The 72,089-nt window shown below is 38.3% G+C and overlaps 1 long non-coding RNA gene across 1 annotated transcript; it reads right to left on the bottom strand.

Annotated features, from left to right (window-relative positions):
• Positions 1–15,956: 15,956 nt before the first annotated feature.
• Positions 15,957–33,356, bottom strand: LOC134675291 (uncharacterized). Its single transcript, XR_010099720.1, has 2 exons — positions 33,094–33,356; positions 15,957–16,134 (listed from the first exon to the last, which is right to left on the bottom strand). It is a non-coding gene; the product is annotated as an uncharacterized LOC134675291 (long non-coding RNA).
• Positions 33,357–72,089: the final 38,733 nt, after the last annotated feature.

Genomic DNA, 72,089 nt, shown 5'->3' with positions numbered 1-72,089 from the left:
TCATAAAATCAAGCATTTACATTAAAAACTGTCGCATTTGATGAAGTGGAACTGCTGATGATGACCAGAACAGAACTCTTCAATGACGCATGGTACACGTTTGGTGATTACGAATTTCGAATTTGACTTGGACTGGGACCCGGACTCGGACTCATACCCGGATCCGGTTCGGATCCGGATCCGGTTCGGACCCGGACCTTGACTCGGATCCGGATTCGGAACCGGACTCGGATCCGGACTCGGACCCGGTCTCGGACCCGGACACGGACCCGGACTCTGACCCGGACTCGGACCCGGACTCGGACCCGGACCTTGACCCAGAAAACCACTTAACTAAATAAACAATTATGATTACCTACCATAAAATTAATGTAGGTATAAAGTACGATGATGCCAATCTTACTAGCCCCTCCCGCTTAAACCCCCGTACACCGCACGGCATGCGCCATTAAGTGGGTTAGGTTAGGTTTGAACTGCGAATCTCACAGAACCGAACAAGGATTAGGTTAGGTTAGAACTGCGAGCCTTACAGAAACGAAATGCTACTTGAAAAGTGGGTTTGATTAGGTTCGAACTGCGATCCGCACAGAACCGAACTGCTATCTGAGGAGTGGGTTAGGTTAGGCTAGAACTACGACCCTCATGGCTCCTCTTCACGATGGACCAACGCCGGCCACTCCAAGGGACGCATTTATGCGTTAGAGGGAGCAAGTGATAGTGCATGGCTGCGTCCCTTGGAGTGGCCGGCGTTGGCCCATCCTGTAGAGGAGCCATTATACAGAAGCGAAATGCTAGTAAAAAAGTGGGTGGTTTTACCTCCTTTTCTGCATAGTGTACCATCTACAATAATCTTTCATCGGCCCCCATGGAAGTCGGTTTTTTTTTCTTAAAAATTATTACGTTCCGTTTACATTTGACGTGCCCCTTCCCCGCAAAAATTGGCAGACTATTTTGAACCGGAAGGCGCATCGTGGGTAGAACCCCCCACAAGGTGGACTGACGACCTGGTAAAGGTCGGGAGCCCGCTGAATGCGGGTGGCGCAAGACCGGTCATTGTGGCACTCTTTGGGGGAGGCCTATGTCCAGCAGTGGACGTCCTCTGGCTAGCAATGCACCGAGGAGAAGTTTCTTAAATTGCGAAACTTCTTTGAAGAATATTCTCTGGAACTTAAATTTAATAAACAATCTAATCGTGTCAAGACCGGCGTAGACACATGCCATTTTAAATATTTCGCCTGCCCGCTTTACTGTTATGTGGCGTGTAATATTATATATTACACAAAACGTTAAAGTTTCCACGGGAACATTCTCACAGAGAACTTTCTAAGTTTCTTTCATGGAATTTCTCTGAAATTTCCGAGAACATTTCTGCAATTTGTACATTGCTACCTCTGGCTGATATGATGATGATGGGAAAATTATAGACATGGCGTCTCCGTTTGGTTATATCCTCTAAGGCTCCCACCCCCGCAATTTGTTGCTCCGCGCTCGATCAATCAGGATCCGCGGTGTCACCGAAATATGAAAACATACCTGCTCGTTTTTCACGGATTTAGGCGTGTCAGCGGTGTCGACACTTGAAGCGGGTGACGAAAGACGCGCAGTCGCCGTCAGATATATCGGAGCGGCCAAGGTGCTCAAAAATATCTAAAGTCGCTTTTGAATATCTTGATTATACCTTCTTCTTCGTCGTTATCCTCACAGCTGAGGGTCATGACCACCATAAGTAGCTCTATCTAGAAGTCTCCAGGCTGCTCTGTTCTGAGCCTGAGGAAGTGCGGACTGTGTGCCACTATTAATTTAATTGCCTCCAGGAGAGGATCCGTCCAGCGAGCTCTGCCTCTATTTCTTATTCCCTTGACACGGTCAATCATTATGATTTTCTCGAGGTTGCGTGATTCTCGTCTCGCCTATCGCGTGATTGGTATCGTCTTGGGTCGTCCCATTCGTTTTTCGTCAAGTTCTTAATATAGTCCTATTCTGCTTTCGTCACTCATTCTACATTGAAAGCGACCGACGATTGTGACGAATGTAGAATGGGTGACGGAAGCAGAATAGGACTAATTTAAGAACTTGACGAAAAACGAATGGGACTACCCAAGACGATACCGCGTGATTATACCTACATATATTTAATTCAATTATTTTAAATATATTTTCGCACATATTGCTGTATTGTAGAACTTATATTAACGTAAGGAATGTTTTTTAATCCCGGATCAATCTTTTAACTCTTTTTCATGACAACGTTTTTTACTAAGTTTACTTTAACCCTCTAATACTTATGTACCATTTTTATACGTCTACTTTCTATATTGAACTTTCTGTTTTTTTTTACCAAGAAAATAAGAAGACATTCGAAAATTATTCAAATTTTATAATGAGCTACGAAAATATAACGTAAAAAGCCTAAAATAAAACAAAATGAACTAAAAGGCAATTGCGACGAAGAATAAGCTATTAACAACCAGCGAGACAGAAAGAGAAAGAATACAGTACAGGATGAGGTACCCAATCAGAGTCCACGGCTGGTAATTACGCGATTTTGGTCAAGTGCGAACACATTTACGAATAAGAGTTCAGTCTTTCAGAAAAAAATATGGTTATCTGTAAAGGTTTACGGACGATAATTTTGCGTGATAGCGTCATAAGAAAACGTGGCCGTAACGTTACCATGGAGATCCGTCCACAACGTTATGGCTCCTCTACACGATGGCGCAGCGCCGGCCACTCCAAGGAACGTATTTATGCGTAGGGAGCAAGTCATATTGCTATCTCATTCTTAGCATGGCTGCGTCCCTTAGAGTGGTCGGCGCTGGCCCATCGTGTAGAGGAGCCATTACCATGGAGGTTTGACGACCGGTCTAGCCTAGTGGGTCATTTCCTGCCAGCCCTGCCTATGAAGCTGATGGTCTTGGGTTCGAATCCCGGTAAGGACATTTATTTATGTGATGAGCACAGAAATGAAAACCATGTTTCTTTAAGATACCTTCACTGTAAATTGCTACATCAGGTGGTTGTAGCAACTTGTAGTTTATAACTTTCTAAAATAATGCATTGATTTCGTGTTTTTATTGATGCTTGTATTTAATTTATAATGTTTTTAATTAATGTCACCACAGATGAAACTTAAATATCACTTAATCTGTAGGATAAATATTTCGTAATGGTCGATCGTGACATATAGCGCCATCTATGATATCGATTTGAAAATAATTATAAGCCCTTCGAGATGGGAGGGCATGATAAGGTTGACGAAGTCATTAAGAATAGCTAGAAAAACAAATCCCCACTTGAGCACAACTTATAACTTCGAAACTATGTCATTTCCGTCCCTCGGCCAAGAGGTGCTATTCCGATGGCGAGTCACATGCTTAACATACGCAGTTGAAGTTAGAACAAGTGTGAGATTTTGATATTGCAAGGTGTTATTTAAAACGTCAACGTCTATGAAATTATGACGGATATATAACACTCGCACTGCGTAGGCTATCGAAACAGCTGCAGATTTTGCTTGGAACTCTAGAACCACAGCAGACTAGCGTCTCCCGATCTTAGACGTCAAGTCCTCTCTATGGGTGCTTTAAAGGTGACAGTTCCGAACATCTGGGGCCAAATTCGACATGTACAACTGTCAGATTTCACATCCACGTCAAATCAACAGTTGATTTTATTGCATACTGAGTGTTGATTCCAGCAACGGTGGATAATATCATTTGGTACAACTAAAACTCAACACTAAACTAAGGGTGGTTCGGTTTGGATTGCTTGTCACCCTAACTGTGGATTGTTAATGTCAAATTTTGACATTGTACGTATTCGAGAACTTATGATTTTTCCCACATCAACGGGAGATCAGCAAACGTCGCTTGTCGAATAGGGGTCCTGACAGGCTGATATCGTCCGGCGAACTGGTAATCTGTGGGCTCCTTTAGCGGGATCCTTCGATTCGCTTAGTTCGGTAAGCTATACGAACACACGCAAAGGTTTTAATGGCTCTGAAAATAACGTTATAACTTTACTAGTTAGTTCCACATAATTGCTTCATAAAATACGCGGTAATTCGAAGTGAGCCGGTCAATTGGGGTAATTGCGGCTATGGGAAAAATGCGTGTTAGAATCAGGTTGAAATTTTACTGATAATGTTTAAGTCAGTTAAATAACTTACGAGTAGGTACGTATTAGGTACTAATGACCTGTCGCCACCAAAGGGTTTCTAAAATTTTCTAAATATCCATGTAGACTAATTTGAAATTTTTAGATTTTGGTATGTAAGGTAAACGTTCTAGTACTCGACATGCTAATGCCCAATAGATGACTTGCTTGCTGTCACCTCTATTGATAATGACTTAAGTTTCAAGATGACCGCGGACCGCTAGGACCGCGTCGAGACCAGTACGTTTACCTTAGTAAATTTTTCCATTTCTAATTTTGTTTTATAAATCTCTATTGACATTTTTTAGGATAGAATTACCCATTAAACAAACTCCGCGGAACCCTGAAAAGTTGCTCGAAGAAGGAAAGTCAACATGGTTGAAAAGTTAAATTGAAAAATTGATGCGATTCCCGAGTTTAAACTAAGTTACTCCACTCATTATTTTGGTTGGATCGCGGATTGTGCGAATATAACCGTTTGGCAAGCCGGAGCTAATTTGGCCCTCTATTGTCTTTGGGTCTCACTGGTGATTTGCGAGCGAGTTTTTGACGTGATAACGTGTTATAAATCGATGAACACCGGTAGCATGCACGAAAAAGGGTCACGTTGTGGACCGATCTCCTAGCGTTACATAATGTAATGGTATTGTTTTCTTATGACGTTATCACGCAAAATTATCGTCCGTAAACCGACTTTACAGGCAACCATATTTCTTTTTCTAGGCCCTTTCTTATAAAGCACTACATTATAAAAGGTATCACTTATCAAAAGGGTTCTTATCATTGTCAAGAATTATGTTAGTTGTATTAAAGTTGCTAGAGCTTCATGATTAATAGCTTTATAAATGTGACCTAAGAAGATAGCGAAAAAGGACTTTAATATCTCATTTTTAGCAAGATAGGACACATTACTCATCTTCCAGTAAAGGTTAATAAAAGGCTTCTTAAAATATTTGTCCAGAAAGGTAAAGAATATTATATTTTAGCCAATTTTCTCAATTTTAACAGACATTGTCATTTGTGTACGCTTAAAAAGTAATAAAGTATGAATTTCAAATTTAAGGTTGGCTTGTTTTTCATATACAAGTAGATGAAGAAATGTCTGTAGATAAAGTTGATTGCACGTGGTGTAATTAAACAAATTTTAATAACTACAGAACCCTAAAAATGCAAAGAACACAGATAGAAAAATGAGAAAAATAAATCTAGTTCCACAAATAGAGTGCATTAAGTATTCATGAATAAAAGGTCTGTTTTAAGATTGCGTGTTAAAGGGCACTCCGTTTTGTTCAAGTTATTCTAAGTGAAAGGTTTGCCCATTAGTTGTGCGCACATTAGTTAACAAAACAAGATCAGAGATTCTGAAAAAAGGCGTTTGAAACTTCCAAAAGATTAGGCATTGAGCAAGATTGCAAGAAATAAATAAATAATTAAAAATCCTTTTAGTTTTAGTTAATTTTAACTGTAGTTAGTTTTAGTTTTATATTCCTGTTTATGTCTTTTAGTAATAAATAAATAAATAGTATGTCTTTTAGTGGAGATTTCAAAACATCTGTTTAGAAATCTAAACCTACTTACGAGTATTTTTGCCTGTAAGGCAAGCCAATGAATAAGACACATCAGACAACCAGTGACCAAAATAGTTGCGCACTGTGCGTGTGCGATTTAAGACTTGCTCACGATAGTCGTATAAATATACGACTGATATTCCCTGGCCAGAGGAAAGTACTTGCCTCTGGTCAGGATACATTTTCAGTCGATCCAATTTAGAGATCGCCTAGATAAGAAAGATACTAAAACGACAAAAACTAGTGTCAGTAACGGTAATTACGGTAATGGCGTCTTTCGCCTCGGAGGGTCGTGTTAGGTTTTTGTCAACCTTGTTAGCTGATTGGGACTATTAGGGGCCGTTTCTTTTACTATAAAGGAGAACTAGTTAGCTCCGAAAATGGATACAAATTTAAGAGTAACTAAACTAGTCAGCCAGCAGTCCAGCCAGGAACAGTCCAGCGTATATCGTTGGCTATTCTGGCTGGCTGGCTATTATTAATCTTTATGTTGTACCTACCAAATGTATGTTTTTTTACGCCAAATAAATATTTTCAATTCTATTCTATTTTCTATTCAGCGCGGGAACGCCGCTGGTATTTTGGGGACGTTTGTGCCGGGTACTTACCGGATTAGGATATGGCTTAGGTTTATGGCTTATTATTATGTGTTTTGTAATGAGTGTAATAACCAATTTCTTTTTAAACTTGACGATGCATGTTGCGGATGACGTGTGTGAAAATGTACGCTTTATTTTGACGAAATCTGAGGTGGATGAGCTATCTGTGGATCTGAAGGTACCTATGTCGTTATTATTATGTTGTTTTTTTTGGGTCAATTAATTATGCACTTGTAAACTAGTTGATCCGGGTGTCTGGCAGTTGTTCATCGGTGGAGGTCAGCAAGCCGGCAAAGAAGATTTAAAATGTTATAAATCATCATCATCATCCTGTCCTAGCTTTGGCCTCGGCAACTGAGTATGCACTGGCTAATGAAAGCGGCGATCGTGAGCTGTTAAGGAAGACTCACGTTAGACCGGGCCGTGTCCCGGCCGGAGCTTACGGCGCTTACTTTTCTATGACGTGACAGGCGATCACGTGATGCTTTCCATAGAAAAGGATGCTCCGAAAGTTCCGGCCCGGACACGGCCCGGTCTAATGTGAGTCATCCTTTAGGTGTCTGAAGTTGCCTATTTTTGCAGTGAAGTACGTCCGCACAACGACGACGACGTAACGTATTAAATATATTAAAAACGGGTCACTCACATATTTTAAGTCGAAAAATAAGTTAAAATTACCTCTCAACAGAAAACATCTAAAGGACTTTGCCCCTTTGTATCTGTATTTCATTTCATTTTGAAACTATCTCCACGAGAATACAACTCGTAATAACGGGAGGCTGGTTCTGTTTTAACAATATGAAAAGTTTCTGATCTTGTTTTGATACAACATCTGTGAGATACTTATAGTTGGTCAAACCAATTTGTCAGTGAGTGAGAATCCGGAAAACTATAATATATATTTACTTTTCTTTTGGGTGCTAGTAGTAGTAGTAGTGTAAGATAATAATATAAAGATAGTATGATGAATGAGACAGTCATACGTTATAGGTACATAGTTCCCACAACACCAGCCTTATTGAGCTTACCGTGGGACTAGATTGCTCTGTATAAAAATTGGCCTTAAAAAAGGATCATTTTGATATCACAATGTAAGCTTGAATTGCCCTTCATATCAAATTATGAAAAACAGAATCGACAACCTGAACTCCGTGAGCATATTCAGATGTTTTCAAAAGTGAAATCCCTGTGGTTGTTGTTTGAAAACATTTAACGACGTTACATTACAAGTTGCGGTGGCCGTTGCAATTTGATAATGCATAAAGTTTGTGGTTAGACGGTGGGATACAATGCATTTTGCATCTACTTTATTAAATAAAATAAAGCTATGATCTCGAGTATTTGTTTAGTAGAATCTTTTTTGAGAAAAAAAAAGTGGACGCTCGGAGCGGAGCGTTCGGCGGGGCGTGCAGCGTGGCGTCGGGCTCACAAGTGATTTGAGCAGCGTGCACTGGCCGCTCCTATACGTTTGCATTTGTTTAACATGCACGCCGCACGCCCCGCCCCGCTGCACGCCCAACTCGAGCGTCCACTCAGGTCTTAAGCAGGCCACTGACGAGCCTTCCAAATGGATGCCGTTACAATGGATTCATCCAAATGGACGGCATCCTAATACTAAACATTGTACGTTTTTGACATTCACGGACCGATTTTGGAATGTAGCCACGCTATTTGGACTGTTGGAAGGTTCGTCAGTGGCCACCTTTACACTAAGGCCTGAGCCACCTGTACTGGCCAGCCGTCTGTGTTTGAAAAAAAAAACACATGCGTTAAAATTTTCTCGTATTCGAAATGAAAAGTAGAGTGTTTAACTCGGGTGAAAGACATCATTTCAGCCTCGGACTATTGGCGCTGCCACTGTGTTCGAGCGCCAAACTACCTCGGCATGGTTTCTATGGCATACGATGCCATGGTTTCCATTCCTCTCAAAATATATCAGGCTAGCCAAAGACAAACTCTTCCTAACAGCGTGTATTTTTCGTTATCTTAGTTGGTTTAGTTTACTGGGCATTTCCCGCAAATCGACAACCATTGTGCCTATTTTGTGTGAAAAACGGGGCAGAGCTATCCTAACCTTTTCTTATCTTATTAGCTCCTCTTTTATTCCTGCAATGTAAAAAATATATTTATCGATTTCCGAGCATGTTTGTTAAGCATTAAAGTCATTTAAAATAGGTACTTTTGTGTTTCATTCATACGCATATTGCATACAATACAATACAAATACTGTTTATTACACGCCTCATTACAGAAAACAATACAAATAATACAGGAAGAAGAGGTTAAACAAGAGGCGGTCTTATTGCTAAAAAGCGATCTCTTCCAGACAACCTTTAGGAAGCATAGTTCAACGTATTTCGTTTACACGTATATATAGGTATTTTGAGCTTTGTTCCAATATCGTGCATACCAATCCGCATACTATCTTTATAAAGTCTTAATTTGAAATGGATCAGTCAACATACCTACCTACACAATATCGTAAAAAGTGGTACGTCACTAATTAGTAATTGAGACTTGAAAAAGAAAGAAAAAGTGTCATGTGTTAGGGCAGGAGAACATGATTTTTGACATCGCAGTACTCGCAGGGAGAACTCTGTACCATGTAGTATTATTATAGATCTATACTCCACGATATTTTACACTGAATTATGCGAAGTTTGCTTGTAAATATTGTGTTACTTTAGTCTCCTGTGTCTCGGGTAGTTTCTCAAACAAGATGCAAAGGACGTAGCGACAAGACATAATACGATATAGACTGAGCTGAAGCGACGGTAATCTTACCTGATCAAGTCTGTTCGAGAAAAGCATCTTGAGAAACTAGACACCTAGACACTAGGTAAACTAGTGTTGTCTTTCTGCCGGTGAGTAAGGTTGCCAGAGCTCAAAGAGGTTCCAGAGTGTTAGGGTTGGCATTATCGGCAACGCGCATGTAACACCTCTGGAGTTGCAGGCGTCCATAGGCTACTGTTTACCATCAGGCGGGCCGTGTGCTTATTTGCCACCGACGTAGTATTCAAAAAACATCCTGGCAAGTTACTGAAAAGTTTGAAGTATATAGATGGTCAAGCAAATCTTGTCAGTAGAAAAAGGCGCAAAATTCAAATTTTCTATGAGACGATATCCCTTCGCGCCTACATATTTCAAATTTGCCGCCTTTTTCTACTGACATGATCTGCTTGACCAACTATAAATAATACAATACACTATCAATTACTTAGTAAAGTGCCTAACAAGACACCAGATTAAAACACCTTTCACTTAACAAGCATTGAACGCACCGTGCCCAGCGTTTAAACAGAAACGGGCGATGACAATAACATAACTATCTGTTTAGTTTAAAATTGTCAGTTACTTCGTTATAAACACCGTTGCAGGACCCTTCTGAATCTCTGAGATAATTGAATAGGAATAAAATCATCAGTTTATTTCAAATATTGTAAATGTTTCACACAATAGCAATAGTTAAAAAAATTATATCCAAATAATTTTTGTGATTGTAGAATGCCACTTTTAAAGCACCTCTGTGATTGCCATGCGACCTTGTATTTTAAACTGATCTATAGAAAAATTAGTAGGTAGTATAGTTCGTTTTTTTTAACATTAGAAAGAACTTCGCAGAAGTATAAAAGCTTGTGGTTCCAAATCCGGCACTTTTAGCGGTAATCATTTGAAGTAAATTATATGTATTGACCATGCCACATTAGATCATTCAATAATTATTAACAATTAAAGAGCCTGATAAAAACTGCACGCTTGCTTCTGTGGAGTTCTTTCTAATGCTAAAAAAAACGAACTGTAGTAGTACTCATTAAGGTGATATTACCACCGTCGTCTCTCGGTCTATCACACGTGAGTTGCACCCGGCGACCCGGTTGTGCACTGGACTGATCACCGCCTATATTTAGCTATTTAACCACGCAGTCTGACCCAAGCTTATAAATTTAAGATCAATCGAGGCGCCATTTTGTTGAGGGAATGTTAGGGAGTCAGGTTCATTCAGATACATGGTATATACATAAGACTATACAGATGGACACCAAAACGTGTTAGAGTTAGGGCTCATTTAGACGATGCGAGAACTCGTATGCGAGATTCACTACATTGCGGGTTTTAATCGGTCGGTTGAATTGGACGTAACCAACAGTCTGCAATGTAACTAAAATCGCATTTGAGTACGCGCGCCGTCTAAATCAGCCCTTACAGATGTAGTGCATAATTATTTTCCATCGTATTTTCACGGAAACGTACGAACGTGTCTTGCTACTTCAGTCAGTCTCGGTACAAAAAGTACTGAGGTTGACTAAAGTAGCATGACAAATACGAACGTTTCCGAGAAAATACGATGGAAAATAATTATGCACTACATTTGTTGAGTAGTTAGACCAAGAATATTCTGCAACGGTTTTGATAGCGTCTGTGAAAGTGTTATTTTAAACGTTACTTTTGTATGAAATTATGACGTATAAATAACACTTGCACTGCATAGCTACCAAAATCGTTGCAAGCTTCTAATTCTATATTACCCTGGTTCTGATAAAGCAATTTCAATTTAGTGTTTTGTTGGAATAAAAAATATTTGTACCTATTTGTTTCGTTAATGTGTTTTTCGTACACATTGCCTTAGTTCGCGCCACCACGCCAATTGAAGCGAGCTGTGTTTGACATTTGATGAATGCCTTAATGATAAATAATGATTTGGTTAGTAAATATTAGTCACATTAGGTAACCTCTTGTCCACGCCAGCCCAACTTATTTACAGTTTCAATTGAAGATACTTCTTTAAAATAAAAGTGTTAAAACCTATTCAATTCAAAACCAATATTTATTTCGATTAGGCATTGAACATGAATGATGAATGAAGTTGAACATGATATTAACACTAATTGGTATGGATGCCACTTAGTTTTTGTGTTTTTGACGTGATAACGTCTTATAAATGAACACCGGTTGCGTGCACGAAAAAATGTCACGTTGTGGACAAATCGCCATGGTAACGTTGTGAACAGATATCCATGGTAACGTTACGGCATTTTTTCATCAATGTCTTCTAATGACGTTACCACGCAAAATTATTATCGTCCGTATACTGACTTTACAGACAACCATACTTTTTTAGGTGCAAAATTTATTCATTGTAAAGTTTCGTTGTAAAATTTATTCACTGTAAATTCTTCGATATTATCACATTTCTAAAGTTAGCGATGCAGAAATTGTATCGTAGCGTTGAAAATATGAAGTCCAGATGATATTCCAAACGACATAGCGCAAGCAAGTCGAATTCCTAGATGAAATGGTATTAGATATGCGCGTGATTGAGGACCTGGCGACTATGTAATGGGAGACATTAAAAGAAATAATAATAATTTCTGCCTATAAACGTCCCACTGCTGGAAAAATAAAAATAGAAAAGAAGACGAAATAGATAGGTACCTATTAAAAGAAATAGAAGAGGAAAAAAGGGTAAACAGACTGGACGAATTACTTTATTCCGTGGCAATAGACGACAGTCTTCACATAATCTCTGTACTGTCTTGTCTAGGCCCCCAGTGCTGATAACAAGGTGACAGTTCTACAACTTTGGCTGATGGTAGGCACTCGTCTACTCTTCGTACGCAATAAAAACAATCGCCCAAACGGCCATGGCAGTAAAATAGGAAAACAGTTTTCTATTCGCACAGAAGTGGATTTTATTTGCTGAAATGCTCTCGAGTGTGAGCGCTGGATACAAGCTTGGAATCGATTTTGAGTGCGCACTTAAATTTTTGTAAATGGGCATTTCTCAGGAGGGCCGTTTTTACGTGTCCGGGGCAGTAATTGATTGAATTTACCGTTCAATAAATCTGAATTCATTTAGGCATGATCTTCAGCTTATATTCTGTCTGGGACACTATCAAATTATTTATTTATTATTTATATAATACAAGAAAAAGAAATTCAAATGCCAAAAATGATGTGCGGTGGGCGTGTCCCGCACCCAGATTTTATGAAACAAAAAATTATTCCTCAAGATGGGGCATTAGATCGGAGTTATTATGGGTATTCACGCATAGGGTATTAGTTAGCTTATCATATTCTTTATATCACAATAATGTGTTTGCTCAACACATTGAATAAAACCAAATTTACGATGTGTCCCGGGCTAGTGACTGATATCGGTGTAATTTGCAAAACATGTCAGTACTCCTTCAAAGTTGTAGACCAGGAACTCAGTGTCTCAAACATAGTATGCTTTAGTTGTGCCTTAACCGTTGAATAAAGTAGAGGTACAGTCACAGTACAATAAAGTGATTTTTTAAACGTTTCTCCGTCCTTCGCTGGGTTTGGTCCTATGTTTTTTTGAGATCGGTGGTGCAATTTACTCCGAAAGTTTTAGTGCAATTATCGTTATGTAAGTGATTAATAAGTCATCGAAAGTATGTACATCCACCATTATTACATCTCCTCTGTATCGTTCATGCTATTTCTGTAATTGCTAAAAAGCGATTAATTTTGATATCGCTGGTGTTGATTTCCCTGGTTTCGGTGGATTTTTTGACCACCGATATCAAAAAAGTGATCACTGAATTCAAATCCTGCTTTGTAAACTAGTTTGTTGTACTAATTTATCATGTCTAAAAAGTGAAAGATACGTTGTACAAACGTAAAATTATGTTTGTAAGTAAATTATGTCATAGTAGGTACACAAAATCACTAGTTCACTATGAGTAGTTTTTTAAACCAGACGTATAGACCCAATGTTTCTTTCTCAATATCAAGACAGAGAAAGAAACATTGGGTCTATACGTCTGGTTTAATCTTGATATTCTTTTCCAACCAATTAAGTAAATTATGTTCGTTGTCCTCTGTATCACCGGAGGTCCTACACCTCGATACCTTTAAACATGTCAGCTATGTTAAATAAATGTAGTCAATTAGATCCCACTTCTTTTAAAATAACTTGTGTATGTAAGTACTATGCAAGGTGAACCCAAGGGACAGGATGTACAGAACAAGGGATTAAAAATAAAATAGCATTCTAATGTCGAGATCGCTTCAAAGGCACTGAGCGTACCTACTGATCGATATTTCTAAAGGATAGCCATAGACACAAATTGAACACAGCAAATGTTTTAACAATCCTCAATGTCTTATGTCTTTGTCAACAACTTTGTTACAATTTAGCTCAAGTGATTGAGGGTGCTGGAGATCGTAATTAATTGGTAATTGGATATTCAAGCATTACTCGACTACTTCAAATATTATAGTTTTAAATTGACGGAGTTCACGCTTTTAAACTCTTTTATTAAAAAAATACTTGTTTTCCGTATTGCATCACATTGCTTTATAAGTACATTAAATATTTAATGAGCATTGAACACCACTCAAGAGTGTATTGTTTATCGGGTGCAGGTAACATAAGTTTTTTTTAGATGCATGTGCGGTCGGATTGCGTGAAACAAACATCTTCTCCTTCATGGATATAATAATGCAATGAATAAATGATTATAATGTGCGAATTTGTGGTCGACAATGTCGACATGTCTGTAACTCGTTTCAGGGCCACACATCACCCTATTATATGAGGCCAGTCATATAGTGTGGGATATCTTCTAGAGATGTTGATTTACAAGCCATAATTTGGTTATTTTAAAATCTTGAGTCTATATCTATTAAATTTATGTAAGCTTTCGAGATCATTAGCCTTGTTACATCGCTTATCAACAAATATAATTGATAAATATGATTAAAATAATTATATAATCGAAATATAAAACCTAAATGTGATTTTGGTGTAAGCATTATTGAATTCGGTGACGCAAATTGATTTCAGTGCCTGCACATGATTTCGGTGTTTTTTAAATCTCAAATATCTTGAAAACTATAAGGTTCTAATGGAGGCCTCCACTACCAATATTTTTTATATTAAGGGTAGATTTTAGGAAATAAACTCGCATATTATATAAGTTAAAAAAAATTTTTGGCACCGAAGTCAGGCACCGAATGTCATCTCTGAGAATCGCCCAAATAAATATCGGTTAGAAACAAATAAAAAAGTTTGAAAATACTGGTCGACTAGGCTTTAATAAAAAAAATATTGGGTAGCGATTTGCCGGCGTGTTACGCTGCCTATTTGCCTAATGGTAACATTCCATTTCTGACCGCAGCTGCACTACTGGTACCGAAGGCGTCGGTGTTATTGTCAATTTCCATAGTAAAATTAATGGCGATGCAGCTGTCGTTGGAAATGGACTGTCACCTTAATGGTAACATTCCATTTCTAACCGCAGCTGCACTACCGGTACTGAACGCGTCGCTGTCATTGAAAATTTCCATAGTAAAATTGACAGTAGTGCAGCTGTCGTTGGAAATGGACTGTCACCTTAATATAGTAACATTCCATTTCTGACCGCAGCTGCACTACTGGTACCGAAGGCGTCGGTGTTATTGTCAATTTCCATAGTAAAATTAATGGCGATGCAGCTGTCGTTGGAAATGGACTGTCACCTTTAAGGTGACATTCAGTTGATAACTGCAGCTAGTGCAGCTACATTTCTGCTGCGCCGAATACCTACATTATGTACGAAAATATATGGTGTGCAAACCTTAGTTATGCAACACTACACAAATACTAGTATAATCGTCGTTCCATAACCTCGGGAAGCAAACCTACCTATTGTGCATTTTCTCATCTTGCATATGTATGAGACAGTTAACTTATCGCTTTGGCCCAGCTTCCAAATGCTATACCCCGTAAGAAGCGTTCGAGAGTTACGCCCCTTTGCTCCTAGGGGGTAGGGTGGGCAAATACAGGAGATACATGAGCTGATTCATTATGCATATTGGCAGGTACCGAATGCGGGTGCAGTGTTGTACACAGCTGGCTTGTGCTCTACCAAACAACGGTGTTTCGAATAAATGTAGGTAGGTAGCTATTTAATGGACAATATACGCAATCATGGACCTTTTATTTATAAAATAATATAACTTTGTATTTACATTTAAATAATGAAAATTTACCGTTCATTGATTAAAATAAATTAAGTAGTTAACAAAGTTTTATTTAAATACTTGATATTGTTTTACTGTTTATCGCAATCTGTCTTCATTTTATATTGGTTATAACTGAGCCAAGGATAATATGGACAAGTTTAATTAATAATAATTGCCTTTGGAAGTTTATGCTGGAGAAAATCACGCGGCTCGATTCGGGAAATGAATTAGATCTCTACTAGACCTCAACAAGTTACGATATGGATAATTTAAATATATTTGTAAGATAGATATGTCAAATTTGACGTTTCCGCGATTCTGGAGGTCCTCTTGAACGATTTCGACAAGTAATGGCTTAGATATACAAGTCACATCTAGTCGATATCTAATGTAAATCTAGTTGATCTCTATATCGTCTCTAGATCTTGTGATTATCTCGTTTCCCGAATACGCGTGACAGCTTCGTTAAACTCCAAAAATGTTGCTTATAAAATATCGTTAATAAGGGTAGCCAGTATGACTGGCTTCAAGTAAAACTTAACGAAGTAAGCTTTAGTATGTTGGAAAGGGCAAACTAAACAAAAAGCGGCCAAGTGCGAGTCGGACTCGCCCATGAAGGGTTACGTAGCAGCAAGTAACATAATAAAATTGCGGTTTACGATTTGTGACGATTAAAAAAAAACTACTTACTAGATCTCGTTCAAACCAATTTTCGGTGGAAGTTTGCATGGTAATGTATATCATATATTTTTTTTTAGTTTTATCATTCTCTTATTTTAGAAGTTACAGGGGGGGGGGGGACACACATTTTACCACTTTGGAAGTGTCTCTCGCACAAACTATTCATGTAAGAAAAAAAATGATATTAGAAACCTCAATATCATTTTTGAAGACCTACCCCACATGGGTTTGATGACCCCAAAAATTTATTGGTTTTTTTTCTATTTTTGTGTGAAAATCTTAATGCGGTTCACAGAATACATCTACTTACCAAGTTTCAACAGTATAGTTCTTATAGATCCGGAAAAAAGTGGCTATGACATACGGACGGACAGCTAGACAGACATACAGACAGACAGACAGACAGACAGACAGACAGACATGATGAATCTATAAGGGTTCCGTTTTTTTGCCATTTGGCCACGGAACCCTAAAAACGAACTAACAAGGCAGGACGCTGAGTGCTACATACAATAAGGGGTGCTTTGCGATGCGAGAGCCTAATGAAGTTCCAAGCTCGAACGTTCGTGAGCATGTTTGGATACATCTTGAGTTACGTTGCAAGAAAGGGCCCGATTCGGATTTTGAAATAGACATCTATTAGATATCTTTTAGACATCACCAAGATACGATAACGATATGTTATAAAATCATTTATTTACAATATATATACAGTGGTACAACTAAACGAAATTAATAACTAGCTTAAATCTAAAATAGGCCCCTGAGGCATTGTACCAAGGATGCTGGCGGCATTTCCCCGCTGTATCGCAATACTGATACGTTGTGCGAGGTAGCCGCCAGCTCTTCGGTCACCAGTCACGATATGTTTAAGATCTAACCTGTCAAATTTGACATTTGTGCGATTCTGGAGATACTCTTGAACGATTTCCTCAGGATATGACTTAGAGATCCAATTCTCATCTAATAGATATCTTACGCTATCTAACGTAAAAGTGACATTGGTTGCCCGAATTGCGCTGGAAAAGAGAACTAGTTGATAACTAAACTACCTATAACGTAAACGTCAATACAACAATATATATAAAAAAAAACTAAAACTAAAACTTAAGACTAGCTTAAGTCTAGTCAAAAAGTCCCCCCCGAATTGTCCCTGGCGCAAAGGTACCCATCACACTAGCCGCGTTACCGCGTTGAATGGCGATGGACAACCTTTGCACCAGGTACTAGCCTATAACGTATCTAGAATGGATCTAGTACGTGTCGTCTCTTGTGAATATCTTGAAGTTCGAATACGGCAGAAACTAAAGTTTCATCTTACTTTGTAAAGTACCTAAGTATTTAGTATGAAGTATCATGATTAGGTAATATTATTATGTGAAATGAAAATTTTAACGCACTTTAATATTTTTTTATATTAATTTCAAATTATACTCGTAACAGCATCATTTCTTATATTCACATCAATATTTTTTTATAGAAAACCGCAACTATTTTAAAGTCGGTCGATCCTTTGCGCGAACACACAAACTGTCTTGGGATTTGACTTAATGATGACTTACGTTAGACCGGGCCGTGTCCGGGCCGGAGCTTCTGGCGCATTGTTTTCTATAGAAAGCGTCACGTGATCACCTGTTATGTCATAGAAAAGGAAGCGCCACATGCAAATACATGCATGCATATGCATGGAAGGAAGGAAGCGGACATGGGTCCGTAAGATCTTAGTAAATAAGTTTTGGGCAATAAATTCATTTACGGTACAAGCTTTTATCGCTGACTGTACTTTTCTTACGATAGACAACTAATACTCATAGAGACAGTTCTAAAAACCCCTAACACAATTAGGTTGCGTTGTTTCATCACAGAGTTCCTATGGCCACCTGTCTCCATCATCAGATCAGCTCGATGGTACCATAATATTGCATTGTCCAAATCCCAAATCTAAAGTTTAATTTGTCTTTGATTTTTATTTGTTTTTATTTGTAGTTTATTTGTATTGTATCTTTTCTTTTTTTTTTGTAGTTTCGCAGTGCCTTGGTTTTACTGTAATGCTGTGTTACTTATTTGACTAAAAAATAAAATAAAATAAAATAATTGTCATCCGATTTATACATGCATGCGAAATTTCAGCTCAATCGAAAACCGGGAAGTGGATCAAATTTAATTTGCAAGATTTGATTACAGACAGACAGACAGACAGAAAACGGTCAGGTGAAAGTAAATAAAAGCTTGTAAAAAGGAATTTATCATATTTTGTGTGGACGGAAGGACATGTCATCATTGGCCACATCATCTGTTGTAGATGCTTGTCGCGGCGCCTGTGTGTTTATGGGGTCCCGTATGTTTATGTGTGCTTATGGCTATAAAGTCAAACTCAAAACTCAAACAAACTCAAAGGGATAAGTTCGCCTTTGTACTTCTTGCTAATTGTATGTTATTTTTAATTTTACTACTACTAATACTAAAGTCCTATAGCAGCGCGGCATTTCTTGCGCGAAATAAAACTAATACGGAGAATAAGCTTGCAAGCTTATTCTTCGTGAAGATTTCTTTCAGTACTGTCACGTACTATGTTATATTGAACTTCAACAAGTTTTTCAACGGTAAAATTTTGTCGAAGTTCATCTAGCTAAAACATCAATATGGTGCGTCGTATCAAAAAAATGAATATAACCTTTTTTGTTAAGAATTTAATAGGGAACATTTCTTTCATCGACACTTTTTTCCTATATTGTATACTTTCCCCAAAAAACAAAAAACACTCTCAACCGGGACATATTTCAAGCTAAAAGTGGAGGTTGCGTCAGGGGGAGGGGGAGGGACGCCAGTGTGCTTAAAGCACCATACCCAAAGGTAGCATACTACATTCATAGAATGCTGGCTATAATTAGTTTTTCAAAAAACACAATTTGACCGAATCATTAGTTATTAACGGTCGTGTTGGCAGTATGTACTCGTTACGCTGTCAACCTTTTCTCTCTCTAATTGAGTATAAATAATGGACTCTTCAGATAAGGTCAATTAAGTAGAACCGCTTTGTTTCAGATCGGACAGGCTCCACATTAATTAATTTAGTGAACCAAAGCCTTAGACAAATTAATACCGTTGCCCATATAGCCCGCATGACTTAGCTTAGACCTCTATTCTGGTACGACTAATTCGATTAATATTTATGGCCAGATCACATCTATTCTAGTTGCATTCCAATCCAGTCATCGAATCCTTCGAAATTCGATCGATCGATAAATAATAATAAATAATAAATATTATAGGACATTCTTACACAGATTGACTAAGTTCACAGTAAGCTCAAGAAGGCTTGTGTTGTGGGGTACTCAGACAACGATATATATAATATACAAATACTTAAATACATAGATAACACCCATGACTCAGGAACAAATATCTGTATCATCATACAAATAAATGCCCTTACTGGGATCCTTAGTCTTCGATCGATCGAAGACTAGAATGCTACCGGAAAATGTGGATGCGGCAGTAATCTACCCTTTTGCGTGACTGTGTGCCTACTTTTTGAAGCATTATTAGACTATTCGATACATTTCTAAGATTTATTATATTATATTATAAAATGTCTACGATCTTGGTTTTTCTGCGAATTTTCTGTTGTAGAGAAACTTGCTCTTGGTCGTCGACGATTAATCTAATACATACGAAACCATATCGTATATGTTATTACTGCTTGATTAATTTTGGTGGCGTAGTTGACATTACCTGTATTTTAAACGACTTTTAAAAATGATATCTGTACGAAAACATCGAACATTAAGTCATTATAGAGATGACGGAGTGTCACCTATTGGACATTAGCATGTCGAGCACTATTAGCACATTTACATTATTAGTAGGCCACCTGATAGACCAGTGCCTTAGAGCATTTAGTAACAGTCTGCCGATTTTTCTGGGGAGGGGACATCAAATGTATTGCTATTTCTACATGATTTGTACATAACGTACGAATAGCCATGTCAGTCCATACAAAAGTTTGCCCACTTGTGCAAGTTTTCCGGCAGAGGGGTACCTAAGCTCTTAAAGGCGACTCCAGTTATTAAATGCTCTAAGATCAGCTAGCGAACGGAAGCTGCAAAGTCCAATTTTACCAACACCAATTCTCTCATTTAATTTCCAATCAGCTCTAACATTCTGAGAATAGAGGTAAGCCCCTAGTTGCCGAGTTGATTGAATGGGTGTTGTCTAATAAATTTAGTTTGGTCAATATACCTGGCGGGTATTGCTTGTTCTAGATATACGTAGTGTCCAATTTAGGCGACCTAGAAATGATTGGATGCCAAACTGTCCCGTATATTTACTTAAGCATAAACTATGTAGCAAATTGGAGCATGTATTTATTAGGTATACGATGTAAAAATCTGCTTGAGCTTATTCTTTCATATAAGGTGATATTTAAAATACAATCTATCAATCTTAATACAATTGGGGAGCCACAATGTAAACGCCGGCAGGGTCGGCCTAAGAGGAGATGGCGGGATGACCTGGACACATTTTTTAGGGGTCTATATTGGGTCGCATATTATAGGTTATTGATTGTGCTAATGTAGTGTTACGCATAAAACTCATTTCGTATCATTGTTATTGTGCTGAAACTAATAACATTTTGGAAAAATTATAAAACAAACCTATCCTAACCTAACTTCTAAGATACAACCTATGCAAAATATTTTCGAAAATACTCTTTGTTTCAGCTGGACAAAAATTATGCGAGAATAGTTTTATACGTAACATTACATTAGGACATTCAAATATTATGCCACGAGATCGGCACCCATATTGATACCTTCATACATTTTTACTGTTTCTCTTGTATGTATGTATTTACTTTATTGTATATAGAAATATAAACACGAGAAACACAGTTACAGAGTCAATTAAATACAACAAAGGCGAACTTATCCCTGAATGGGATCTCTTCCAGTTTGGGGAAATGAGGAAATGAGGAGGACAGAAGTAACGATGAATGACAAACAAAAGCAAAAGTGTACAATCCCTAAAATAAATAAAATGCACGTTTTGAATGCACATCAATCATCATCTTGTCTGGTCAAAATTAGCCTAGGACCACAGTTCTCGCAGACATAGGCTTCATAGCTAACATGCTAACATCAATCACGGATATTCAACAACCTCAATAGATCGGGCGATGGGACGCAAACCTCCATTGTATGTTTAAGCTGTAAAGCCTGCATGTATTCATTGTTTATATGTACCTATCTACATAACAGTTGGACAGTTTGAGCTTCGGAAATCCGATACGTTATCACTGTAAGCGCCACTTGCACCCACTAACCCGGGGATAACCGGATAAACCTGGAGTTACCGGTTACCAGGACAATTTGAAACTGGGTTAATAGTCGAGGGATCCCCTTAGTAAAGGGGATAGTGCAAATGGCGCCAAGTGTAATATTTTTTTAAGTACTCTGAACAACAAAAATATCCATTATTATTTATTAAAACGAGACTTAACCTTTTGGACGCCAATGACCGATATATCCGCACCGCAGGTCCAACGCCAAAGACGGATTAATCGGTCACATACCATTGAGCAATATAGACCTACGCTACGTGCATTTTATGCATAAAGTTAAGTTTCAGTTTTGACACTTCGGTGACGTGGCGCCCGAGTCACCGAGTTACAGCTTTTGTGTTTGACACGGCGTCGAAAAGGTTAGTCGCGCGCTTAAGGCCCACTTGCACCATCCCACTAACCCGGGGTTAATCGGTTAAATCGTTAACATATTGTCAAATAGTACTTGTATCCATGGTAACTCCAGGTTTAATCGGTTAACCCCGGGTTAGTGGAATGGTGCAAGTGGGCCTTAATTACTTAACCTTTCAAATGGCAACGTCACTTTTCTGTAGTTGGAATTGAAACTGTATACTTATTAATCAGTCAAATATTAAATTTAATTAAAGTAATCGACCACGAGCCGGCGGCCTGCCACTTGAAGGATTAAGTTAATCCTTTACTATGTATGACTCTAAAACTCTAAAGTACCGTTTTAATGATGAAAACTTTAAAGAAGCAATGTTCCTCTGCAAAGCACTAACTTTTCTACCGTTTGTAAAACTTCCGACAGAGTGAAGTCTGAAAGGAGTTGCATTCAAACTGTCAGATGTTCGACTTCTTACGGTCGCTAGAGACTTTCTATGCACTAATTTCAATGACAGAATAAATAATAGTACTAGGTACAGAAGTTTCTCGAACAAAACGCGTCTGTTACGATCAGGACAGATATGGCCGCTAGGTGGTGACAGCGCCACGCGCGGCTTATGGCTAGCCACCATGCAAAATTGGTGTGGGACGGATGTAATTGTAGCTGCCTGTTGCAAAGCGACGAAATCGCGGAGTAAGCCACGCCTGCTAACAGTGAACAGATGTAGTGCATTATGATTTTCCATCGTAATTTCACGTGCCTTGCTATTTCAATCAGTACAAAAAGTACTGACATTGACTGAAGTAGAATGACAAATATACCAACGTCTCCGAGAAAATATGATGGAAAATAATTATACACTACATCTGTTCATACATTTATAAAAAAAAATTGGCTGTTCATACATTTTGGCTGGTCCACTTTCTATGGGAGGGATTTTTTTTTTCGCGATTTCGTGATGGTCCTATAGTAAAAGTTGCTCAGTATAATCCCAAAACCTTCTTGGCAACGAGAATGCAGTTATTTTTTAGCCGCCCATATTTAAGTGAGAAAATGAATACATAATACAAAACAGCTCTTGTAGTTATTTTACTTCTAGTCACGTTCCAGGGATTTGTCTTATGTCGTCACGAAACTCAAGTTTATGCGCTATTTTAATTTTTAGAGCCGCCATACACGGACTGCTCGAGCCGTAACCCAGTGATCAACATACACGGACTGCTTTTGCAGCTTGACCGCATGATGAAATTTCACCGCGCAGCCAACCGCCCGAAGCAGTTGCAACTGCTTGAGCGGTTCGTGTATTGCGAATTGCGAATGACGATTTTGCATTAACGTATATATCTATGGACTGGCCTTACGGGCACTAAAAATGGTACTAGTTTAGCGGTGTGACTCACGAATTCCAGCCAATCGTGCAGTCTAACGCAACTAGTTGCGACCAATAGCGCGCGTGATGCGAACTCATCCAGGCGCGGATCCACCGTTGTGGGCACGGTGGGCATGCCCACAACCCTGATAGGGTGCCCTATTGATTCCCCGAGTAGAATTACGCCGATTTTTGTTTTGCAGACGCCTTGGCAAAGGAACATTTAGCAGAATTTCATCAGGTATACGCAGAGTAGTCAGTTGATTGATACGCAGATATACTATCATCAAGTACCCTCGACTCGCACTTGGCCGATTTTGGAGTGGCTGTAACCACAACCTTTTTTGAGGGCTGGATCCGCGCCTGAACTCATCAACCAATCGCGCGCGTGATGCAAGCTCATCAAGCAATCGTGTTGTACCGGTGTCACACCGCTGTACTGGCCCCTGTCATGCCTCATTATTATTGTCTGTAGGGCCAGTCCCTAGATATCTATGTCAATGCGATTTTGTATTGAAACTGCAGATCACCCAACGGCGACCGCTTAAAGCTGTTGGCACTGACTGCTCAAAGCAGTCCGTGTATGGCGGCCTTTAACATTTCAATTTCCGTTTTGCAAAGTTAAAGATGTGTTTTACGTGACTGTGACAAGGATGACAAGGTAGTATGTTCAAGTGATTGAAATTTAACCTTTATCTCAATGGTGGTAAAGTCTTTTTTAATGTAACTTTTGGTAATATAATTACGGATATTGTTAAACAAATAGATTCAATGTTGTTTTTATTATTGTTTCACGAATTTTACGATGGTGTAATTAAAATTTTGTTTTCATTTAAGAGTTTTACGTAATTAATCTTAAAAAGTAATTGATTCATTTGTGTTACGAAAATTAACCATGTAGGTATATATGCATTGACGACTGGTCTGGCCTAGTGGGTAGTGACCCTGCCTATGAAGCCGATGGTCCCGGGTTCGAATCCTGGTAAGGGCAATTATTTGTATGATGAATTGATGATACAGATATTTGTTCCTGAGTCATGGTTGTTTTCTATGTATTTAAGTATTTATATATTACATATATCGTTGTCTGAGTACCCACAACACAAGCCTTCTTAAGCTTACCGTGAGGCTTAGTCAATTTGTGTAAAAATGTCCTATAATATTTATTTATTTATTTATATAATAATAGGCCTTTTCATCTGTGTCAGATGTTTTAAGCAGCATCCCGGTAACGACACTTGCGTTCGTGGCTGTATAGCTAAATATAGGAATGGCATAAATCGTCGTGACATAATGGAACCAATTAACCTTCCTCAATTCAATGTTCCTTAACTATGTAAAAATTTTTTGCAATTCACTGTTACGAGTAAACTACAATGATTAAGATAAAAATATTTGTAAAAGTAAGTAGTTTTGGAACTGACTTGACAGATATGTTCATATCTTGTCTTCAAAATGCAAAATTGATTATGCATAGTTCCAGATTATGCATACTATCAAGAACCTCATTAAAGTACATAATATGTCAAATTAAAATTTTAAATACACGTGCTTTAAAAAATAAAAGAACATTCACTTATTATTTATTACGTTGCATTGGCATATCTAGAGCTGTAAACTTATACTTGTATTTATTTAAATAATAAAGAATAAAGAACTACATTGTTGGAAATTCATTTACTTAATAAAGTTTTCTTAAATAAGACTAGCTTTTGTTACGGTAAATTGAATTTTTATTAAGTTACAACAAACTGAACTGGATTTGGTTTTTAAATAGACCTACAAGCAGATTAGCAAAGAGTAATGAGAAAATCTAGAACTTTTAGAATATTTTTCCTATTGAGTAGGTATCTACATTTTCCGAGATTTTATTGTTTTTCATTTAGTGTACTCGTATGAGGAGTTATAAAACGAAACTTTAGCTACTACACTTTGTTATGTTAGGTATGTAGTAGTGTGTACTTAAAATTTTACCTCTAGCCGCCCAGAGACATAAAAAGGTCTCCTGTTCCATCCTAATTTGAACTCTGTGTTGACTACATAAAATTTAATTTTGTTTGACAAGGTTTGACGTATGGGCTGCAAGAGGTTAAAAGCTTTAGCATCTGTCAAGTTTCCCATTATTATGATGCCATTATAATGAATGGAAATGTGCGTTGTAAACAGATCTGAATATTCCCAAAATACAAACAACCCTTATAAGTGCTAATAAATAATTAATTATATATAATAAACAACCAAATAATAAACTACATAGAATACTCTTTGTTGGCGCACCTCAGGAAAAATATACCTATAAAAGAAGAGAAACAGTTTGATTAAATGTTGAGGTAAGTAGATAACAGGCAGAGCGATCTCTTCCAGCAACCTTTGGGTAGTGGAATCAGAAAAAGTAGTATCAATGTGGAGGGAAGTATCGAACGCAAGTGAATGATTAGATGACGGGCGATAAAGAGGTATGGAGGATAAGACATGCTGCGCCGACCCCAAATGAATGGGACAAGGGCAAGCGAATGATCATGTATATGTCGGCCGCCGATCGTAAGATCAGGCATATCGTGAAATTCCTAGGCATATCGTGAAACGTGAAAATTTTTGACCCGATCTCTGAGTCGACGGAGCCCCGCTACGCGGGCTCCTGTTTCTGGGCAGTTTGCCCGTCGGGCATCTGAAGCAACCTAACGAACCTATCCTACCTACTGGTTTAATGTGACTATCGTCAAAACATTACACGGGAACATTACGATCTGCCTGATCTGACGATCGGCCGCCGACATATATATATCTAAATATGACAGCAGCATGTCAGCCACAGAGTAAAAATAACTATGTATGTACAGTCACCAGCAGAATTTGCTTAGCGGGCGAGGTGTTCAAAATTACCTTGACACGGTCTTATTCTCTTAACAATTAAGTCACGTCAAGATCATTTTGAACACCAGGCCCGCTTAGCAACTTCTGCTGCCAACTGTATTATATACCTTATAATATTTACCAATTATCATTCTCGTGTGTTATTAGAGGTACACAACTGCAAAAATAATAGATTGTATAGAGGGGTCCTGTCATTGTAAATGTTGTAGTCACAGTAAATTTACTGCCATCTATCGACACACGACTAAAACTCAAAATAAACTCGTATACAATTATAAAAAAAAAATATATATATAAATGATTTTATTATTTTTATATAATTTTTACCCGTGTTCATTCCCTGATGTTAAAATTGTTAAATATGAAACGGTGTCGTCACGCCATCTAGCCGAGGATAGGCCAAAGGTGTGTGCGCCATCTATCCGAGAATGACTTTTTCTTGATTTCCGGGGCACGTTGTTTTCTTAGACTTTATTCATCTTATACGAAGTTATATATGTCTTTGACAACTGCAACTAGATATAGGTCTAGTCAGCAACGTTCAATGCAATGTAAGACGACAATCGCACTCCACGCTATCAGAACAAGGCGACGTTGATTTCCATAACTCCCATTGTCCACGAACCTTTGTTCCGATTGGGGCTTCACTGCACAACTTAGGCAAAACTAAGTTGTAAACACACAAACCGGAGTTCATGTTTACAAATAACTAGGATCTGCTGTTTCCCCATGTTATTGTCCCGTACCCCTATATTGAGTTAAATACGCGTTGTCAATTGTTTCTGAAATTCTGACCAAGTCAACTCTGCGTGGCATTTGGAATGAAAAAGCGTGGCAATCATTCATGTTAAATTTCTATGAAAATATGACGGTTTCCTTTTGGATTTCACTTTTATAAATCCCAGTCTTTTGATAGGCTTGCGTGGGTATATAGATCCAACACGTAGGCCCCTTAGAGAGCTATAATGTCATGTAGAACGCCTGCTGGAACCCGTTCACAGGCGCAACAATAGACACACATGAACTGACGGTTTTATTGTTAATGTTAACGCTTCCTAATTTTGTTCCTTCTGTGCAAAGAGCTACGATGAATCTTAATGCATCATCAGATTTCAGGGATTACCAAGTATTACATCATTTTTTTAAGGGTAAGGTTTTTTAAGGGGAAAAAGAGGGAAAGGAAGACCCACTACTATAAGATGACAAGATGGTGTTACCAAAATTGCCGGATCAAATTGGATAGAAGTGGCCAAGGATCGAGATACATGGAGGGCTTTGGAGGAGTCCTTCACCTGTGAACACGGGGTTCTTGAATATAACTATTAAAACATAAATAAAATAGGTAATATGTAAAAAAAAATTAATGTGCAAGAAATAAAATGGTTCTTAATTTTATTTTATTTATTTTAATCATTTTTGGATATACATAATTATCGCAAACTGTACTTATATCATAGACTATTTACACTCCATCAATTCTAGGTCCTTGGACGCATCAACAAAAATAAGAATCTATAAACCGGACCGTTAATAAGTAGCAATCTAACCACAAATTAATTGTTCCATTCCACATAATTGGGTAAAAATACGCGAAACAATTATTTTGCCTCTTTATATAAGAAGATTTACGGCGCAGTGTACATGTACTTTATTATCCAAAATTATTCTCGATGTAAATTACCTTGGCAATATGTGACGTCCCACGAGAAAAGGTATCTTATGGCGGTTGGCGCTTAAGCTATTATTAACGCCACTCCAATATCATTGCGGCGCTATGCGACGTAAGCGCCAGCCGCCACAAGGTACCTTTTGCCGTGGAACGTCACATATTAATCTTTCCGGCTATAATGTTCAATGTACAACAAGATGTGACAGAGCCGTCAGAACAAGAGAGATTTCCATAGCTCCTATTGTGTAGGACAAAGCCTTTGTTCTGACTTCACTTCACAAACTTCGACTTGACTATATTCACTTCTTGTTGATCGAGAACTTAAGTTGCAGTAGGGTTAAGTTGCAGGTTCTGACAGCAGTTTTTGAATAATCGTCGCGCTCTTTTAGATCACAATACGGTTGCTAAAATTTTCATTAGCAATCTTGGGGCCTTTCTTTAATAACATCATCGATTCAAAACCTATTTTTTTTACTTTCGCTCTATAGAAATAAATCACGAACATATGATAGGTCTAAAATGCACATTAAAAAACTAAAAAATTTGAAAATTTCTGTTATCCTCTTTAGGAAATATATGTCTAAAGCGATTGTCGTGAAATTAATGTCAGCACAATAATAATACATAATTATTAAAAAGGATGATTGTTTCAACTTATTTTTATGATGTACAATGCAATAACTTTTTCAAAATCACGGTTTTGCAAATTCCTGAACTGACCCAAACTACAAGCTAAAATATTCACGCAGCTTTTAGTAAAATCGATTTGAAAGCGAACCCGCTCTCCATTATCCTATTTGCCCCAAATAGTCTAAGAGCCGGTCCCAGAAAATGGACAAGGAGAGCAATACAGCATATAACTGAACGAAAAGCAATTACTCAAACCCATTAATATTTAGGTCATACTAAGCAACTTTTACTATACTATGGGACCAACCCCGAAATTGCGAAAAAAAATTGACTCTCCCATAGGAAATTTCAGCATAAGACCAGCAAAATGTATGAAACATCCATTTTTTTTCCGCGTAGTGCATTGGGCCTTGTATTGTGGTGACCGCTCTACGGGATTACTACAAACATTCATTTTTTTATGAGTTCGACATTTCCCGCTAACAAAAGGTTGTTTGGAATAGATCGCTTTTTGGCGATAAACCGCCTGTTGTTACCTAGTCATTTTTGATGATGAGAAAATTTAAACTAAAAATTGCAAATTATATCTATGTCATAATATCAAATGAAAGGGCTCATTGCTACATTCTCAAATTTGTTTTTATAGTATCAAGGTTAACCCTAAACTTGGCAAAGTGCATTCTTATGCACGTTACACTTTTAAAAAATCTACGCAAAAAGTAAACAGCTTCATATTATTTTTTGACGCATACTTTTCCACTTGATACTATACTTAATTGGTAAAAAAATATTTCATGTCGCTGGCATATCTGATTTTGAGTGTAGCACGCAAAATGTCAGGCCGCGAAGCTGCGTCTACGCATCGTATGGGAAAAGTGGTACTTTTTAGTGATTTCCTTTTAGATTTGGGTCTATTTATGATTGTTACATAAAAAGTGAATATATATCCTATACAATAACGTATTTTTATTAGTCATTGCATTGTTGTTATAGATAGCATGAACTCGTTTTATCGTATGTATCTACAAATGCACACCGCCAGCTTCTCTACTAACAACATGCTTTTTTAAATGTATCTTTAAAGATACATTGCCAGGTTAAGGTTCTAGAATGTTCATTGTCATTCTAAGAAATTATTGGGATTTTAGGACAAATTACGACATTCTATTATTAAAAGTATTTAACTATATCCTTTAAGTGTCATAAATATTACAGATAAGGCTACAGCAACAAAAAAAAGCTCGCTATTGGGTTCCTCTTATTCCTCAACTCGGAGTCAGATCAGAAATAGACAGCAGCAGTTGCCTCCATCTTTACCATCTTATCTAGAGAACCTAGACTTGTCATCAGACAGCGATCATGAAATAACAGATAGCGACCTCATCCCAGCGACCACTGCTAGCCATGACCAGCATGCCACCACCACCATCGCCAAATCAGGTAACATTGTTAGTACATTCAGAATGAGTCTCCAACTACAAGACAAACAGTAAGCCTCTCTGAATAAGCAAATTCGAATGCTCCGACATCATCCCATAATCCTATACCATCGCTATTTTCAGGTTTATCAATCTTACATCCTACTCTTCAGCTTCAATCCTTGCAGTAGCTACTCGATAAAAAAAACTATAATTGTGACTAAAAAGAAGCCAGTCCAATCAAAACCTCTCACACTATATTGGAAATGTAGCGATTTACGGGAGTTGGGCTACTCAAAATTGGGTAGAAGTTTGAAGAAGAGAAGAAGTCACAGATAATGTGTAAAAAAATAAGCCAAATAAAATGTAGGTAGCTGTTGCAGGGGAAGGAGCACTGAAGCTGCAGAGTAGGATGATAAACCTGAAAATGGCGATGATATATGATTATGGGATGGTGTTGTGGCAGATTCAGAGTTCAGACAAGCTTACTGATCGTCTCGTAGTTGGAGACTCACTCTGAAGATGTACTAGCAATGTTACCTGATTTGGCGATGGTGATGATGGCATGCTGGACATGGATAGCAGTGGTCGCTGGGCTGGGGTCGCTATCTGTTGTTCCATGATCGCTGTCTGATAACAGATATAGGTGCTCTAGAGAAGATGGAGGCAACTACTAATCTATTTCTGACCTGACCCCGGGTTGAGGAACAAGAGCAATCAGATTGCGAGCTCTTTTTTGTTGTTGTAGCCTTATCTGTAATATCTGTGGCACTTGAATAATATAGTTAAATACTTTTAATAAATAGAATATCGTAATTTGTCCTAAAATCCTAATAATTTCTTAGTAAGACAGTAAATATTCTGCAACCTCAACCTGGCAATGCATCTTTAAAGATACATAACTCATCTCACAGTGAACCTGGCAGTGTCTCGCCTAGGATACATACCTAATTTCATGTTAATTTGTGAATCCTTGGCAGTGTGCATTTAAAGATACGTTGTATAAATAAAAAACTAAAATACTAAGATTTTTTTTATTATTTTTGTACCCTTAAGTCAACCCTTAGTATCCCGTTTTTCAAGAAAAAAACACAAAATTCTAGCAAAAAAAATCCTGCCAAGTTTAGGGTTAAGGATGACTCACGTTAGACCGGGTTGGGCCGGTTTTTCCGAGGCTAGCTCTTCACCTAGCACCAAACTAAACCAAAGCGGATACGCCTTAGTAAAAGTGTTGCCATATATAATGCATCACCTGTTTGACAAGTGTAGCCGGGGTGACATTAAGATACAATATTTATGGGCATCCTTGATGTGGTAACACGCGTTACATTATAATGGGAAGGGAATGTGGCCAGAACTTGGTAGATTGTGGATTACAATGTTATGTACGGTGAAGGCCAAATGTTGAAAATTATATTATGTTCAATTTGCATACGGCTATGATAGAAAAACAGGCGTCGTTCCGTATTCCGTATTTTACTACAGCCCTCTACATATTGCTTTTAAGAAATAGAATATTTGGTCTAGCAAGAAAATTAGGAAGGGTTGAAGCGCTTGTGGCCTAGCGGTGAGAGCGTGCGACTTGCAATCTGGAGGTCGCGGGTTCAAACCCCGGCTCGTAACAATGAGTTTTTCGGAACTTATGTACGAAATAAGGTGAAGGAAAACATCGTGAGGAAACCGGACTAATTCCAATAAGGCCTAGTTTCCCTGCCCTGCCCAAACCCAGAGGGGTTGGAAGGTCAGATGGCAGTCGCTTTCGTAAAAACTAGTGCCTACGTCAATTCGTGGGATTAGTTGTCAAGCGGACCCCAGGCTCTCATAAGCCGTGACAAAATGCCGGGATAACGCGAGGAAGAAGGAAGAAAATTAGGAAGGGAAGAATTAACTTTTTCATGTTTTTGACCCAAGAACGGTTACTGTTTTTTCCTTTGCCATAAGATAATCCTTTCTATTTACCGTTTGTTACACTGACTTTCAATCTATTTCACCTCACTGATGTCTGGACAAAAAGTATTCTAATACGAGATTATACACTATTTGTGTGTAGGCTTAGAACTAAATGATTCACTCAGTAATAAAATAATGCAACTTCGAAGAGTTCTAACTTGTTATAAGCGTCTTGGTGATGAAGATCTAAAGGGAAGGTTGTAAATAAAAGCTTGTTGAAAAAAACTTATTTACAAAGCCATTAACAAAATAACAAAGACATAATCTCGAATCCCTTAACGAGGCGCTCTTGTGCAGTTTATTTTGATGGCGAAGCTGTTTAATGTAATCCGACTCAAACTTGCGAAGGCTGCAAGCCCCCGATAATTTTCTAGGCGAGAAACTTTGACGGGCGTATTCAGAATCGCAAAATAAAACAATTACTATATTTGGATTGCTGGTCTGCCGACGCGAAACGCTTCACTCGTGATTTGGGACGTCGACTCAGACAGAAAGGGGAGGGTCCCCGCTCCGAGTCGTTCCTTGTGCAAAGGCTGTCCGTGGTGATCCAACGTGGAAATGCCGCGAGCATCATGGGCACCTTTGCACCGGGAACGGCAGGGAGCGGTTTGTTTTCTTAAATTTATAGTTTTAATTTTTATTTGTAAGCCTTAGTTGTATGTTTTTTGTCATGTATGTAGAACTTTTAATAAATATATATTTGGATATGTCAGTTGATGCACATAATAAGTAATACTAATAGTATAATCATACAGAACGGTCACGCACCGCCCCGCCCCGACTCGCATTACCTCGCCCCGCGACTGACCGCGACATGAATCTGGCAGACTTCTGGCATCCTCTCAGTAAAGCGACTTACCCACACATACACAATGACGCGTGTACAGACGTGCCGCGCACACATATAAACGCAAATGATTTTTGATGTATGGTGTGTCCGTGTGGTTGATGTTCATATTAGTGCCAAATTTTACATGGCTATAAATAATCTAACCCAAGTCATTATAATTATCGCGAACTAGGTCAATTTATAAACCTGCATTTGACGTTATGTGCCTATCAAATCTCCAAGTTTTAATTCGTAGCGTAAAAGATGCACAAAATTACATTACATAGCCTATCATAATCATTAAGTTTAAGTAGGTATATCATACCTACATCTCTCTCGCACATATGCAGTTTCCCATTAATGGAAATGGGTGTGCCTGAGCCAATAAAATTAAACTCTAATTCAGAAGGTTCAAATTTTCATTCATGAATTGACCTACGAACTTTGTCCCCGGGGCATTGAGTGGGCTGGACCTCTGACGATGATTGACTTTGCACATAAAACTCTGGAATTTGAGTGAAAAATATCGTAAAGAGCCTTTGAGAGATCAACCAATGTTGCGGTGGGTTAAAAGGGAAATATTTTGAAAGATTGTTTAGCGTGTTGGCATTTAGAAGTTCGGAAAAACTGATAATTGAAAATGTTAAATAATAAATAAACATAAGAAACGTTTCATCAAACCCACACGTATGGGTTTGATGAAGAAAAAAATTGTTGAGTTTCAGTTCTAAGTTTGGGGAACCCCCAAAATTTATTGTTTTTTTTTCTATTTTTGTGTGAAAATCTTAATGCGGTTCACAGAATACATCTACTTACTAAGTTTCAAGAGTATAGTTCTCATAGTTTCGGAAAAAAGTGGCTGTGACATACACGGACAGACAGACGGACAGACATGATGAATCTACAAGGGTTCCGTTTTTTGCTATTTGGCTACGGAACCCTAAAAACAACCTACAGATAAAACGTTTTGCCCAGATCGCCTTCAACGGGGCAAGGTGCCCAAAAGGCTGGCCGTATTTCACCGCTGTATGGCGATACTAATACACTGGGCGAATTTATGTTATAGGACCTTATTACACAAATTGACTAAGTCCCACAGTAAGCTCAATAAGGCTTGTATTGTGGGTACTTAAACAACGATATCGGTATAATCGTAATATAAAATATGTATAATTTTATAAATACTTGAATACATAGAAAACACCCTTGACTCGGGAACAAATGTCCGTGTTCATCACATAAATAAATGCCCTTACCGGGATTCGAACCGGCTCAGGACCGCTTCGGCCTCAGTTTCATTTCGGCAACTTCTTAAGTAGTTCTCATTCGCATTTGGTCTACTGTTCCGATTCGCCAGCATTCCTATATCGTCACTTTCTTATCTCGCCCGCTTTCTTACGTGGGCCACTGTAGTAACTTGGTTATATTCCTAATTAGACTACAGTGCCGATTCGTCAACACTCCTAATTCGTCCATAGTGCTTACTCGTCAACATTCCTATTTAGACCACAGTGCCAACTCGTCAACTACATAGCAGCCCTAATAGTACATCATCATTATCATCAAAGTTATCTTTATGGTTAATATGGTTAGTACAACGTCATGTTCCTCAAGGTCGAGCGTCACCATACCTTTTTGAAACGTCATTCGCTATGCGAACGGTAACGGCCAGAAAAGCCCTTTTAAATATTTCTTTCAACGTTTGATTATGTTCAAAATATTCTTCGGCCAACATGTCCGCCATAAACTCATGCCGTTTTCTGAGACCAAAACTGTCATCCGTCTGCGTGGAAATATGCTCAGCAGATTCGTCCGTCTGAGTAAAGACATCTTGGGCAGATGAATTCGGGGTTTGTGAGAAGCTTTCTTCTAACTGTGGCTGAGGTGTTTGTGTGCCACGATGTACGTACAGGTCAGGTGTAGAATCGGTTGATCTCAACCTGAAAAACTCTTGTGTTTCAGCTTGATAAGCTTCCTCTACAAATCCAAGTAGTATTGATTGGCTATATTCGTTGTCCATCTCTGAAAAAAAAAACACTTGTAACTACCTATTTATCTGTCTTTCTTAGATACCTATTGAGCTAGAAAAAATATTTTATTTGAATAAAATGTGTGCTGCTTCTGACAGTTTAAGTGACAATCAGTATTAATTCTACATTCTCAATTCAAATAAAAGAACGCGGACGAGTTGGCACTTTGGTCGAAATAGGAACGTAGACAAAAATGGTATATTGACGATATCAGATATTGGACGAGTTGGCACTATGGTCAAAATAGGAATTTAGACAAAATGGGGTATTGACGATATCAGAAAGTAGGCAAGTTAGGAAGGTGACGATTTAGGAATTGTAGGCTGACGACATGGCACTGTGGACGATTTATGGAGATGACGAAATGAAACTGAGGCCGAAGCGGTCCTGAGCCTTCGAACCCAAGACCATCGGCTTCACAGCCAGGGTCACTACTAGACATGTGTAAGTAATGCTCGTAATATCACAAATGAGATATCTCTCGAACACGTAATATGCCATTACTCGTCACTCCGAGAAATCAACCATTACTTCAAACATTACGCATCACGCGAGCCGAGCGCCGAGCGCGCGACCACGCGAACGCCAACGACCGGCCGAAGCGCGCGAAATGGATTCAATTCCACTTAGGTTGACGCGCCGATATGAATGGTCAGTTAAAGTCTACTCACAGAGCGCGTAATGTGTAATGCCACTTGTGATAGTGTCATGTTTGTTCGCCATGCCATGATTGCTTTGTTATCTCACTCGCACTCGATCTCAGCGCTCGGTCGCTCTCGCTCTGCGATGCTTTCGGCTATCTTCGGAATAATTCGGATCGGTCCGCTCGGCCGATCGCCGCTGTGCGTTTAAGTAGTCGCAAATTTCACTAATATTCTTACGAATAAGATTTTCTGTATCTGCAATAGATTTAAAACTCTAATGCGTCCGCGTAGAGTTTAAAATGTTTTCTTATAAGAAGAGAAGGACGCGGCTAAATCGAGTAATTAATTTGAGATTTTGAAGTTGACGAAAACAAAACCGTTTTTTATTATTGTTGTGAAATGTTTGGTTGACTTTCGCGGTTCGCGGCGCTAAGTACGACTTATTACTTGTTTATCCCGTAATTTAATTGTGGATTAGTGCATATGAGTGTAGAAATTTGATTTGTGTATATACTGTATATAGGCTGTTTATTTATTTATTTATTATATCCGAGACGCCATAGAATCACTAGAGTGCCGTGGATGCGCTGCGTAATTGAGGAGATAACTGTAATGTGGCCATCTCGCGCGCGCCCGCGCGCTGTTTCACGTTCGGGTCATGTTTCGAGTGATGAGTGATGTGATATCTCAGTGTACCATTACGTGTTCGGAAAAGTGATGTGATATAGCATCACTTTTCGAAGCACTGTTTCGCGCATGTCTAGTCACTACCCACTATGCCAGGCCGGTCGCTAAAGAAACCAAAATATCTTGTCAACAGCGCCGTGTACTTTTCACATTTCCTCACAATCACACATCTAATATCACATATTCCGAAATCTTTTGTATTTCTCGTGTTCTTTGTAAAAGCAACGAAGAACGTGTCGTGTATATCTTTCCATGCAAATTCCCCGGCACTGGTAATACGACCATTAAATGTCAGCGAGAATTAATTGTTTTCCATTGTTATGACGCTAGTGATTTAAAAAGTCCATCAGTGGCCTTTCTGCGCCGCCCTAATTGGGTGATGGAATCGTTGCCAAACTGACTTACAATAAACATAGCTCACAGTAGGTAAAATTTATAGGTATTTTCCATAAAAATATAATTAGCATCGACATCGACTTACAGTACATGGCCATTTTAGAGGGACTGGGTAGAGTGAGTAAAAGACTCCGTTGACTGGTAATCTTACACTGATTTATTCAATCATACCTAGGCGTTTTATACATCCTGTTATCTTTACATCACAGCGGCGACACATACAATATCTCAACTGAATCAGCGCGTGCTCTAATCAATTCTATTACTAAGCTATCGACACGCGCTGATTATATTATCCTGACTACCATCATAGCCATAAATATTTATTCAGGTAGATTAGGCTTCATAAGTATACAGCGCTGGAATGCTGCCACTCGCATCGAACTGACTCGCGAAAACCAAAAAGCTAACTCACGTAATGGGTAAAGGCCTGCGCAAACTGGCGGAGCGCAGCGCAGATCACCGAGGAGGATCACCGCAGCGCACAGCGGCGAGGTAAAATCCCCCGCGATACCGAGAGCGCCCGCCAGCCCCGGCGCCGGCGGCCGGCGCACTTCGGCGCAAGCCGGGGGATGCCGCGGCATGCCGCCGCGTGTACTCTATCACATCACAAAGGATTACTGACTAGTGTGCACGAGTTCTACCCCGTCGTCCCGGCGGTACAACGTACCTATTAACATTACGTCGGGTGATAATACGTTTGTGCCATACGCCACTTACATGGTTTTCAGGAGAGCGGAAACAAGCAAAAAAATTTTCTTTTCGGAAAGTTTTACATTTAAGAAATATTGGACATATTTATCATTTAGGCACATATGTTTACTATGTAAAGTACCAAACAAATATTGTGAATACAGTGGTAATCATGAAATAAAAGCATTTTTATGATTGCCATATCCGTTTTTGATGAGTAAATGTTAAACGTATAATGTATGATATGACCAGACATAGAAGTTTTTGTGGCAAAAACGAGTGTTTGAGAAAGTGAAACATCGATAAATCTGTTATCGATAAGTCTTAAGTAGATTAATATTTAAAATATGTAACTTCTACTTGCTGTAGGTAAGTTACCGAGACAATAATGCAAATCAATTACAAAGCGGTACGTACATAATTTCTTTATTACATAATATATTAAGTACCTGAAAATTAAAACGTAAACTGTAAGTAGTATACAGTGCCAAAAGAATAGAAAACTACTAATATATCAAAAGAGAAGAAGATATCGAACGTGTTGTGTATTTTGCTGTAACTTCTTATATCATAATCTTCTTATTTAATGTCTAACACGCGTATTCGGGAAACGAGATAATCACAAGATCTAGAAACGATATAGAGATCAACTAAATTTACATTAGATATCGACTAGATGTGACTTGGATATCTAAGTCATAAATCGTTCAAGAGGGCCTCCAGAATCGCGGAAACGTCAAATTTGACATATCTATCTTACAAATATCTTTAAATTATCCATATCGTAACTTGTTGAGGTCTAGTAGAGATCTAATACATTTTCAGAATCGAGCCGTAAGTATAACGTCAAGGTAACATCGATAACAGACTTGTCGATATTTTATTTTGTCAATCACTTTATTTTGCCACAAAAACTTCTGTGTCTGGATATGACACAAAAGTTGTGGATATGTCAGACTTTTGTGATAATTTTCTGTTAAACCAAGTGCAATTATCCCATAGTAAAATGCGGATATGGCACAACATTTTTCAAAAATAGTTTTTTTCATAGACCGATTAGTGTCAATTATAGCTAATTTTTTGTTATTTTAGGAATCACTAAATAACGATTTTCTAAAAAATGGATATGGCACAAACGTATTCTCAGCCGACGATTAATTAAAGAAGGTCTTAATTAAAAGCGTTGATCCCACTGTGTCCGCGTCCACTGCGCAATCCCCTGTCCGCGGCAAAATCCTATTAAAATGACAAAGCGTACTAACGGCACGCGATTAACTATTTCATTAAATTAACAGTTCCCCCAAATTGTGACAAATATCATTTGGTTAACAGGTTGTGTAATTAATATAAATGTTACGGTTGTTGGGGTATTAAATGGTCACCGTGGCGGCCATGGTTAGGATTAAATAATGGTGATTCAATTAAATGTATAAAGGCCTCACGTTTCAGGAGGTTTTTGATAATGATAATGATAAATGATAATGTTAATGATAATATGATAATTCTGGAATCTTGTTCCCCAACTTTTGATCTTTGTCACCTTAGTCTTATAGTACGAAGTACCATTTCGTAAGTTTCGGCCCAGCCGAAAAGTTCGGCCGTTTTTTGGCCGAAACCGAAACCGAAACCAAACCTTCGGTGGGACACTATATGTGTATTTGCGTCTCACATTTTGACTCACATTTGAGAGAGTACTTAAGACGCAATGCACATTGGACCAAGAAATTGGAGGTGGAATACCAACCTAAGCAAACACAAATATAAATCGCGCTAAAAACACAATAACTACGTTTTATAAACAATATTTAATTAATGTTTATTGACATAATGTTCAAATTTTATGTCAATAAACAACAGTCCTCTGTAAACTTGCCCAAATGGATGTCGATGAGTCGTTTTAAAAAACTCCTATTAACTTCGGACCTTCATAGAAATGTAAACTCTATTTCAATTAAATACGGTTGTTTATAATAATGTCTAGTTACGATATAATAAAATTTTATAATAAGCGCTGGAAATACGTTTCATTATATTAATGTTATTTACATAGCGCGTTATACACATTTAATTCGTTAAATAACGGTTATTTAAACGTTTCGCAGTTAATTTTCACCCACTTATATTTACTTTTTAACAGTATGTTTATTAAAATAGAATGGAATTCAATTACAAAATTGTAAACATTACAGTTGTTATATTGTTGACATTGGATGCTAAAGGTAACATTCGAATTCAGACTGCACCGGCGTTTTTTTTTTGCAGCAAGTGGCACGTAAGAACCTAAGACAGTGGGGAGACACTCCTGACTTCGGTCGAACTCGGCACCGTTCGGCTCAGCATTGCTCCGAGCAATTATTAGGGTTGGCATCACTTGACTTCCTTGTGCGTGCATAAAGGTAACATTCGAATTCAGACTGCACCGGCGTTTTTTTCTGCAGCAAGTGGCACGTAAGAACCTAAGACAGTGGGGAGACACTCCTGACTTCGGTCGAACTCGCCACCGTTCGGCTCAGCATTGCTCCGAGCAATTATTAGGGTTGGCATCACTTGACTTCCTTGCGCGTGCACGACCACAGATAAGATAACCACTTGATTTTTGACAACCCTAAATAGCCGAAAGGGATAGTGTCATGTATTAGAAATAGATAGCATGATTCGACCCTGAACCGCTGTCAAACTTCGGGTTTATAGGAAGTGTCCTTTCTGTACGGTAGTACTATTATTTCTTCTGTGACTAAAAAGCGCTGGCTGGACGTCGTGACAGCGGACATGGAATGCCGAAGTGGATGGGTCGAATATGGACTTTGCCGAATATGAATATTTGGTTCAGATCATATCGAACCGAATATTCGGCCGAATATTTGGTTGGGCTAAAACATACAGGTCCGCGATCTGCATTTCGCATGTGTTTTTAGGGTTCCGTACCCAAAGGGTAAAACGGGACCCTATTACTAAGACTTCGCTGTCCGTCCGTCCGTCCGTCCGTCCGTCTGTCACCAGGCTGTATCTCACGAACTGTGATAGCTAGACAGTTGAAATTTTCACAGATGATGTATTTCTGTTGCCGCTATAACAACAAATACTAAAAACAGAATAAAATAAAGATTTAAGTGGGGCTCCCATACAACAAACGTGATTTTTTGCCGAAGTTAAGCAACGTCGGGCGGGGTCAGTACTTGGATGGGTGATCGTTTTTTTTTTTGCCTTTTTTTGCATTATGGTACGGAGCCCTTCGTGCGCGAGTCCGACTCGCACTTGCCCGGTTTTTAACTTTCCCCTCTTTAACGCCCGGGAATGTTTATGAAAAGAAACGGAACCGTTTCATGCCTGACCACGAAGTGCATCCGCGTGACCCGCGCCAGCCAGCGGACGCCCTAAAAAAAATTGGTTTATTCAGTAAATATTCGGCAGTTCGAACCCAACTATTCGGCCAAATCATCATCTCAGCCATAAGACGTCCACTGCTGAACATAGGCCTCCCTCTTGGACCTCCATTCGTACCGGTTGGAAGCGACCCGCAACCAGCGTCTTCCGGCGGCCTTAACAAGGTCGTCCGTCCATCTTGTGGGTGGACGTTCTACGCTGGGCTTGCTAGTCGTGGTCTCCACTCGAGCACTTTTCGACCCCATCGGCTATCTTCTCTGCGCGCAATGTGGCCTGCCCATTGCCACTTCAGCTTGCTGATCCGGTGAGCTATGTCGGTGACTTCAGTTCGTTTACGGATCTCCTCATTTCTGATTCGATCACGCAGAGAAACTCCGAGCATAGCCCTCTCCATAGCTCGTTGAGCGACTTTGAATTTTGAGATGAGGCCGATAGTGAAAGACCACGTTTCGGAGCGTAAGTCATCACTGGCAACACACATTGCGAATGCCGCCGACACAGCCGAATATACCGAATACCGAATAATTACCGAATAATCGGCCCATCTCTAGCTCAAAATCGATGTTCAGGTTTTTGATATTTGTGGCAGCAGTAATTCTGGTATTCTAAATCCGAATGATCCCTTAACCCTTAACGCTACTGTAGTTTCAATCCCAGCACGAGTATTAAGCCATATTAATTAACGACACAGCAAAGCTCAGCCTTTAATTAGCACGTAATGCATGCGATAACTGCATGTGCATAAGCTGCACAAACCCATTAGCAACGCAAACAGGCAACGGTCCTTAATTCGTGTCTCTAACGAGAGACAAGTAAAAGAGACAGACAGTCAGTCTAAGGAAGAAATTTGATATGTGTCGTAGATTAATGAAGAGTCACAGAAAACTTTTTAATAACAAACTTTTTAATATATTTATTAGTCAAAGAAAATATTTTAAAACGATATGCTTAAATTACACGAAAAAGTGCAGTAACATAAGTAAAGGATGACTCACGTTAGACGGCGCCGTGTCCGGGCCGGAGCTTCCGGCGCTTACTTTTCTATGACATGACAGGCGATCACGTTATGCTTTCTATAGAAAACGATGGGCCGGAAGCTCGGGCCTGGACAGGGCTCAATCTATAATCTGTATATTTAGGTTAAAGTTAAAGTGGTTACTAAATACTTCTTTCGACCGCTGTTTAGTGTTAAGTTTAGGTATAGCATTATGTAGACATTTGTTTACATTGTAACAAGTAACTTAAGTTAAACCGGCCACGTATGTATCCGTGTATCCGTGCACAAGTGGTACTCAAATCCGATCCGTTCATTTACTATCGGTTTCCGGTACGTTTCTATAGCAGTATATACGGAGACTACACAACTAAACCAACACCATATGTGTGTTAAAGCAGTAACTCAACTGGGGACCAACGCGAATATATCATCATCTCAGCCATAAGTCGTCCACTGCTGAACATAGGCCTCCCTCTTGGATCTCCATACGTGCCGGTTGGAAGCGACCCGCATTCAGCGTCTTCCGGCCGCCTTAACAAGGTCGCCCGTCCGCCTTGTGGGTGGGTGGACGTCCTACGCTGCGCTTGCTAGTCCGTGGTCTCCACTCGAGCACTTTTCGACCCCACGCACGTTACGCTCTTAGTGCATTTTATTTTCGAAATCTGCGTTGTGGATTTTGCTACATAAGGTAAAAGTGCTCGACATGCTAATGCCCAATAGATAACACCTTGCTGTCACCTCCTTTGACAATGACTTAAGTTTCAAGATGACTTGTACTGGGACCGCGTCGAGCACCAGTACGTTTAAATTTTAAGTACCTAAATATACAATATAAGTAATATGACACACACACACACACAGTAGTAATATGACATCTGTTCTAAAGTATGAAAATAAATGAATAAGACTTTGTTTTAAAGAATAAATCATAAACTTGTGACTAACCCCCTTATTCATAAACGTTTACTAAAGTTGACAAGCCGATAATCGTTTGTCCCTTTCCAACATATTGGTATGATGGAAAGGGACAAATTATTTTCGGCTTGTCAACTTTAGTAAACGTTTATGAATAAGGGGGTAAGACTCCAATAATGGACATTAAGTATTCTCAACTCGCCCAAAAACTCACTGTGAATACCAATTTTACAAGGAATCTCTTCAAAGGTGTTTGAATATTAATGAAATTATTGAATTATTGTGTATAAAACTGGTTAATAAGTTAATTACTTAACCGGTTCCGTCAATATATTCTACTGTCCTCTTCACATAGATGTGACTTAAAACTTTGTTATTTAAAAATAATAATTTAGTTGTGTTTAATAAAGCAATTTAAAAATTTCCTAATTTAAAAAACCCTTTAACAAAGCTTGGCCAGCACTTTATGGCCACTACCACCATTCTCTAACCCGGGGTTAGCCGGTAAAATACCATGGTTACCAGTACAATTTGACGCTGGGTTTACGGTTTAACCGGTTAACCTCGGGTTAGTGTGATAGTGCGAGTGGCGCTTAGTCGCAGAACTTTTAACTAACAAATTATAACTCTTCATGCGTAATCTATTTCTTGTCTACAGCCGTCGAAGACTCAATCAGGTAATCCTATTACAGTCCCGGTATTTACTTGGACCTTTTAAGGGATCTCTTAGTGTTCGCATTATTAAATACCTTTACTTTTCCCTCTGAGCCCACTAATGCACCTTTGTTTTATTCTTTAGAGATTACTTGGAATTTAAAAAGAATAAAATCAATGCAAAGAGTAAATTAGTAAGTATATCTAGGTTAATTATATCTTATTCAGATATTTTAATAGCACGGGGACTCCCAATGGTGTTAATAATGCTTTCAATCTAAATCATTAACATCATTATTTTTAGGGTTCCGTACCCAAAGGGTAAAACGGGACCCTATTACCACAAAACAGATAGGTACAGAAATCAATCTACATACAAAGCGCGCTCGAGCAACGCACACATAGACACTGCTCACGGACACGATATCTCGGACCGGTTGGGACCACTGCGAGCGCGAGTGCCATCCGCTTGAGACACGCGTCTGTGAACTTTTTTGTGCAATAATGGAAAAACAAAACAAAAAGTTATTATAACTGTACAGTGGACGGTTGTTTAAATTCAACATTAACCTGTGAAGTGTCGTTTTTTAAGCTACCAGTGGTTTCAGAGAGAATGAGAATGCGAATTTATTACATTGTACATGAGAATGCGTATTTATTACACTTTAAAATATAATAATCGTGAATTTCGCCTATCTCGAAATCATCGCAAGATATTTTCTGTGGCAAATTTGTAATATAACAATCTTCTTCTTCTTCCTAGCCTTGTCCCATTTACTTGGGGTCGGCTCTCCTTATATGGCGTCGCCAGGAGCGTCTGTCCTGGGTCGTCTCTGGTGGTATTCTTTTTTCTTTAAGGTTCTTTTTTACAAGACCTATCCATGTTGTCTTGGGCCTCCCGCGACCCCTAGGCTTCTCACTCATCTCTAGCACCTTTCTCGTCATGTGGTCTAGTGGGCGCCTCATGACGTGGCCATACCATCGGAGTCGATTTTCCGTGAGTTTTTCTTCGATTGGCGTTACTCTGAAACTGCCTCTAACGTGGATATTCTTAACATGATCCAACAGCGTTACTCCGCCAGCCCATCTCAGCACCCTCATCTCCGCTGCATGCAGTTTAGCGACTTGGTCTTTTTTGAGTGGCCAACACTCAGAGCCGTATGTCATTGCCGGGCGCACAGCTGCCTTATAAACTTTGCCCTTAATATGAACTGGCATTCGTTTATCGCAAAGAACGCCCGTGAGCTCACGCCACTTCACCCATCCAGTGTTGATACGGTTAACGATATCTGCATCTATGGATCCGTCGTTTTGCATGTTCGAGCCCAGATATTTGAAGCTCGTTACTTCGTTCAGAGGGTTGCCGTCCAAGTTAATTGTGGTGCGGACGTTGGCACCACTGAAGTTGCAGTGCATCACTTCAGTCTTCTGTCGGCTTACTCGCAGTCCGCCGTCTTCCAGGGCTACTCTCCAGGTTTCTAGAATGTTTTGCAGCTCTTTTACGTCTTCGCTTATCAAAACTATATCATCTGCGTAGAGCAAATCCCATGGGGGTGGACGTTGTATGTGCGACGTGAGGTGGTCCATCACCAAATTGAATAACAACGGGCTGAGAGCTGATCCCTGGTGGACACCCACCCCCACATGGAATTCATCGCTGTTGCCAGCAGGACTTCGGATGGTTGACTTCACGTCTTTGTACATGTCCATCACTATAGAAGTATAGTATTCTGGAACATATTTGGCGCGTAGTGAATGCCAAATGAGTTTTCTGGGCACGCGGTCGAAAGCTTTCTCCAGATCGATGAATACCATGTGGAGGTCGGCTTTGTTATCTCTGTAATTTTCAATCAGTAACCTGAGTGTGTGGAGAGCATCAGTAGTGGACTTTCCGGCTACAAAACCACATTGGTTCTCACTGATATTGGTCAACTGGCTAAGTCTTTTGCTTATAACGCGTTCCCAAATTTTGAAGGAGTGTGGTATTAGCTTTATTGCTCTGTAGTTCCCACAATCTCTCAGATCACCTTTGTTTTTGAAAAACGGTACCAAGTAGCTACGCCTCCATTCGTCCGGAATACCATCTGTCAGAATACCATTAAACAAATCCGTCAGAAAAGAAACTCCTTCATCGCCAAGCCTTTTCAACAGTTCCGTTGGAATTTCGTCAGGCCCAGTAGCTTTGTGATTGGCCATCTTTTTTATAGCGGTCTCGACTTCTTCTTTGCTGATGCTCGGTATTGGCCCTTGTACACAAGGGATTTCTGGTAGTGGTTTACAAGGATAGGTTTCGTTGAGTAAATTCGAGTAATACTCCTTCCACCTCTCTTGTATTTCCTTATTCGACGTTAGTAGTCGGCCACTTTTGTCTTTAATGTATTTGATGGTTTTGGTATCTTTTGAGTTGTTATGCCTTTGCTTAGCGATTTGGAAGATCTCTTTATCAGTTATGGCTGCTTCGAGTTTGGTATAGAAATCGTCCCTTGATGATGCTCTGGCTTGCGCAACTGCTCGTTTTGCTTCCTTTTTTGCTACTTTGTACAAGTCAAGATCTTTATCGTCCTTGCTATGTTGCCAGATTTTGAAAAAGATTTTCTTTTGATCAATTTTTTGTTTGACATCTCCTTGCCACCACTTAGTGTCTTTTTTGTCGTGAATGGGACCCTTGGACATGCCTAGATGATGAATGGCTCTTTCAGTGCATAGTTTCCGAAAGTGGTCCCATTTTGCGTTCGTCGAGTCTAGTTTTTGCATTTCTTTTAGATGGTTAGTGATGTCTTCCGTTAGATAATTACCCTCTTGTCTGTCCAGTTTATGCCAGCGTATATTGGTGAGCTTATCTTTGACAACCTTGACAGGTTTAGGCATTGTAAACTCAGCAACAAGAATACGATGCTGTGAGGTTAGTGGCTCGCCTGGGATCACCTTGCAGTCCTTGAAGGATTTCAGCCGGGGACGATCCGCTAAGATGTAATCTATTTGGGTACTAGCACCTCCACTTTTATACGTTATGAGATGTTTTAGTGGCTTGGCAAAAAAGGTATTAACAATAGCAAGGTCATGTGTTATTGCAAACTGCAGTATGTTCTCACCTTCCGCATTCATCTGGCCTATCCCGAAGTTGCCGTGAACTCTATGGTAGGAAGTTGAGGTGTTTCCAACGTGGCCATTCAGGTCTCCTCCTATGTATTTTGATTCGTTCGGGGGTATGGATTGTAAAAGATCGTTAAATTCCTCCCAGAATATTTGTTTCTCATGATTTGAGCATCCCACTTGCGGCGCATATGCGCTTATGATATTCATGCAAGATTGATCATCCAGGGCAAACTTGATAGCGATTATACGATCGCTGACCCGGGTGACGTCCACTACGCGGTCTTGGAGGTCTTTATCGATCACAATTCCTACTCCGTTCCGTGGCCCATTGCCGTGGTAGATGAGTTTGTAATTATGGCCTATGTTGCGCGCTTTCGACCCTTTCCATTTCGTCTCCTGGATGCAACAAATGTTGATGCGTCTCCTGTGCAAGACTTCGCTCAATTCTGCGCTGCGTCCCGTCATAGAGCCCACGTTCCAGCTGGCGAAACGCATTTTAGGCTGTCTTTTGGTCTCCCTAGTGACGGCTCCGTCGCTTTGGGGGAACGCCCTAGCATTATTATTGCATCCTTGGTTTTTGTCGTCGCCTAAGGGGTACGCCCTAGCATTAATCGCTCTTTTCTTTTTTGTTCTTGCCATATTTGGAGTTTTGAGGTTGGCTTTAGGTTTTACGGCCGGTTGCCACCTGACGCCAAGGTTGTAGCCTTCCTGGAAGGCCTGAGAGCCGCCGTTGACCAACTGGTTCCTCCGCCGCCATCTCTTCTGCGAACCCCAACCTAGATACGCAGTACGCCAGTAGCCTAGATTCCGAATACGTCAGAGGAGCCTACCGTCGAGGTTTTATTTCGGAGTGTCCTTCTCCGGCCTTGTGGTCCGCGGGAGGTATTTTATTTCCCTCCTGCCTTCCGGGCGAGTTGCCTCGCCCGGGAGGGCGTTCCCCTATCCGCCACCTGGGGACGCGGTCTCTAGGGAATGAGGCTACCCCGAAATTTGTAATATAACAATGACATTAAAATTAAAATACCTATTTGAGTTATTAATGTTATTATTAATTTATATTTCCATTCTTCCCGTTTCATCCTCAACAATAAATCAAACAACTAGATACGAGATACGATACGATAGACACGAGTGCCACTACCACGATAGTTTTTTGTGCATAAGTCATAGTTCGCAACAATCGCAACCCTAGAGCGACCGCCGAGCGTAGGTATGAAAAGTAAAGTACATACATGTGATTGACTTCTGTTCCTATCTGTTTTGTGCTATTACTAAGACTTCGCTGTCCGGCCGTCCGTCTGTCACCAGGCTGTATCTCACGAACCGTGATAGCTAGACAGTTGAAATTTTCACAGATGATGTATTTCTGTTGCCGCTATAACAACAAATACTAAAAACAGAATAAAATAAAGATTTAAATGGGGCTCCCATACAACAAACGTGATTTTTGACCAAAGTTAAGCAACGTCGGGAGTGGTCAGTACTTGGATGGGTGATCGTTTTTTTTTATTTTTTTTTTGTTTTTTGCATTGTGGTACGGAACCCTTCGTGCGCGAGTCCGACTCGCACTTGCCCGGTTTTTTTGCTGCTTAAAAAAGTTAACATTTACTTATCTATGTATGTATATACAGGGCGTCCCACGGCGATGCCACATGGAGGGAAAGTACCTTAAATATCATAGATAGCATATTTTGCTGAAAGAAGACTTCATTTTATTTTTAAAGCTTAGTAAAGTTGCATTCATACTTTTTTAATTTTTTTTGAAAAAAAATGTATGGAAAAAAATTATCGCGTCATTGGAGGAAAAGTACCTTAATTATTGTAAATGAACATCTTACTGAAAGAAGACATTATTTCGATTTAAAAAAACAAGTTGAATTGCATTTTAAATAATTTCATGGTTAAACCGGGAATCGAACCCGCTACACGAGAAAAAAAAATACCTTGTAGCTTTGTCATACCGATCGAAAGGCTTCAATGTGAGAATTATTTTTTTGGTACAAGGTATTTTTTTTTCTCGTGTAGCGGGTTCGATTCCCGGTTTAACCATGAAATTATTTAAAATGCAATTAAACTTGTTTTTTTAAATCGAAATAATGTCTTCTTTCAGTAAGATGTTCATTTACAATAATTAAGGTACTTTTCCTCCAATGCCGCGATAATTTTTTTCCATACATTTTTTTTCAAAAAAAATTAAAAAAGTATGAATGCAACTTTACTAAGCTTTAAAAATAAAATGAAGTCTTCTTTCAGCAAAATATGCTATCTATGATATTTAAGGTACTTTCCCTCCATGTGGCATCGCCGTGGGACGCCCTGTATAATACTTTATTGTACATAGAAATAAAAACACGAGAGACAGAGTTACAAAATGAATTAAATTCAACAAAGGCGAAGTTATCCTTGCATGGGATCTCTTCCAGTTAACCTTTAATGACCAAGCGAAAGCAAAAGTCTCCGTTTCAGCTTGGCCAAAAATGCATTCGTATGTCCGGATGTTCTCTGCAGGTCGTAATACTCAACAGATTCTCGTGAAATTTTGTGAGCAGGTTCAATGTTTAATTTTCTTTGTATGTTCAGGTTTTGGAAAATTTTCAAAATGGAGGAGCCATACATTTATTCAGTTTTAAGACGAGGTCTTCAGTTCACAGAGCTACAATTGTACCTTTGTCGAAACGTTCTCCGTTATGTATGCGAAATGTCCTCGCTCAAAAATACTTCCCATATGAAACGAAGAACGTTCTCGCGAACGGCAGAACCCTACAGAAAGCCACTATAAATTATTTTGTTGCGTAAAATCTATCCCTTCAGTGACCTGTATTTTCATTGGGTCATGGCGTACAGTAAGCGACGTTTAGCGCCGGTCTCGCGGCTGAATACTTGTCGCCGACCGTACGGCAATATTGAAAAGTAATTAAACCGTTCGCTGCGACGTTCGCTATAATTTCCTGTCTCGAATCGCTTCCAGATAAGTCTCGATACGATACCGTTCAACACCGCACATAGGTCGGAAATCACGATTTAGGCCGCCAAAAATATTTTATTGCATTTTTGCGCTTTATATACGATTTCGAACTAAGAAAACATATTTTTAGATAATTACAATTATTATTTATAAATTTATGGCCCTTTTTTCCAAAAAAATGTTGATTTTGCTCTTCCTCGCTTGATTATTTTATATATTAATGATATATATTATAGTAAATAAATATGTATTTTTATTCCATTGAATATATAAATAATAAAATACACATATATTTATAAATATATATTATATTTAGGTATAAGAGTAACATACGTATTACAGAAACTAATACAAATATACAAAGGTTGTTATCTAATATTATTACGACAGAAACATTTACTCAAAAAGATTAACATAAATAAATAAAACACACGCCACATTCAATCATCATCATATCTTAAAGAAAAATCCTCCTCATCGCTTGGGTAGCATTGATCATTCTCCGCTCTCACCTTATGTGGCTCAGCAGAAATCAATAGCTGCATAGTTTCTGGCAGAAATAATTTAACTCGAGGTTTCGTTATCTTTCTCGTACTGCTGATAGGCGGATCGGAGGTCAGAAGCAACATATGGTAAATGTCCAGATTGAAGTATTTACTCTAGAAAACTTTCGGGCATAGTTTAAACGATATGACCGTTTGTTTCGGGCTTCTGTAGCTTCCTCCGAAAATCGTCCAAAGGGAACTAAGTATTATTGCTATTCATTTCTGCCATGGATCAGTATTTTGTGCATTGTCGGTGTCATCGGATGCCACTCAAACAAATTTATATAAAGCTTTGACGTTTCCAGAGCGTATGAGCGGAGCGGCGGAGTTTCCTTCCAACCAAGATTCATTAGATATCAGAAAATTTTCCACAACGCGACGTGATCTAATCCATCTCTTTCTAAATTCTGATTTAAAATGTGAAAATTTATGCTTCATGTTATTTTTTTCCTTATCTCCGTCACCTGAGTGCATAAGGAGATAATTTTCCAAAAAATCCAATTTTACGTTATTGACTGAAAATTTTGTTCATTTAACTTATCAGACAGGTATTTCTGAGTCACAGCATTTAAACCAGAGGCATTTGCTAAACCTAGAATAACAGAAAAGACATTTTAACGCTAATGAAAAAAAAACGTAATAATTTGCTATTTCCGAAAAAAATTTTTGAAATTCGATATTTTACAAAGTGCCCAAAAGTGCCCTCCAATTTTTTCATAAAATGTAAATATATAGTTGATTTATAGAATGACATAAAAAATATCACTGGGACGGGCCCGGAAGTATACTATTTTCACAATTGAATATGAAAAAATAATAAAATTTTCATCAAGAGGAGGGTCATGTTTGGTGGGTTATTTATATATCATAAAATCAATATTTCTAATTTGAAATAATTGAAAATAATAGAAACTTATCTGAATTTTCGATATCCATCACTTTCACTGACTAATAAACTCCACAAAAATAAATCTTGGCTTAGAAATGTTTGCTTCGGATAAGAGTGCTAAGAACCGCGTGCGCAACGTATGTGATGACTGAGTTTTGAGAACCTGGTAGATAACCTACGTAACTGATAAGGGTGGTGGTGGGGTGGGATTTATTCCGTGAAAGTGTGGTGTATTTCGAAAAGTAATTAGTTTTGCGATAAGCCGACTTTTAGAAAGTTGACTTTTGGCGGCCTAAATCGTGATTTCCAACCTATGTGCACCGGTGGCTGATACAAATGGAAATCAGAGGGCCTGTCGCACGTGTAAATTCGTACGTAAGTGTGACAGGGAGGCAGCTCGTCGAACGTGGTTCGCGGTAGGCCCTCAGTCTCTCTCAAAGACACACATGCACGCAAGTAATGTGCATATATGTATAGGTACACGCACGGAGGCATGCACACAGAGCGAGCAGAACTTAAAAATAAATGAATGTATGGCTCCGTCACGTTAATATTTCCAAAATTTGAACAGACAAATCTATTTCTATTTAATCTTCGAATTCGTTCTTAAAATTTTATGAGAATCGGTTGAGAATCGTGATCTATAAAGAATAATATCCTGGCAACCTTCCTTAAGAATCACTTTATGGATAGGTGAAACCCGCATGTAAAGTTCAGTAGTTTTTGAGTTTATGACGAACATAAAAACAGACAAACTCGGTGGGGGACTTTGTTTTATAGGAAGTAGTAGGGATTTTATGTTCTACTATATTTATGTTTTAAATTTAATAAATATTCTTAGTTTTAATGTACCTAGTAGTATTTAATAATAATTGTATTTCGCTAAGATACTCACGTTGCAGGCTAAGCCTAGCGTGGGGATCTGGGGATCACTGTACCGTCTCTCTGGTAATATCAATTTATGAAATAAATGTATTTAAAATTATGAATATTTTTGTAATTACAATTTGTATGACAGCCGGGATCAGAACGAGATTTGTTGACACAAGCAAGTCAAAGATATGAAGTTTCGTGATGACTCCCTGAATTCCATGATACGAAGAGTCGTGAATAAATCACAAACAGGTAAACACAGGTAAAGTTAGATCACTTGGACAGTCTTTACGGCTTGTACAGAAGGTTTAATCTCGACTGGCGTATTTGAATAATTTTCGCACAGATTGTCTGTTCGTAGATAATGACAGACTGTCATTTGTTTCCTCGCTTAAACTTTAATTGTTACATGCTGAATCAACTTTTTCTTGTCACTGGTTGCCATGGTTACGATCTCCTAGGTCACTCTTAAAATACTTGTTATTTCGTATTGAACCAAACTTGAATTTCTTGGTAGTTATTTATAAGGCCTTTCCATAATGAGACATCTACTAAGCACGTTTGTAGAACATGGTACAGCAGCTCTTCTAAGAAACTATGCTACTATTGTCTCCTGGCTGATGAGACAGAATACCAACAAGAAATAGTTGATCGACCCTAAAATAATTCATTACTTATCAGTATTAGCTAAACTGTAATGATAATATGTTAGGTCTAACTGCCGTATTTGAACTTCAAGATAAGAGACAAGAGACGACACGTACAGATCCATTCTAGATACGTTATAGTTCAGATATCAACTAGTTCTCTTTTGCAGCGCAATTCGGGCAACCAATGTCACTTTTACGTTAGATAGAGTAAGACATGTAATAGATGTGAATTGGATCTCTAAGTCATATCCTGTGGAAATCGTTCAAAAGTATCTCTAGAATCGCGCAAATGTCAAATTTGACAGGTTAGATCTTAAACATATCGTTATCGTATCTTGATGATGTCTAAAAGATATCTAATAGATGTCTATTTCAAAATCCGAATCGGGCCCTAAGTTAGTTCTTTATATTTAAAAAACTGAAAATATCTGATATTTAATAAACGAAGAAAAGTAACGAAGCCCTCCAATACTGTTGGTGAAGGCCAGATCATTGTAGGTACCTACTATTCATTTACTTGTATGTAGCATGTAACAAAGTAATTAAAGTATAAATAACAGTTTAACTTTTAACCGTCTATTGTGCATAATTTTATGTAAATAAACTGTTTACACAAAATTATCTACAATAAACTTAAGAAAAACTAAGAGTCTTTATTGAGACATAAATAAATACAATAGCTATTATTAAAACTTTCGCGTTTTGAACACATATTAACTCACATTTTATAGACGGGATTTTTTTTTATTTAAATATAAAACATTTATTTCATATAATATTTTAAACTTTCGCGTTTTGAATACATATTAACTCACATTATAGACGGGTCTAACGCGAATTATATTCAATTACCTTTATTTATCGACGTTTCGACACAGGTTTCACTGGTCGTGGTCGCGGCTCACTGATGTCCCAGCAAAATGTCAAAACAGATATTGTGAGTGTTGCGTGTCGGACTATTGACAATAATTAACATTATGTGTGGTGGGTGGTTTGAAAATGTGATGTCTACCCCAAACTTTTCCATACACTTTTCGTCGGGTAGATGCACAAATCTCTGTTTTGACATTTATTTCATAATTAAAATAAAACATAAAACTAATTAAAAACTAAACTTAAATATAAACTAAATAAGTATAATAAAATTACCTACCGAAATTTATAAATTCGTAATAAGCCCGTCAATATTAATGTGAGTTAATAATGTACAATGGCAATGGCAGGCGTGGCTCACTCCGCGATTTCGTCGCTTTGCTACAGGTAGCTAAAAGTCCATCCGTTCGACCCCAATTTTGGGGTTTGCCATAAGCCGCGCGTCACGCGCGTGGCGCTGTCGCCACCTAGCGGCCATATCTGTGCTGATCGTGACAGACGCGTTTGATAGAGAGTGAGTCTTCTGTACCTAGTACTATTATTTATTCTGTGACAATGGCTATTATTTCCTCTAGTCCATGGTTTACAAACTGAACGCAAACAGTTTGCCCATTGGGAAATCAATATTCCGTTTTTACTGGAAAAGAGGAGAATCGAATATGGCCGTTTATAATACTGGTATACTGGATATTTGTGACGGTTTAAACATGTTTTGATGAAAAAATATTTGTTAATGGTTTAGTTATAGTATATGTATAAAGGAAGCAGTGGTGGCCGAGTGGATATGACGCCCGACTTTCAATCCGGAGGTCGCGGGTTCAAATCCCGGCATTCCCGGCTCGTACCAATGAGTTTTTCGGAACTTATGTACGAAATATCATTTGATATTTACCACTAGCTTTTCGGTGAAGGAAAACATCGTGAGGAAACCTGCATACATCTGCGAAGAAATTCAAAGGTGTATGTGAAGTCCCCAATCCGCATTGGGCTAGCGTGGGGACTATAGCCCAAGCCCTCTCGCGCATGAGAGGAGGCCTGTGCTCAGCAGTGGGACGTATATAGGCTGAAATGATGATGATGATGATGATATGTATAAACACATATAAAACATTGTTGTTGTGTCTATCCCTATGTAAGGAATGCGAACGGTAATTTTTATGAGTAAATACCGGTAACGTACCTACGTTTACCGGTAATGTATGTACTATTTTAGCCGGGTGCATCTTACATTATCTGACAATTTTGGTGATACTCCCAAGTACCCTCCTTACAGTAAAATAGCAATAGTACCTACACGTAGCTATCTAAAGTGTCGAAAATCAATTTATAAAAATACCGTTGGTTTTCTGTTCATTCTGTTGAAGAAATTGTAATTTAAATTAAAATAGCCAATTCAGCAATTTTTTCCCAACTTAATACACTAAGTTTTCAATTTAAAGAAAAATATATATATAAAAATATTTAAAATATTTAAAATATATATAAAATTATTTTCTGTCTGGCTACAAAGCGTTCAATTTATAATTTAATTTCCACAATTTCCAATCTACATATTCTAACATCAGATGCAAGTTAGCTTTAGCTGGGCAATTTAGAATTAGTGGGGAAATTAGCATTTTGCTAACGGTAAAATTATTTTGCATTGCATATTTAGTTTACCAACATGCGGTCATTTGATTTAGTTTGCAGAACGACCTATTTTATGGAAGTATTGTTTTGTTTATTGTGGCCAAATATTCTCTCCGTTATTAGGTATAATTAGTAAAAGGTACGGAAAGTATGAAATTTCCTAATGTCCATGTTGAATTTTTGTTTACTGACGAACTTAAAACTGCATCTTAAACAAAGTGTTTGTCAGCTTACGTAGGTAGATATTGGTCTAATATCACATACATACGGCCAATGCGTGATGGGGGAGAATTATTACACCCAGGGCCATCTTAAACTACGCTGCTATGATCTTCTATTTACTTATTATGATTATGAGTTATCAAATATACTTTCACTGTCTGTCCTTCGGGGCCCCCTAAGAATGGGGGCCATGGACACGGGCCCCGTGTGCCTTAATGGCAAAGGCGGTACTGGCTACACCCACTATTGTTGTGTTTAATGAATAGACTCTTAAAATAGAGCATTTAAAAAGTAACAAAAGCCGCTTAATATAATTAACAGCGTGACTGGTCGATACTAAGGAAATCACTTTCCAAATTTAACACCACAAACGGCTCTTTAGGACCTACGTGACTGGCACATTTTCCCCGCCTCATCGCCCATCAAAAAAGTTCGCTTTTGGCACTTAAATTGCCTGTTTCGGTCTCGTGTAGGAAAAGCAATGAGTTTGTGGCAACATGGGGTAGCAGCTTTTTAAATTATAGGGTGCATTTAAGATCGGATTAGGTACATTTTTGATTAGGTAATAATACATTCAGCGGTGCTGTTTTTTGGGTTACTATCGAATTTACCTTATCGCTAAACGACCATGTCAGCTAGATGACATGAAAGTTAAATACACAGTCAGCATAGAGTCAATTCCGCTGGGCGACATGAAAGTAGAATACTCAGTCAGCAAAGAGCCAATTTAGCTGGATGGCTAAAAATTATAATGAATAAGTAGCCAAACGTCTGGAAATATAAATATGACAGTAACCCCACTTTTTTGAGAAATAACCTTAAGCTATTGAAATGAAAATTATTTTCGAACTCATTCCTTGATTCCTTGAATTCGAATTGATTCCTTTTTTTGTATAACTAAAAATAAGTTAATGACAATTAAATAACATCTATATCCGCGATCGTAGGTACGCACACCGTCCACTTAGTGTTCATCGAGCTGCGTTTCAAGAGTCTGTACTCACTGCACCTTAAAGGTGACAGTCCATTTCCAACGACAGCTGCATTACTGTTCATTTTACTATGGAAATTGACAATGACAGCGACGCGTTCAGTACCGGTAGTGCTGCTGCGTTTAGAAATGGAATGTTACCATAACTGGCATATGCTTGAAAATGAGCATGTTTGGGATGGCCGATTTAAAATCATGTAATTAATATTTCATAGCGTATAGTAATGAAAAAAAACCGGACAAGTGCGAGTCGGTCGGACTCGTCCACCGAGGGTTTCGTACTTTTTATATAGTATTTGTTGTTATAGAGGCAACAGAGAAATATTATCTGTGAAAATTTCAACTGTCTAACTATCATGGTTCATGAGATACAGCCTGGTGACAGGCAGACGGACAGTGGAGTCTTAGTAATAGGGTCCCGTTTTTACCCTTTGGATACGAAACCATAAAAATATCTCCAGCATTCGAATCTAGACACTCGCAGTAACTAGTTGGCAAATCGAGACAGCCAATTAAACTTCGCGTTAAAAATCAAGATGAAATTAATAAGCAATATCGATGCCGGGCACAGGGCTATAACCGCGAAAATCGAAGTTCGGAAATTGAGGGCATTTTTCTCTGTCACTCTAATTACGCCTTCATTGGAGTAAAAGAGAAAGATTCCCGCAATTTGCGAAAAACGGTTTTCGCGGTAGCCCCTCAGTATAGAATTAAACGTCGAGTGGTAAAGTTAGTTTTGAGCGGCAGCGACATAGGGACAGAGGTTCCATTAGGAAATAACCGGCCAAGTGGGGTTGGACTTGCCCACCGTGGGTTCCGTACGTTTTATTATTTGTTATAGCGCCAACAGAAATACATCTGTGAAAATTGTCTAGCTATCACAGTTCATGAGATACAGCCTAGCGACAGACGGACAGACAGACAGACGGACAGTAGAGTTGAGTCAGTAATGGGGTCCCGTTTTTACCCTTTGGTTACGGAGCCCCTAAACATATGGGGGATACAGACTGATTACCGCATGACTTGCGTTGTCGCATACGTCTACAAATATCAAACGCAACTTCTAGCATAGGCACAGAATAAGTAATAGTATTATCATACAGAACGGCCACGCACCGCCCCGCCCCGACTCGCATTACCTCGCCCCGCGACTGGCCGCGACATCAATCTGGCGGACTTCTGGCGTCCTCTCAGTAAGCGACTCACCCATACACAATGACGCGTGTACAGACGTGCCGCGCACACATATGTATAAACGCAAATGACTTTTGATGTATGGCGTATCCGCCCTGTGGAATAGAGTCCAGCGCAACAACGTCAAGCTAAACTGCCAGAAGTGATATTGATAAGAAGCAACTTGTATGTTCTCACATTCCCACCCTTCTACCACAAAAATAAACAGGAAAATATTGTAGAAACCCACCACCAAAAAAAGTACTTAAGGCGCTCCCCCACGCCAATGACCTTCGATCTGAATCCCTTAGTTTTCATTATATTTTTTGTAGCTTATCATATTAACAGAAACGGCTTTAAGCAATATAGTATCCCACATTTCTCAAAGTTCATTGTCTTCGAGATATTTGGCATCAAAGTTGAACAATTTTAGGCTAAAAAACTGGTTGCCCATAACTTTTGTTTTAATTAGTTTAAAATTAAAAACCTAGACACGTTTTTCGAGACGTCAAAGACGAAACCAAATATGTAGATTTCGTACATGTAAGATCCTTCACAGCAATCTAGATACGAAAAAAGTGTTTTTTTAGACATTTCATTTCTTTCATAATCCGGTAGACCAAAACTGAGATAAAATATTGAAGAACTGAGAATCTCTAGTGCACAAAAAAGAGATACGATTCAAAACTTGACAAAAATCGATGAAAACCTCGGGTAGCCCCTAAACATCACATGTCCAAATTTGATATTTTGGTGGTGGTTTATTTCGGATAACTACTCCGATTAAGCTTAATCTGAGGGCCTACCGCGAACCACGTTCGACGTGTTGCCTCTCTGTCGCACTTGTAAATTTGTACGTAAGTGTGACAGGCAGGTAATATGTCGAACGTGGTTCGCGGTAAGCCCTTTTCTCTTTCGAAGTGAACGACTGTTAACGCATACGCTGCGTCGCGCGGCTGCCGGCGACAGTCGAATAACAACGGAGTTTAGAGTTCGGCTGTTCGCACTAGGGCCTCTCAACGTCAGCTGCAACTGTCGTTACACAAAGTATAACGACACTGTAACATATACTTAATTTTTTAACACTGAATAGGTTTATCGATCATCAGTTAAAAACTGACGATAAATGTTTTTAACTTTCGAGCTTTTGAGTGGCTTTGGGTCAGCGATAGTTATTCACTTTATCTGTTTTTGATAGAAAATAAACAGTCCGAAACAAGTGTTTCGAATCGATATATTATACAATCCGAGTGAGTGTCGAATAGGACCTACGAGACGGATATTCTTCTTTTTGTACTCGTATGTGATATAACTATTTTAATCGTTATTTCCTAATTGTGCCCGCAACGTCACTCGCCTTATTAGTTTTCCTCACAAGTGAGGGAAAGTGGCACTCCATAAGCTCATGTAGATCCGTATAAAAATCATTTGAAGCGTTCTCTGATCAATATTTAACTGTATTTTATAATGATAATTATCTTCATATGACATCTCCAGTTACCAGATGTAATTTTCTTTACGAAACAGTCTGCCGATTTTTGCGGGGGAGGGGACGTCAAATGTATTGCTATTTCTACATGATTTGTACGTAACGTACAAATAGACAAGTCAGTCCATACAATAGTTTGCACAATTGTGCAAGTTTTTCGGCGGAGGGGTAGCTCTTAATGGCCACTGCAGTTATTAAATGCTCTAAGTATGACATGCACGCGTTTTATAAAGTGGTTGGAATAAACTTGGTAATTTTTTAAGACCTTAAAATGTATTTTTAATGTTATTTGTACCGCACTACTTAAGCCTAGGTGTTCCCTCGCTGTCTAGTCTCCTTTAATTACCAACTCGCTATTAAGTATAGATTAAACTGAACTTCCTCGTGCCCCGGAGTCATAACTGCTTTTAAACTTACAATTTATTACAAGAGGTTTAATGCACTTGCGAGCTGAAAGTTTGCTGTCTACGAAAGGAATTGCAAGTTTACTTGAAATTATTTCCGTTGTCTAAATCCTTAGGTATTATAAATAAAACGATTTTAAACGATTTTTTTTAACGATGTTCGGTAGAAAACCTCCAGACTAGATAGATTTAACACAAAACTTCTGTGAAATTCGGACATAGGCCAGCCACTGGCTAGGCGGCTTCTCTGTTCGTATTAATCTCGTAAGTCCCCGCGTACTTGTCATCATCATCATCATAACTTAAGAGCTTTGCTCTTGTCGGTGGAGCAATCGCCAATCATTTCTTTCTTGTGCCAGTCTTTTAATTTCCACATACGACGCATTATTTTTTATTTGGCTGAGATAAGTGATTCTAGGTCTCCCTTCTTCTCTTGTCTTTTCAATCCTGCCTTCCAGGATGTTTAGGAAAAAGTTATCATGCCGTATAAGGTGTCCTAACATCATGCCTCTCCTATTTCTTATTGCATTTAACAAGCATCGCTTTTCTCCTATCATTCTCAGGACCTCTTCATTCGTCATCCTTTCCGTCCAGCTAATCCTCTCCATCCTCCGCCAACACCACATTTCGAAAGCCTCCAACCTTTTTCTATCTTGTTGTCTCAGTGTCCATGTCTCACTTGAATACCGCGTACTTGTGCAAGTACAAATTAAATTTGAGTCTTATAGAAATAAAAAGGAGTTCTAAATTCAAAAGCGCAAAAATTGGCTTAGGTCTTGCCAGGTTACGAGTACTATTATTGCAAACGCGACAAAGTACCTACATAGTGGCAGTGATATCCAATTCCTTGGCCGTAGAACGGCCCAGTGACGTCATTCGGATCAAAAATAGACTGTCTTGGGGGAAATGGGTACATGTCCTTGTATTGTATTAGCTGATAAAGGTACTTTATTAGCGTCCTCGTGGGCCATAGACTAGGAATCCTCTAGACCGAGTTTAGAGCAATTATTTCATGCAACTGATGATGCCAAAAATGCGGGGGTGCGCGGGACGAGGTTAGCGAAGTCCCGTGCCGTGATTGGTCCGTTCAAAGACACGGACGCCACACAAAGACACAATCGACTCGAACATGGAGTAAAATTACCGCATGCGTGGCAGAGGGGGTAGCGCGAATATGCTCAGTCTAGAGGATGTATTGTCTGTGTCGTGGACGCATGGCAAAAAAAAAGTAGGGGGTCGTCAAGACCGGCACTATTGTAAGTGACCGAGAGGATAAGTAACTTCCAAAACATATTTAACATTGCGCATATATTCGAAAAACTCACGCGGCTTGAAAATGTTGGTGTCAACTTTATGGCTCCTCTACACGATGGGCCAACGCCGGCCACTCCAAGGGACGCATGTATGCGTTAGAGTGAGCAAGTTAGAGGGAGTCCCTTTGGAGTAGCCGGCGTCGGCCCATCGTGTAGAGGGGCATTAGCCAATCTTCTCCGAGACTACAAGGACAACGCCGTCCTCGAAACATCGTAGGTAAATTTTAAGACTATACGCGATTAAGTCCCGTTGTGCTTAATAAAGAAAAACATATTCGAAGCCCAAAAAAATATTCTATACGCAGAAGGTACTTGTTTAGTACATAACATTTTATAAAGCAATAACAAGTGATATACTGCCGTATTCGAACTTCAAGATATTCACAAGAGACGACACGTACTAGATCCATTCTAGATACGTTATAGTTAAGATATCAACTAGTTCTCTTTTGCAGCGCAATTTGGGCAACCAATGTCACTTTTACGTTAGATGTGAATTGGATATCTAAGTCATATCCTGAGGAAATCGTTCAAAGGTATCTCCAGAATCGCGCAAATGTCAAATTTGACAGGTTAGATCTTAATCATATCGTTATCGTATCTTGGTGATGTCTAAAAGATATCTAATATATGTCTATTTCATAATCCGAATCGAGCCCATAAACAAAAAATTAAAGCCTTAAACCTATACATACCCACTAATCACTTTAGTAAGCATATGTTTACTTGCCGAAATAGTAATTAGCGGCAAACCAGCAATTCGCCAGATTATTCTCCGTTGTACTTATTTAATAATTAATATTATTATAATTAACTGGCAAGGGGGATCATTACTCTACATAATTAGAGAGTGAATAATTCGCAACATAGTTAGCTTGCGCTGTGAAAACAAGATGGCGTTATAAGCCAGGAGTTGGCCCCGGAAAAATATCACAATTTAAAATAAAATCTTTCTTTTTATAATCTGTAGATATTTATAATGGTATTTTTGTAGATTTTAGACAGTTAATTATATAGAGAAGGTACCTGTTACTGAATGGTTTATTTAATGTGGAGTAGTTTTCAGATATTTATTAATGATTAAATTTTTGAACATGCTAATTGTGTTGTTATGTGTGATTGAAATAAATGATATTCATTTATATAAATGCAAACTCCTTGTTTGTGCACTACCTACAGGATGTCTTGTTGCTGATTTCCGATTTCATCAATATTCATCTCTTGTCTTAAAAAATAATAGGTATAGTCTGTTTGTTTAATTATTTTATCATAAAAAAAAAAATTTGCTTCTTGACTTATTTCTATTATTTTATAAATTGTTTACTAAGAGCTAGCGACAGCTGAAGAAGCCACAGCTTAAAGCTGAGGCCATAACCTGGCCACGCCTCATTAAACAAGCACTTATTTACCCTACCTGTTACAAATAGCCCCCACTGCAGGGCATGCGTGGAGACAGATGAGACAGCCGCCCACGTCATTCTCGAATGCCCAGGGGTGGGCGGAGTTCCGGGCACGACACCTCGGTTCACCGGGGACTCTCCCAGAAGCCGTCGGCAACGTCAAGGGTTTGTTAGGCTTCTTGACAGAGCTGGGTTGGCAAGAATAGTGCTGCCAGCCCATCACGAAAAATAGGCACGAGAACCTATGTACAAACACGCGGCTAGCTCTCCGTGTATTAGCAGTTAACTTGAAATCACAATGTTTACGACTACGAGTACCTACCTACGCATTGGATTGTAAAATCATCGTTAAAACTGGAACGCAATTCTATATTGTTTTTAAAAGCTAATGATATCAGAAACCTAACGTGGCTGCGGCCGCCATATTGGTAAGTTTTCCATGGACGGACTACAGTCGCTGTAAGTTAAGAAGTCAAAAAACCACATACAAAAGGTACAGTCCGTCACATTATTTGGGGACAAAAAACAAGATAACGAAAATAATTTTGACCCAAAGATATTATGTACAGTATTATGTATCTATGGGCTTTAATTGCCTGATAATAATAGTACATTATTGCAAAGGCCGGGAAAGGGCAATTCGTGAATGAGTTTCGATTTTGTCGGACGACGCGAAGCGGAGTCCGACAAAGAAGACGAATCCACGAATTGCTATTCCTGCCGAGGCATATATAGTGCTTTTCTCCAAACATGCGAGGAAATAAGCTAAAATAATTATTATTTAACCATCAAGCATCACTCAAATCAAACCTTCACATCCAAAATGTCAAAAACAATTTCCCTCTTTAATTAATTTTTAAAAGTTAAAGTTACAAACTTATTCTGCCATTCAGTATTCGTTCATTCAATATAATTGTGCAATATAGTTGGTCAAACCAACTTTTCAGTCAGTAAGAACCAGGAAAACTATACGCATCCTTTTCTTTTGGGTGCTAGTACTAGTGTAAGACAAAGATAGTATGATTCTCTTTGTCTATGTTAGAAATGAGAAAGTCCTTTGACAAACTATATAAGCTTTATGAACACGGATGAGATTTAAAAAAAATATAAAAATAATCTTTGATTTTATTAAGCAGTATTCGCACGATCATACACATGAAATGATAGCTGATCGGGTCGTGTAGAAGCGGCTCGCGGCAATAATAATTGGCCGTTTGCGTTTTTTATTATTAAAAAGTAAAAAACACTACAGTAATAAGTTATTACTGTAGTGTTTTTTTACTTCCCGTCCGCTAGAACAGGACAGCGATAGTTTGATGTTTTTTAATTAGAGTTTGACATTAACGAAGAACTTCCCGTAGTATTTTTGCCACAGTAAGGTGAACATTTCCGAGCATATTGGAGAAAATGATATTTAATATAATTTATGTCATGTCATGAGCTATTAACAGACGGAGTCAAATTTGTGTCTATGCTTTACGCTGATCACCTCAGTGTTATTTAATGTCAGGGAAGTACTTAAATCGAACAATAGATCTTTTAAGTATGATTTGGATTCAATTAATGTTTTAGTATGTCATACCTTAGATTTATAGCCGCAATAAACTGTATTTCACAGTGTGACAATAATCAATTATCACTTTATACTCAAAGTTAGATATAACTTGGTCATCTTACAATTATAAAATTTATAAAACTACATTACGTAAAGTATTTACATTAAGTACAGTAAAACTGACACAATTGAATTACCCGTAGATGTCGTATAAATTAAAAAAAATAATCCCGATGAGCATAGATTTGAACCAGTTTCTAATCCTGATATGAAAATAGGGCTTTGGTCTACCACACAAACCCCTTATTACTTGAGGTATCATTTGTAGTATATTATGTAATTATAAACAGTTTTTTAATGATAATCTCTTTGAAGCTAAGATTAAGCGATACCTACTCACATTTTATTTTCTTAGCAAAAATAGACCATCATAAGCTTGATCTCTTATCAAACTCAGCTGCCATTTATCTCAGGACCAAGTTATAATAGCAACAACATTCAAATCAAATAAAAATATCATTGTGAATCGCATAGTCTCAATTTCATTAAGTGGGCGTTCTTAACGGAGATTCGACTCTTGGAGATTTAAAATTTAAGTGCGTATTTACGGATCTCAGTAAACAAACATAAGACAGCCGGGAAGTCATCGAGAGGTCCTAAACAATTATTTGCCCAGCGAAATTACTTCACAAATGAGTATTTTATTCGACCGTGTCTTGAAAAATATTGAATAATAGGCCATTACTTGTCGTGTATTTTTAGTTTACCTTTTTGCCTACTTATTTATCTTTTCTGTTCTATTTGAAATATCGGCAAATGAAATGAGGCTTGATTTACATTTATCTTATTACATTTGAAATTTAAAGTACTCATTTACATAGCTCATAAATACCTACATTCATCAGAAATTACTAGCATTAACCCCTCGCTGCTTACGAATTACTTTTAGAATTATATCTACTTATTGGTATTTTTATAATATATAATTTTATTGTCTATGATTACTTTGTTTTATATAATTTACCTTATTATCGCCAGCTCAGATCCTTACCTGATTGGACCATAAAATCCAATACCTTAAGTTTGTCCGGTAGGTAACTTGCATTACGTTACCAATATACCCACATTAGGACCTGAACGACTTCAACTCATAATAAATGGCTCAGAACATTGGCTGCCTTATGAAGTTGCAGTATAATAATAATAAAATAAATTGTCCTAGACTGTAGTAGGAAAATTAGCAATTTTTCGACTTTAGTTATAAGTATAACTTGGTCGTATACGTTTTTTTTTTTATTTTTCGACTACAACACAAAGGTAATAATTGGCGCCCAACGTGGGGCTACATGCGTAGTTGCAGTTACATGATACTAAGATAAATTATCCATGGCAAGAGAGTTAGCATTTTGTTATCGTTACTAGCTATAGCCTGTTCACATAAGTTTAGTTGATATTTTTCGATTGCAACACATAAATGGCGCCCAACGTGGGGCCCGTTATGTAGTTGCAGTTCCATAATAATAAAATAAGTTAATCTAGAATCTAGACCATAGTAAGGTAATAAGTACTTATTTATTTTCGTTTTTTAGCTTTTAATTTATAACTATAAATAAGTCATATATATATATATTTTTACTACAACACATAATGGCGCCCAACATGGGGCCCTTTATGTAGTTGCAGTTACATGAAACTACCAAACTATTACGCTAGGCTGAAGGAGTTAAAAACTATCCTTTTTTTACCTTTAGTTATAATTGAACCTGGTTACATAAGTTTCATTGATGTTTATTGACCACAACACATAATAAATGGCGCCCAACGCGGGGTATAAATTACAATAGGAGTAGTAGTAGTAACGTTATCATTTCATTTAGCAGCTTTTAATTAACCTACAATTTATGTTTGTACAGGTCAAATCTTGCGAGTCAAAATTTATCCACTTCCCGGTTTTGATGAAATTGAAAATTTGCCTACATAATTGTGTAACAATTCAATATTATGGTACCATTGAGCTGATCAGATGATGAAGATAGGAGGTGGCCATAAGTGGGAATTCTGAGATAAAACAACGTAACCAACCAACGTAAAAAGTACATAAAGCGGTAAAAGCAATATCAAAAATGAAATAATTGACGAAAAACTTATTTTCAAAATGGCGCCCAACGCGGGTCTCATGAAGTTGTACTTAAATAATGCTAAAATAAATTAAAACCAAAATATCACTTTGCTAATCCGCGAAAAGATAACGTGCTAGTCAATCAGTGCTTGCAATTTTTTACATGCAAATAATGTTCCCACCCTCTCACCGCAAAAATAAATACGCAAATAAGTATAACAAACCACTACCAAAAGAACAATACTCGACACGTGTTTCGCCTCTCTACGATGCATCCTCAGGAGATAATATCGGAGATTATATGATAGGAGGAGGAAAATGGTAAGATAAGTTACTCTAAAGGCTTTTATTGCATTTTCATAGTTCCCATATTAACCTTTCCTACCGTATAATTTACGCCCGTTAATTAACATGTTGAATATTCCGGGCCTCATAATGCTCGGTTCGGGTCAAAGTGGCTCAAACGGTAGCAATTACTTAAGTAACACCTCGTAAAATTGACGCGGCATGATAAAATCACTGGTACGACCGCCATAAATATGCATACACGTTTTGATCTTATTCCAATGACATAAGGTGAAGAAGTGTATCCGTGTATCTGACTGGCTGTAAGGCAACAAGATTATATTTAGTATCTAGTCCTATCAACTTATGCAGCAAAGTCAAGAATTGCAATTATGCAACTTTATTGTAGGTACAGTCAAAATATTAAATTTAATATCGATATTGACAAAGTACCAAAAATATGTAAGTACACACTACCTTAATGTATGGGCAATACGGCCGTGTATACTTATTTTTGGGTGCGTAAATGCATTCCCACTCCGTCAAAAAAAGAAAAAAAAGTGGCCAAAAAATAATTCCCGTTGCCAGGGAGGTTTTGGGATTATACTGAGCAATTTTTACTATGGGACCAACCCGGACCCCGCGAAAAAAAATGTATCAGCCAAAATGTATGAAACAGCCAAATTATTATTCTCGATGTCTCTATATGTTTATTTGCCGCGACTTGAATATCAAACTGTTTGAAATAGTGCTTTTTCCATTTCCTTTCATACCTTTTGCTTTGTTGTGTTTCCATTTACTTATTCAGTTCCATGACAAAGAATAATGCATTTTCATTGCATTGGAAGTGCATCAGTATTTTTTTTACGAAAAGATGTAAAAATGCATAATTGAATAATACTGTAGGATCACAAATCCCTACTAATAAATTTACTGTCTGTCTATCTGCCTGTTACATCTGCACGATAAACCCAATGAACCAACTTGGATGAAATTTATTATTTTGAGTCCCAGGCCCCAGGCCTCTCTCTCTGTTTTCATTTCTATCGTCTAAAGATTTTATTGACGTAATGAGTCTGAAAGTCTGAAACACAGATTGACATTATTTAATACCCATACCCACCCACCCACCTACCTACCTACCTACCCATACCCATACCCATAGTAAACATATACCTACCTACCCATACCGGTATACCATACCATATCCATATCCATATAGGTATACCATATGGGTATACCTGCATACCCATAGTAAATATATAAGTTCTGAAATTGCCACGTAAACTCTCTAGTAAAGGCACAAACACGAAGTGACAAACAGTCAAAAATTTTGGTCACAAACTAACGGTAAAACCTGGCACGTAACGCCCCTGCAAGGGGCTATTACCGTGAAAATTGAAGTTTGCAAAACGCATGTATATTTCTCTGTTACTCTAATAACGCCTTCATTGGAGTAAAAGGGAAAGATCCCCGCAATTTTCAAATTCCGGTTTTCGTGGTAGCCCCTCCGGTTTCAATAAACTATAAACTCTAGAACGCTGCTTACAAAACAGCTGCGGTTGGTTTCAGCCTAAGCTCAGGGCCCTATTCGACATTAAACATTATGATTGCCGTCACTTTCATTTAGAGATATTAGTGCACTTAACATAATTATGGAAAAGCAATTACTTCTGTTACCGGTATCTACAACACATGATTATATCTCAGATCACGCTCACTTTATTACGCCCATTTGATAGTGTGCTTAAGCAATTATACAATATACCTATGTTATTCTCGCTACAAATGTTTTCTTTTCTGGCTAGGAGTTACTGGCTTCAGAAGTGATAAACATCCATTGTAAAACCAGTTTGGACGAGTTTTCTAATGGCTGTAGGTAATAGATACGTAGCCTACGTAGGTTACCTAATTTGAAACATAGCCTTTGAATAAAAACACACACACATTACGAAGAATATTTAAAGATGAATAACAACTAATATATAAAAGATTAAGAAAAAAAAAGTAAAACTGTTGTTGAGGTCTTTCTGCACTTTTTCTCTCCAGCGGTACCTAGGGCGTCCAGACGGTCTTCAGCCACTTGGTACTCCAGACTGCACGATCTTCCCCCATCCGGACCACGTGCCCGAGCTATGGGAGTCTGGCGGCTTTCGTTTTTCCAATGATGTTGGTTCGGACACCAGATCTTCAATCTCCTGCTTCATGCGAAGTGTCCAGACTTCAATCTTGCGGAGGCTTATAGAATTCGGCGCTATCGACTGGACAGAAACGGTTTTAGACAGAGTAGCATGGCTGTCTTTGGTTTCGGAAGCCTAGATCCACTTCGGGTCGTTGCGCCACAGTAGTAGTAGTAAAACTGTTGTTGAAGAGGACTCGCCGAATACCGTCCAGCTAAACACAAAACAGAGCCAGCTGGCGAGTGACCGCCTATTGCCGTAATTGGCTTTCGGCCAAACTAGATTAGCCGGGAATTATCACTGCGCGAGCGTGGTTTATTGAAGTGAAGAAAGGGTGTAGTCGTTGAATAATAATCGTAGGTGCTGTATATAGGTACATTCAGTTCTTCTTGAAATTATCAGGGAAAAACTATATAACAGGGTGGTTTTATCCATTATCCAATCATCTTTCAATCCCTGAAGACGGGTCGGCCTAGCGCGAATTTTTTTTAATACCTGCCCTTATTTACCGACTTTTCGATACAGGTTTCAACGGTCGTGGTCGCGGCTAGCCGATATCTAGATATCGATATCGAGCAAAATGTTAAAACAGAGATTTCTAAATAAAGGTATTATAATAAATTCGCGATAGACCCGTCTATAAATGTGAGTTAATGTGTGTTCAAAACGCGAAAGTTTTAATTATTATAATGCCTAAAGAATTTTTCAATTTGCGGTTTTATGTAAACAATAAGTTTTACCCCAACAATTGTTCTTAGATCTTCATATGTTTTATATTACAAGATAGGGCTTAAAAGTTTTAATTTATCTAAAGTAATCAAGAAAACTGCAGAACAAAACCACCAGCCACTGAACTTTCTATAAGTTGGGAAATAACTCGCCAACTTGCTGCGAGTAATTAATTAATCAACAATCCAATATGCTAAATAACTTCAGTAAGTTAATCTAAGCCCAGTGGCCTGCTGTCAAGAGATTATACACAATATACACTGTACAATTATACACAAGTTGTCCAGTGGGAGATTTCCAATTTCAAATTTTAATAGTTATTGAACTCAAAGTACAATAAGCAATAATCTTAACTTGTCATTCGGTGGACCTTATTATACCTTTTGTAATAAATTTTACGAACTGTGTGGGCGTACGAGGGAAACGCGGGGGAGTATTTTAGTTTTGGGAATGTTGAGGATTTACCACAATCGGCCCAATTCGAACTTTAAGATACTTACTTTAAATATTACATCTATAGTTCGTATTTTTTAGCATTAGAAAGAACTCTGCAGAAGCAAGCGTGCAGTTTTTATCAGGCTCGTTAATTGTTAATAATTATTGAATTATCTAATGTAGCATGGTCAATACATATAATTTACTTCAAATTGTTACCGCTAAACGTGCCAGATTTAAAACCACAAGCGAACTTCTGCGAAGTTCTTTCTAATGCTAAAAAATACGGACTATAGATACGATATGGATTAGATATGTCAGTGTCAAATGTGACGTATCTGCAAACAAAAATGTCACTTGACACAGACATATATACCTATTCCACATGGTATCTAAACGTAATATTTGACGTATCTTAAAGTTCGAATCAGGCAGAATGATCACATAATGATGAAAAGATTAGTTACGATGGATCGCTGGCCAACAAAGCAGCGTGCATAACAAATGCTATTCAGGCGTCTCTAACCAAGGGATTTTTTCTTAGTGCCTACCTAGGTACCGCAAGATGGAAGTTTTACATTAATTCCGTAACACATGGAAATATCAGAGGAGTGCCTGCGTACACAGAAAGCTTTTTCTAAATGTCAACTTTCGCTTAATTTGCTAATCTTTTCCGAAAATTCTGAAGTTTAACTTTTCTCTATTTAGTTTATCTTTTATCTTTTCTCTAATTATTTTGCTTAGTTACAGCTAATGTACTTATAGGTTTCGTATGAATAAAGTAACATTCGCTAGTTGTTGCGATTTTTCTTAATTTATAACTATTTAGGTAACAATGATTTCACATAAAAAATTGTCTAATGTCAAAAAGTGGGTCGAAAATGTTTAATTAACCTATATGTGAAATCCATAAAATGAAAGTGCCAACCCTAACATACAAAGCCCAACCCTAACATACTCGTATAGGTACTTAACAATTCACCCTCACAATCCCGCCATTCTAAGGGTCCCTTCATAACATTTGCCGTATTATTTTTCATATTTGTAAGACTCTGAAACTCTGAAGTAACCCGTAATATCGAGTACTATCGCCATTGCGTAGCGAGCGCATGGTTTCAATCATAGACTAGGAATCCTCTAGGAGTTTAGAGCAATTATTTCATGCAACCGATGATGCCAAAAATGCGGGGGTGCGCGGGACGAGGTGAGCGAAGTCCCGTGCCGTGATTGGTCCGTTCAAAGACACGGACGTCACACAAAGCCACTTTCGACTCGAACATGGAGTAAAATTACCGTATGCGTGGCAGAGGGGGTAGCGCGACTATGCTCGATCTAGAGGATTCCTAGTATATGGTTTCAAGTAAGATAAAGTTAAGTAACTGATTATAACTCCTAACATATTTTGCTCATTCACCTGCCTATACTGCCGTATTCGAACTTCAAGATATTCACAAGAGACGACACGTACTAGATCCATTCTAGATAAGTTATAGTTTAGATATCAACTAGTTCTCTTTTGCAGCGCAATTCGGGCAACCAATGTCACTTTTACGTTAGATAGAGTAGTTAAGATATCTATAAGATGTGAATTGGATCTCTAAGTCATATCCTCTGGAAATCGTTCAAGAGTACCTATCGCCAGAATCGCGCAAATGTCAAATTTGACAGGTTAGATCTTAAACATATCGTTATCGTATCGTGATGTCTATTTGAAAATCCGAATCGGGCCCATAGTTAGTTTTTTTAGCAGTACAGAATGACTACGCGACCTTGACGTGTCTTTTAATTGATAATCGCTTTCTAAATCAGTAACTATTACTTAAGAAAGCAAAAGAATGTAAATAATCATGTATGATTCATAAATCATTCTTACATATTTGCCGTGACTTATGTGTCCGAAGTGATTTTCAATAAAAAAACAGGTCAAGATCGTTCACCTTTTTTCTAATGCTAGAAAAACTTACTATACATACATATTTGTCATATTGAAAATATCATTTATTTCTACTTTTATAGCAAGTGGGAATTACAGCCGCTGTACGTGAATGCCGGCCACAATATTAGATACTGTCCCAGTTTAGTGGGCCGTAGTGGTAGTTGGACATTTATGAATCGAAAAGGGTTTGTAAATTGTGGACATATTCATTTTACGAAAAGGAAAATAAATAGATTGAGGGCAAAACCTACTAAGGAATCATGGACAAATATTGATATATATTTGTGTACGGGGCAAGAACCAATCTCATATCTAATTCTAATTACAGTTTCAGATTACCCTTTCCAATAAATAATAAATAATAATAATAAATAAATATTATAGGACATTTTTACACAAATTGACTAAGCCCCACGGTAAGCTCAAGAAGGCTTGTCAAATCAAATAAATCAAATCAAATCATTATATAATTTATTATCAGGCAACTAAGGCCCATAGATACATACCTTACAAACTAACATACATACAATAGTAAAATCTTCAAAGCTAAACATTATTTCGGCGACACTGCAGCTTGTGTTGTGGGTACTCAGACAACGATATATGTAATATATAAATACTTAAATACATAGAAAACGACCATGACTCAGGAACAAATATCTGTATCATCATACAAATAAATGCCCTTACCAGGATTCGAACCCGGGACCATCGGCTTCATAGGCAGGGTCACTACCCACTAGGCCAGACCGGTCGTCAAAATCATCAGTATCATTAGTGAAACACACAATTTTGCCGCTACCATAATGGAAGATTATTCCTACCCACTACACGCCATTTAACTCATTCGGTGGAAATATTATGCTCTTTCGGGAAACAAAAGTCTATAGCCGATCGGAAAACAAAACATCTTTCTTTTCACCTAGAGATTTATTTAAGTATAAAAAATGTAATATCAGTATGATACCATTACCAACTAGTGGCTCTGTGAGCTGTAGACCTCGCGAGCTGAGCTTGAAATAACATGGTGCTAAGAGCTTTAAATACACCGTGTTTTTTTTGATTTCCGTTAATTTCAAGGGTGCATTCCTGAGCTTAAATCAAGTAACTTTCTCAAAGACACCGATGTTCTAATTAAGTCCATTTCGGAGATAATCCATAATTTATTTTTTTACTATAAGGCCTCTACAAGCGTGTACACTTGCCTTAGGGCCGGCTTACATATTGATTAGTGTTTAGAATGAGTTCATACATTTGCTACTAAACTTAAGTACAATCTCGGTCGATTGATGTACGAAATGACATTGATATGTTACAGATTTCAATTGTTTGGTTGAGTTAAATGTAATGCCCGTGTTACAACAACGCTATATGCTACATTTAATTACTTTTTAAACAAAAAAAAAAACAAAAAAGAAAACAAAAAAAATTTTTTTTTTTGAAAATTAACTATGCCATTTAGTTCTTATAAACGTACTTAACTATACCCCGAAGTTAACGGAATTCAATAAAAACACGGTGTATAGTAAA

Source organism: Cydia fagiglandana, chromosome 21, assembly GCF_963556715.1.
Source record: "Cydia fagiglandana chromosome 21, ilCydFagi1.1, whole genome shotgun sequence".
NCBI classification, from domain to species: domain Eukaryota; kingdom Metazoa; phylum Arthropoda; class Insecta; order Lepidoptera; family Tortricidae; genus Cydia; species Cydia fagiglandana.
This window is presented reverse-complemented; position numbering and strand designations above follow the sequence as displayed.